At 44.3% G+C, this 72,089-nt stretch overlaps 3 protein-coding genes across 3 annotated transcripts in view; 2 read left to right on the forward strand and 1 right to left on the reverse strand.

Annotated features, from left to right (window-relative positions):
• The window catches only part of LOC108784582 (patatin-like phospholipase domain-containing protein 2), a 20,380-nt gene extending 13,961 nt beyond the window's left edge, over window positions 1–6,419 (reverse strand). The window contains exon 1 of the mRNA XM_018553432.1: window positions 6,326–6,419. Within this exon, the coding sequence (XP_018408934.1) occupies window positions 6,326–6,419 (94 nt within the window). The remainder of the gene's footprint in view (window positions 1–6,325) is intronic.
• Window positions 6,420–18,031: 11,612 nt separating this feature from the next.
• Window positions 18,032–37,776, forward strand: SULT4A1 (sulfotransferase family 4A member 1). The gene is made up of 7 exons (XM_018553450.1): window positions 18,032–18,329; window positions 25,103–25,233; window positions 26,003–26,083; window positions 26,705–26,831; window positions 29,540–29,634; window positions 30,740–30,878; window positions 37,222–37,776. Exons 1-7 carry the CDS (start codon window positions 18,161–18,163, stop codon window positions 37,332–37,334), a joined length of 855 nt encoding a protein of 284 aa, XP_018408952.1. The 5' UTR covers window positions 18,032–18,160; the 3' UTR covers window positions 37,335–37,776.
• Window positions 37,777–65,218: 27,442 nt separating this feature from the next.
• The window catches only part of EFCAB6 (EF-hand calcium binding domain 6), a 107,724-nt gene continuing 100,853 nt past the window's right edge, over window positions 65,219–72,089 (forward strand). The window contains 4 exon segments of the mRNA XM_018553459.1: window positions 65,219–65,348; window positions 66,006–66,226; window positions 68,721–68,812; window positions 71,036–71,102. Coding sequence (XP_018408961.1) covers window positions 65,219–65,348; window positions 66,006–66,226; window positions 68,721–68,812; window positions 71,036–71,102 — 510 coding nt within the window.

Raw genomic sequence — 72,089 nt, forward strand, 5'->3', positions numbered from 1 at the left:
ACTAAAAAACACATTCCTCCATCCACACTAAAGAGCATGGATGGATAAACCTTACACTGGGTTATTTTATTACAATGTCAGAATACCCAAACAGTCACTGTTCGCCCAAAGTTTTTTTTTAGATTTTGTGATCGAAGGATGCCACACGGAAGGGTGCTGACAGGGCACTTTCTTGTGTAAATTGCAGGACCAACAGCAGTGGATCCAGAAGTACAAAGAAATTGATATTTTCAAGACCTTCATCACCAGGGATGGTCATCTGCCCCACTATGCGGTGCCTTCAGATATCCAAAGGTAATCTGGTGTGCATGTATGGTCTGACCGCCCATAGGCACCAACATCACCTAGCATTACATCGTTATCGTTTACCTGAACAACATTTGTTTCTTGGAAAAGGGAGAGGATTGTGCCTATCACTCTTGCAGTGTCTCATGGGACATCTTACATCTTAAGTTTCCACAGCTGCAGTGCCAAGGTTGCCCTCCTCAGGTTTAACACCTTCATGCAATTTCAAAAGTTGTTTTTAAATCTGCAGCTTTCCTGAAAATACCTTGAGATCCTTCTATGAAGGTCCATGTTCAGGTGCGGTCTGTTGTAGAGTGACAACTGTCTCTCAACTGTGCTTCTGCGTGGTCACCCTGTAACATGCACCACTGGTAAAGACTACATGCGGCTCCACCAACACACACTGCATAGGCATGTTCGGCACAATGGTCACTATGTCGCCCTGATGAATGGACCCCGTGTGGGCGCCGTAACGTTGGCTATCTGATATATGTGACGCTACATATCAATAAATGAACACAAAGATTTTAACAATATCTTTCACGTGCTGGTGATCTACTTTCTCAAGATCGAACTTACACAGTGCCATCTGTGTTTATCACTACAAGCACCACATCTGCTACCCGTTGTAGACGCTGAAAGGAGTGCAGGGGACACATCTGTACACTGTGGTCTAGAGCAATGACATGCAGCCAACACTGGAGCCAATGCATGCAGAGAGGAAGTGGCTGAAGGAGATCAGCAGCACTGACATGCCATGACTTATTGCGGGTGGTTGGTTAAAAAGACAGCCAATTTGTATATTAACCACTTCCGGGTCGCAGCACGTCTATAGACGGCGGCCCACAGAAATGTATTGCTGTCATTTTTAACCATTCAGTGATGGCTGTTTATGTACAACTGACCCGGTGTCTATACAGCCGCCGGATCATTTGTTACCCCCACCCCGCGGCCGCTGCTGATCTCTCCTCCCATCACTGGACCCGGAAGTGTATTACATCACTTCCGGTATCACTATTTACATTATCTGGCTCTTAGAGCCAGGAGATGAAGCTGGGGAAACAAATCTCTGCTTCCTCAGCTTCTTTGGGGTCCCTAGGTAACATTAGGGGTCTGAAAGACCCCTGATGACTCCATAAAGAGGACCTGTCACACACTGCTATTACATAGGGGGCTTGTTATCCCCCTATGTGATAGCAATAAGGTTAGGGTAAAAAAAAGTGTTTAAAAATAAAAAAAAAGTAAAACATATAACAAAGATTTTTTTAAAATGCAAAAAAATTTAAAGTCCCCTGCCCCCCACATACACACGCGTCGGTGCATCTACGTGCAAAAACGCAGATTGCGCTACACATGTTACATATTGCCGTGAACATAGGAGTGAGAGCAATAATTCTAGCGCTGTCAATCACCGTTAGCACTAAACTGATGAGCAGTAGAGGCGTTTAAAGTGTTCCCTATGGGAAATTTTGGGTATTGAATTTTTTGGCGGCTTCACGGGCAAATGCAATTTTAAGGCTTGGCATGTTTGGTATCTATTTACCCGATGTGACCCAGTCTTTTATCAAAAAAAAATAATTGGGTATTATATTATGTTTCTGTGCACTAAATTCTAATTTAGTTTATTTTATCCTAAAAATACTGATTTGATAAACATTTGCGCAAATACCGTGCAACATAAAAAATTGCAACTAACATTTTTATATTCTACAGGGCCTCGGCTTTCAGAACATAGATCTGTCTATGTTCTGGGGTCTGAAAAAAGGGGTCTGAAGCTGTTTTCTAGCCAAAAATGTATATTTTATCACGTGTGCGCAAATAGTAAGAAAATGCTCTGGACAGCAAGTGGTTAACAGCCCAACAGATATGAAGCAAATTTCCAAACAGCTCAGCCAGAAAGGTTTCAGTTTATACCTCTTTGCATGTTGCTGAAGCTGCATTCTCTGATCAATAACTACACAGTGCATGGAAGCTTCTACAGACACATGCAATGGCTTTATGACATCTCAGATCAGGTCACTGTCCTCATTTCACTCATCGCTCACAGTGACCGAGGACGCCACTCTACCAGCACAACTGGAGGATGATCTGTGCAACGAAGTTCACATTTGGAAATCTCTGGAGAGAAGCCAAACAAACAACGACATGATCATTATCAGTGTTCTAACTGCCCCTAATCTGAGGGCAAAGTATAGCATGATCATAACAGCCTCTCCAGAGCTCCAATCACTTCTCATGTCATTTATATCACTGCTCATAGAAACCTAAAGCTTAAAGAGGAACTCCAGGCACAATAAAACGTAACCCCTGCAGTGGCCGAGTGGCTAGCACACAGGCCTACGGAAAAAAATAAAAAACGGTTACGATCTTCCTGTTAGGCCGAAGGAAACACAATAAACTGAGGTGCCCCTTTTATTTCACTTGTGGATGGTGCGTTTCCTGTTTTAGGTGGGTGGATACTGTCTCCTGTGCTACCCTGGAAGATGAATAGGGAAATATATATACACTCGCTGAACACATCCAGTGCAGAGAACAGAGCTGTGAAAGCGACCCAAAAGCTCCACCCACTACAGGCTGCCTGCAAAAAACTACAGGAGGGGGGGGATACAAGACCAGTCACCCTGCACAAGTAGTGAGAGCAGCAGGGACCTGTCTTTATTACAGGAAGCTGCAGCACAGAGGCAAAGTTTCACACTGGATTACTGCACAGTGCTGGAAGACATACACAAAGCAGACCCAGATTCAGCCAAGAGCACACATGAATCTTGTATTTAGACAATTATTGCTTAGCCCAGAGCTCTGCTTTAAGAGAAATCCATAGGCTACCATTGCAGACTTCTCCTGAGAATGCCCAGTTGTTACATTAGTCCAATGGCTCCAATACTACAAGTTTCTAACCCAGGACCAGCATGCAGCCCACGTGTCCAGATTGTATACTGACCGCACTTGCTGCATGCTTGTTCGAGGCAAGTGAGCCAATCAGACCGCTGGTGTTTTTAAAAGGAGGTAAGCGAGGGCAGCACACAATTCTCTGAGACAAGGATAGCTTTAACTTACAAGGTTTTAATGTGTGCCGACAAATGGGGTAGAAAGGTATATAAATGAACGGAGTGATAGGCTCACTATCTTACTTTGCCAAATGTCTAAAGTCCTGGTGCCCAACCCGTGGCCATTTAGTTCTCGTGCGGCCCCCAGACCCTGGCAACCAGTAGAGGAAATGGCTTGTAAAGGAGCCTAAAGGTGCGCATACACTGCACGATTCTCATACGGGAATCACGGGAAATCCCGCGATCGTACGAGAATCGTGCAGTGTGCATGAAGACGTGCGACCGTTTCTACTGTCTTTTGTCTAAGGAGCATGATAGAAAACCAGCCGAAAATCTTATGATTTTCGGCTGGTTAGAATGATGCTCGGGAGACAAATGCCGAAAGGGCCGGTGTGCGCACGCGCACACTGCCCGTTCAGCATTGTGGTCATCGGAAGTACGATCTGCCTGTCCAAGATGGGCAGATTGTACGTTTTTTTAATTACTTTACAACCATCACAAGACTAAGGTCTTGCGATGGTTGTAAAGTGTATGGCCACCTTTACTAGCAGTGATCTCTAGAAGTCTCAAGTAACGTGTTCCTAGTCTGTCTCCTGCAGCACGCCTCCAGTCTTCAGCCACAGCGACATCACATCCTCATTCTCCGACCATCTGCTCAAGATATTATACGAGGGCCAGTGTGATGTCACGGGTAACAATTGAGCCCCCTATACCACAGAGGGAGGGTGAATGAATGCGCACATTTATTTTTATACTTTGTATTCTATACTTCACTCCATCCAAAAGTAATAATTTCTATTTTGGATAGATATTTGCAGTCTGACTATCCTATCGGCTGCTCTGATAATAATAAAATATAATTACTACTATTATAATACAGGATTTATATATTGCCAACAGTTTGTGCAGCGCTTTACAAAGTAAGGAAGACATTACAGTTACAATACAAATGTTTTGATTACTTCTATTCCCCCAGCATACAGGATCTATTTATATGCAATTAATATTTCACATCATCAGTGTTGCATCCCTTTTATTTGTACAACACTGACACCTTTGCAGTTTATTATATCATATTAATGGCATTGTTTAAACTTGATCTTTGCTCAGTTTGCACTCAGGGGGATTTGTGTTTGTAAATATAAAGTTAGGACGTATACAATATCTGCAATAGGCACAGTCTGCTGAACTGGAGTGACCCAGCGACCTTTGTTCTCTATAATCTGTGTCATTCCTATAGTAACAGCCCAGGACTAGCTGACCAGCTGTAACCTCCAACCGAGGGGGGAGGGTGGACTACACGTCCACAAGTCAGCTCACCATCCACAGCCAATCACAGGCCAGCTCTGCAACTTGACACATTCCTCAAAAACAGCTTTCTAGCCCCAAAAGAATTAACATGTGTTCATTGAAAGAGTCCACACTTCATTGATCTCCAAGAGGGAATGAGAATGCTAAAACCATAGGGAATGTGCACCTTCCTGGGGAAAAAAAAGAAACCACAAAAGCATGTGTAATATATAGTATTTTATTATGTACTAAACTGTAGATTCACTGTAGGTGGAAAAGGAAATGTGTAAAGATTTTCCCTTTGCAGTTCCCACGATATAGATTAGCTGATTGCAGTCAGACTGCAAATATCCATCCCAAAAATCCAAAATAGAAATTCCTCCCTTTTGGGTGGAGTGAAGTTTACCAAGCAAAGTATAAAAATAAATGTATGCCTTTCTAAGTGTCATTTCTTCGGTATTGTCACATGAAATGATATAATAAAATATTTGCACACGTGAGGGGTGAACTCACTTCTGTGAGATACTGTACATAACAAACGCACACAGTCACACTGCTCTTACAAGTAGGACTACATGTCCAGCATAATTTTGTCGTGTGACTCACTGGAGAATGTACAATTAAGAATTACAAATAGTATTAGTAATTGTTCTGGAAGTCGGGCAGTGACTGAACATAGACCAGGAATCTCGTTTGATGGAGTCAATGCTCAGCCTGTAGATCAGATCACCAAGATCTATGGACAGGTCTCGGATACTTCCCAGTGAACTACACATTAGATTTTCTTGGACTGAACGTGAAATCTTTCCATTGTACACACAGTGGCTATAGAAGTGAAATGTAAACAGTTACCATGGACGGGGTAATGAATGTCATGACAGTTCAATCCTTTACAGCTCTTAGTTCCTGAACTTCCAGACAAGACATTCAGCGACCAATCCAATTATGACTTGGTTTCCCAGTGCCGAATTACATACAAATGGACGCGGTTGGAAAGGGCATTGGGGGGGATTACATTTTCCCAATCCTTTTCAGGGACAATTTTCAGTTTCTAGGAGCTTATGGGTGGCATGGGTTATACATCAGGTATTACTAGTACATTGGTTTCCACCACTCCCAGAGTATTATGGGAGGCTCCAATTGTTACTTGGATTTCAGTGCTAATGTGGTCACTAAAATTGTCTGCAAGGGAAGAGGATTGTGGCAAACTGTGCTGACTGACTGCTAACCAATCAATCCGGTACTGGCAATTTCGGCAAGTAGCACCGCTAGTACACAGGAGGGGGCACTGTCTGCGTGGCACCTCTAGCATACAGGAGGGGGGCACCGTCAATATGGACAAGAGTGCTTTTTGTATGCCACCTCTAATATACAGAACAGGGCACTGTCTGTATGCCACCTCTAGTATGAAGGTGGGGGGCACTGTCTGTATGCCACCTCTAATATATAGGAAGAGGCACTGTCTGTACAGCACTTCTAGGACAATGAAGGGGTTTGTCCATTATACAGGAGAGATCATCATCTGTATGGCACATCTAGTATATAGGGGTACTCTCAATTACACCGAGGGGAGCACGGTCTGTTTGGCACCTCTAGTACCGTATACAGTAAGGACACTCTCCATTACACAGATGGGGGAGCTAGCTGTATACCAGTAAAGATTTCCTCTCTGTAGGAACTTTACAGGAGGGGGCACACTGCACTGTCCATTATAGGACTGGACACCCCCACATGGTAAACCCCGAGGAAGCCGCAGCCGGCGAAGGACAGGTTCCAGCCCCGCTCCCGGTCGAACATGGTGGCTGTAGACGGGAGATGGAGCAGACAGGAGCCACCGGTCACCGAATTGACATGACAAGGAAGAGCCGAGCAGACCGATCATTCACAATTTAAAGGCCGGTCAGAGTGACAACCGAACTCCGCCCTCTGGAGGCGGTGCATAGAGAAAGCAGCAGCCAATCAGAACGCCACAGAAGACACTGGCCTGCTGCCCTGCGTTTAGGATTCCCCTGAGTGACGTCACCAGCATTGGTCTGGAAGCAGACAATCCGGGATTATTATTATTACTATTATTATTTTTGTTATTATTGTTGTTGTTATTGTTGTTGTTGTTGTTGTTAATAATGTTGTTATTATTATTATTGTTGTTATTATTATTTTTGTTATTATTATTATTAAACAGGCTTTATCTAGCTCTAACAGTTTGTGCAGTCCTTTAAAAAACGATGATGTAATGCAGGCCAGAGTTATCAGTAGGGAGTTTATTCCATACAATAATTATTCTAATCACTTTACAGTCCTGTATCACACATGAATACAATATTACACTGCATCATATATACGGCAATCCATGGCAAAGGGAGTTTTGCTCTATATTACCAGGAACATAATCAATATAGAGCAATATGGAGGAATAGAAAAGATTTATTTAGCATACATAAACCCATTTACATGATAAATTTACATGACATTGGGGGGAGGGGAAAAAACTTTTGACTTTAATGTCACTTTAAGATATTTTTTTTTTTTTATTCCCAAACATGCACACACACATTTTATTGGGAATATCATAATACTGATACGTTTTACTGCAATAAAACACCCATAATTGTATTCTACAATGCCAGCGCTGAAGGGGTTAATTTTTTTAACAAAATAAAATAATAATTATTATTACTTTGGGGTAAAGTCATACAGAAACTAAGCTTCTGCTGCTATCCCCTGCCAGTGGTGACTAGGCATCCCAGACCCACGTGTTCTCCTCTTTCAGCAGTGACACAGCAGCTCAACTCCCTCTGCCCTCCCTTCCCACTTGTCACTGCGATCATGTGAGCCGAATTGAAGACTGCCTGAGTAGCCAGCCAAGTCCACACATCGGATCCTGCCGGTAGGTATAATGCAGGGTAGGAGGGGGGGGGTGGCTTATAAATTAGTATGTGTCATGCTGTCCTGACGTCTTTAAAGCCCATGCTTTCCAGGACGGCATGGAACGTCCTAACGTCGGCAAGTGGTTAATGAAGATGCCCATAGAATGACACAATTTCACTCAGCCCTCTGAGTATGCACTTCCTTGTGTCACAACTTTCGCAGAGCCTGCCCTCTAAACTACAACTTAACATCTAAACAATGTAACATTATCATTGCTTTCTGGAAGCAATGCTTGATGGGATATGTAGTGTTGAGAAATTGAGATTGCATCACATCATGCAGCAGGGAAACAGACGCAAAGCACATTGGAACAAGTAATGGCACTACAAGATGGGAGTACTTTACACCCGTGTGCATGCCCCTTCCTTTGTAAAGCTGGCGTCGCTGTTTTGTGCTGGAAGTGTGCACCCTAGCATTGCACCCTAGCTCCCAGCCACACACTGATTATCAGGGGATGATAGGAGAGGCCCCCGATCACATAACATCCAATCACAGTGATCACATGATCAGGAAACACCTCTAGCATTTCAATCTCTTAAAGGACAGATGGGAAAGGGTTAAATAGAGCAATGCATTTATTACAGCCATTATATACTTCAGGTAATTTTACACAGCTCTTTACATTTCACATCAGTCCCTGCTCGATGAGCTTACAATTAGTGATGAGCCGAACACCCCCGTGTTCGGTTCGCATTCGAAATTTAGAACATGGGAAAAGTTTGAATTCGAACTCAAGCTCAATGCAAGTCTATGTGGGTAGAACGTTAAGAATCAATTGACCCCATTTTGAAGCCTTACATGCAAGTTATTGGCCATAATAAGTGTACGGTGATTCGGGTACTGCCCTGGGGGACATGTATCAATGAAAAAAACACTTTAAAAAAAATACAGATTTTAAAGGAGCAGTGATTTTAACATTGCTTGAAGTGAAACAATAAAAATGAAAAATTCCTTAAAATATCGTGCCTGGGGGGTCCCCTTAAACTGCCTGTAAAGTGGCAAATCTGTACAATGTATAGAACCTGCTGCAGCAAAACTGACATTTGTAAAGAAAAAAATTACATTAAAAAAAGCGTGTGGTCCCCCCTCCCAAACAATACCAGACCAGGAATGTTAGGAGGGACCCCATTTTATTCTTAAAAAATCGTGGGGTTCCCCCCAAAAGTCATAACAGACCCTTATGGTCTGGTAGGAATTTTAGGAGGGACCCCATGTAAAAAAATAAAAATAAAGAAGTGTGTGTGGTTCCCCTTTGCCTGTTCACACGACGTCCATTTTGTGTGCTGACCTGATCCGTATGCTCCTGCACTAAAAATGCATCCCAATGTATCCCTATGTGTTTTATGGGCTACAGTTCTAACGTGCGCAGTCCGTTCAGGTTACAACAGAAAAAATACTGCATGTCACATTTTGTACAGTCAGAAAACGGTCCGGAAACACAAAAACGTGTCAAAAATGCACTGCCATGCAGCTAACTTACTGACAGCCCCACTCCAGCAAAAAAAAATGTGTTTTTTTAAAACTGGAACACATCAAAAACGCATCAAAAACGCGGCAAAACACATAGCACCGCGTCTGCAGATCCGCACCTGATCCGGACCTGATCAAGACCTGAAACTCATGTGAACAGGCCCTCAGGCCTTGTTCACACCAAATGCAGAGCAGATCCGCTCAGGTTTCTGCACACGCAGTGCAGTGGGTTGTGTCGCGTTATTGCCGTGTTTTGATGCGTTTTTGATGCGTTCTGGGCCGTTTTTGGTTAACATTTTAGTTTAACATGGGCTTTCAGTGCGTTCCAGGCATTTGCCTGCGTTTTAATGCATGTGCATGCGTTCCAGAGCAGGTAAAATAGGGCTTGCTGCAGTTTTTTCACCTGCTCTGAACCTGCGATGTGAACTGGAGCAAAAAATACAATTGGAATACATTGGACGCAGTTTTGATCTGGTCTGCAACTGGTCTGCTCTGCACCTGCTCTGTGCTTGGTGTGAACAAGGCCTGAGGATAATTAAAGCCTCCGGGTTTTTTTGCATATATTTACTGCTAGCAAGCAGTAGATTTATGCAAAAAGTGTAAAAAAATAAAACCCGCATCGGCTTCTGTCCGAAAATGTGAAAAATCTCAGGCGGCCGCAAAGCATCTTGGGGCGGGCGCATGCGCAGATCACATTTTCGTCCGGGACGCGAGGAGAGAAACAAGGTAAGTCTATGGAAGCGTGCACCCACATGCAGACACCATGGGACAGGAAGTGCCAGCAAGCCCAGAGGAGTCAGCGCTGGATCGGACACCCGCCGCAGATCGGATTAAGAAACATCATTTAACCACTTAAAGGCCATGGTGTTTCACCCCCTTCCTGGCCAGACCATTTTTCAGTATTCAGCGCTCCGGTACTTTGACTGATGTTTATTCCGTCATGCAACGCTGTACTGAAATGAATTTCATACCATTTTTTGGGGACAGATAGAGCTTTCTTTTGGTGGTATTTAATCACCACTGGGGTTTTTATTTTTTACTATAATAATAAAAAACCTGACGACCGCAGTCCTATCTGTTGTGACGATCACCCGCAACAGAATGGCATTTTGACAGATGTCGGCAACTTAAAAAACAATTGGGCTGAGCTAGCAGTGACTGTTTACAGTTGTAACAGGTGAGCCATGATTTGGCAAAGTTTTGCACCTGACCTATGGTCAGGTGCAAGGCTTTAGCCAATCAGAGCTCACAAGGCACAGTGCCCCAGATAGCAAGGATAACTTGCCACAAACTTGTGGCAGGGTTAAATTGTAATTTTGTTAACTTGCTGCACATATTCCTGGCAAGTTTTAGATTTGCAGAATACTTGCAGCACAAGTTCTAGTTGACACTTTTTGGATTTGTAGCAAATTTGCTTGGCAAGTCTACAGCAAGAGTCCTGCAGGTCTTAGCAAGAGCTCTGCAAGCTCGCTGGTCTGGAGACTTGCAATGCAGACTTGCTGTAATTGTGCAACAAAATTGTGAAGCTTGGGAAGTCTGCAATAGTTTAGCAAGTCATTTTCAAACTTGCAGCACAATTTCTTGCTATCTGGGGCCTTGCGCAGTGCTCGGCAGGCGAACGCCCTGACAGTTAGTGTGTTCGCTGAACAATGCAATGCAGTTAATGGGACCATGCTGCAACCACTTGGCATGCAGCTGCGGTGCAGTATTACAATGCAGTTAATGGGACCATGCTGCAACCACTTGGCATGCAGCTGCGGTGCAGTATTACAATGCAGTTAATGGGACCATGCTGCAACCACTTGGCATGCAGCTGCGGTGCAGTATTACAATGCAGTTAATGGGACCATGCTGCAACCACTTGGCATGCAGCTGCGGTGCAGTATTACAATGCAGTTAATGGGACCATGCTGCAACCACTTGGCATGCAGCTGCGGTGCAGTATTACAATGCAGTTAATGGGACCATGCTGCAACCACTTGGCATGCAGCTGCGGTGCAGTATTACAATGCAGTTAATGGGACCATGCTGCAACCACTTGGCATGCAGCTGCGGCACGGTATTGCAATGCAGTTAATGGGACCATGCTGCAACCACTGGGCATGCAGCTGCGGGCGGTATTACAATGCAGTTAATGGGACTGTGCCGCAACCACTTGGCATGCAGCTGCGGGGCGGTATTACAATGCAGTTAATGGGACTGTGCCGCAACCACTTGGCATGCAGCTACGACACTGTATTATAATGCAAAGTCCTTATTGGGATGGAAAAGACAAATTGGTGGCAGTATCGTCTCCTGAAGACCCGTCAACCACCCAATGAAAACCGACCGACCGACTGCGGATTGCTTTTCAGAGAGCGGCTAAGTCTGCTGTCTGTGTGAAGCAATACAGTGATGAGCTCATCTCTTTCACTCTGCTATCTCCTCCTATCAACATACTATTTGCACTGTAACACACCTGATTGGCTTCTTGTATTCCCTTTCCCCATCTCTGAGCTCTGCAGTATAGGGACTGCAAGAGGCTGAAACAAGTCAAATTCAGGTACTTACAGTGCTTGCATATACAAATATCCATTTATTGATGTATTGATGAGCACAGAGCTGCATTCATGTATGTCTTTTATAGAGTTGACCTTTCACCTGACTGGAGGAGACGACTTATCATTGTCATGGATTATCATTGTCTCCAGATGTACAAAGTACAATGGTAACTGCCAAAAATAAACACAAGAGACCAGTGGCGTAACCAGAGTTATGGGCGCCCGGGGCAGAACATTTTTTTCGCCCCCCCCATATTATATGAACATAAGAGACTTCAATTGCTCAATCCTGAGAGAGATGTCCCGGGTCATGGCACCACCCTCACCTAGTCTTCAGTGTCACCCCAGCCAGACGTGATTTGGTAATTAGAACTCGTCTTGCAGCGCTGGGCTGTTAGATTCAATGTCCGCCATCTGTGTGGGCTTTTTTTTTCTTCCACATTCTAAAATGTCATTTGTAGGTTCATTGGCTTTGATCTAAATTTGCTCCGTTTTGGGGGTGCCTATGTATGGCCATGGAAGGCACATAGGATTCTGAGGCGCTCTGGGGGGCACACATTTATGTGAGTAGTTTTATGTACTTTATGGGCTTGTTCACACCAATTGCGGTTAGGGTTGCCACCTTTTCTTCAGCGAAACCCAAATACTCTAGCGACACACGGAAATTATTTGGGGAGAATGAGTCACAGCTTATTCATATGTAAATAGCGCCACCCATTCAAATGTAAATATCACAGTTGAGGCTATTTTCAGTGGGGGGCCAGTAGCCCCTATCTTAATTTTGGTTGCCCCTGTCTGCCTGACATCGTATGTCCGGGTCTCATCTGCCATGAAACCCGGACACATCATTCAAAACTCGGACTGTCCGGCTGAATCCCAGACAGGTGGCAACCCTAATTGCGGTGCGTTCCAGAGCGGTAGTTTTGTGAGCGATTGCGGTGTGTTCCAACAGCTACCGCTCTGGAACACACCAATTGGTGTGAACAAGCCCTGTGTGTTTCTAAAGTGCCGCCCAAAAGAGCCAATTGTTCTCCACAGAGCTGCTCAGGTTGGATTTCTGCAGCCAATAAATATTGTTACTTCGAAGTGAAGCTGGTCTGTCTGTCTGTTTGCACCAATATCTGCTTAGATGATAGAAACATGTATGTTAAAGCTGCAGTTTAATTTGCTTATATTTCACTTTCCCTGACCCCTCCTCCCCATCAACATGCTAATGACATTTTTAAATAAAACCTTGACATTTTTATTATTGTTAATTACTGGCAGCACTGCATCCGGCTTTTGACAGGTAGTTAGGTTACACAGCAGCGGGCTTCCCCACTGCTTGTGTAACCTAACTTGGTGAGGCAAGAGCTGTCACAGCCTCTACTCTGTGTTGGAGGCGTGAGCTCTGTGGATAGCTTGGACCAATGGCAAAGCGCCATTGGTCCAAGCTGTCCAATCAAAAAAAGAAGAAAGAAAAAACACTGAGCCCATCGATCTCGATGCCTCAGCGGTGGCAAGTAAGTGAGGGACAGGGAGGCTCCTGCCCGTCTCCTCCCTTACTCCTTCACGCTAGCTTGGGGACCGGGTTGGGTGTGTGGCTTCGGTGATTGAGGAACCAAAGGTACTGCACGTCACTGGTCCCAATGCTTCTGTATGTAAAACAGGTAGATTATGGCTGGTGGGAGGAGCCAGCAGGTAATGTACCCTGGTAATAGCTTCCTGAAAACAGCACAGCACCGTTCCTCAGTACTCCTCTCAAGAGCCCTCAGCCATGATGCAAGCAGTGTGCAGACTCTTGGGAGGAGTTATACAAATCTCAAAATGCATAATGGGTTAGTATCAGTCTGGAGGAGTGGGTGTTCCTAGACAGGCTGTATTGGCACACTGACCACCCTAGGTAATTCCCACATGTGATGCTGAGTCTCCATGATTGAAAGAACTGAAATCCATTGAAAGGGGTGGGCCAGGGACAGGCAGGCTGTGGAGGAAAGTACTAGATGATGCTTGATGTCCTCCAGCCAGGAAATGAGACAGGTTCTGTCTTATTTATTGCAGCTTCTAATGCACATTGTGAGACAGGATGGATCCTGTCTGCGTCCGAGTGCGGACACCCGTATCCACAGGGATCAGTTCAGGTGTGCGTGTCACAGCGTACAGCCGCATCCTCCCATAGGGAAGAACAGGTTGCTGCGCGCAATCACACGCAGCACCTGTCCTTCCCGGGATTGACCCATTTACGGGCATGCACGCCGCCCGGATGTGTACGCCCCATGTGAATAATCCTGAAATGTAACCTTTAACCTTAACATGCAAGGGAGCCTAATTAGGTAGCCTAAGTAGGTAGACTAGGTAGGTAGTATAGGTAGGGAGCCTAGGTAGTTAGCTTAGTTAGGGAGCCTATGTAGGGAGCCTAGGTAGGTAGTTGAGGTAGGGAGCCTAGGTATGTAGCCTAGGTAGGGGGCCTATGTAGGGAGCCTAGGTATGTAGCCTAGGTATGTAGTTGAGGTAGATAGTCTAGGTATGTAGCCTAGGTAGGGGGCCTATGTAAGGAGCCTAGGTATGTAGCCTAAGTAGGTAGTGTAGGTAGGGAGCCTAGGTAGATGGTCTAGGTAGGCAATCTAGGTAGGGAGTCTAGGTATGTAGCCTGGGTAGGTAGTTGAGGTAGGGAGCCTAGGTATGTAGACTAGGTAGGTAGACTATGTAGGTAGTTGAGGTAGTGAACCTAGGTAGGTAGACTAGGTAGGTAGTTGAGGTAGGTAGCCTAGGTAGGTGGCCTAGGTATGTAGTCTAGGTATGTAGCCTATGTAGGTAGACTAGGTAATTAGACTAGGTAGGTAGTTAAGGTAGGTCGCCTAGGTATGTAGCCTAGGTATGTAGCCTAGGTATGTAGACTAGGTAGTAAGACTAGGTAGGTAGTTAATGTAGGGAGCCTAGGTAGGTAGTCTGGGTTGTGCTGCCTATAATCATGAGAAATGAGCTCATAGATGATATTGGCGGGTTTGGCAGGAAGTGCCGGTGTGGAAGGTGCAGACTGTTCGGATAAAGTCCACCAAACCTGAACATCCTGGTTAATGATACAGTTGTATGAACTGTGTGCCGCCCATACCGGGAGTCATTGTGGTAGCGGATTTATTGTCTCGTCTGCAGTCATTTTACTAGAATTTAATGATTCATATAAGAAATACCATTTATTTTGTGTCGGGGCTCAATCCCACCTGATGCGTTGGGGTTGTCCATTTTTTCCCCAATGCAAGACAAGGTCATTCGGATGAACACAGCTCACACCACCGCATTGCACACAGTACTTTTATTCAGTGCAGCAGAATGCAACACAGTACAATCGTCTCACACCTCACTGTGCCCATACAAGTTAATGAACTGTCACTTGTGACATTTCAATAAAGTTCTTTTAAAAAAAAAGGTAAACAGTGCGATGTGCCGGGATTGGCGTATCAGCACTGCGCTGGGCAACACACACCAGCTGCTGTGCGATGGGGCCCTCATAGGTGTTGGTAGACTCAAGCACTGGAAAGGGGGGTGCACATGTCTGCGTCTATTGAATCCAACAGGGCATGGGTGGGCAACTCCAGCCCTCCAGCTGTTGTGAAACTACAAGTCCCATGCGGCCTTGCAACACTGACAGCCACAGGCATGACTCCCAGTGGCAGAGGCATGCTGGGATTTGTAGTTAAAGCACAGCTGGAGGGCTGGAGTTGCCCACCGCTGCATCAAAGCATGGCATTCTGATTGTTATAATCGCTTTCTCTGTTATATATAAGCTGTTCATAAAAACCCTCTTCTGTGGCCCTCTCTGATTTAGTTTCACTATATTCCTGGGGCCCGACTTTCCCAAATGCCATTCCACCATCCAATAACACCATCTCAGTGTCCAGTAGATATACACTCAATGGACGGTGCCACGGCAGTGAGCAGAGCCTAGCTATGAAATTAGAATGATAGACCTCAGCAACAAAGTGAAACTATATCAGAAAAGCGCACTTGGGGGTTCTCACATAAAGTTAATAGCAGGCGGGGCTTTTCCCTCCAAAGGTTTAAGGCTGAACTCCGAGCAGATATAAAACACACAGATGAAGGCAGTCCTGTCATCTTTATTACATCATGAAATGTCTTTTTTAATGCAAGCAGTGTGAGTACCTGAATGTGACCTGGTATCAGCTTCATGCAGTCCCTTTACAGCAGGGCTGGAGTGTGAGAGGAAGAAACAGCACAAATAGCCAATCAGTTCATGTGCAGACAGGAAGCATGCTGATAGGAGGCGAACGCTCATCACTGTACTGCTTCTCCTTTCACTGTCCATTCACAGGCTGGGGGCGGGTCCAGGATGACCTGGGCTCAGAGGACATAAGCTGAATGATGCTGGACATCAGACTGAGGACATCTAGTTGTAAAAAAAGGTATTAAATGGGACATCTCTGCATTGAAGCTAAATATGACCATTATTTGTATCTTTCTTTGAGGGTATTTCTGCTTTAAGCTTGAGTACAATGTCAGATTTCAGCTGCATTTATATTATTGAGGCTTCAGCAAAAAAGTGAAACTAAATCAGAGAGAGTCACAGACGGGACGAAGGTTACTTTCCTATTGCTGAGGCTGTCATTCTCTGAGCCCTGATATGATAGTGAACTTCGATCCAGAATCTTTTATTGTGGTTATGTCATTTCACTGAGCCAGAGATTGCCCTGGTCATGACTAAACACACAGAACACCGCGATAAATAACTGAGTCAGTTCTACAGCAATAAAACCCTTTACAGGTAAACTTCAGCTTTCAGCTTCCATAATCATCTTTCACTGAGTCCAGTTCCCTTCCTACCTTTATAGTGTGCCGCAGGCCCTGCTACATCTACCTAGACCAGAGGTAGGCAAACTTCAGCCCTCCGGCTGCGGTGAGACTACAAATACCATCATGCATCTGCCTTTGGGAGTCATGTCTGTGGCTATGAGAATCTTGCGCCCAATCACACGCAGCACCTGTCCCTCCGGGATCGGCCCGTTTATGGGCATCTACGCCGCCCGGACGTGTATGCCCCATGTGAATAACCCCTAACCCTGAACTGTAACTAGGGATGCACCGATACCGGTATTTCATGAACGAGTACCGATATTTTTTTCCCGGTACTCGCCGGTACAGAATACCGATACCGTAATTGACGAGAGAGCATGGAGCCAGCTTCCCGGCCAATCAGTAAACCGGACAATGTGTAATGACGCGGCGCCCGGCTTTCTGATTGGCTGGGAATCCAGCTTCATGCTCCCTTATCACCTCATGACGAGTACGAGTACTCGCCCAAATACTTGGCAACGATACTAGTATCGGTATCAGCGCATCCCTAATATACGTATATACCGTATTTTTCGCTCCATAAGACGCACTTTTTTCCCCCCAAAAGGAGGGGGAAAATGTGCCTGCGTCTTATGGAGCGAATCCCGACGCCCGAGACATGCAGTTTCGGGCGCCGGGCGAGTAGTAGGAGCCACTGCTCGTTTAATACGAGTGATCTAATTAGATCAATTGTATTAAAGCCGAGCAGCGGCGATCGAGTTCAGCAGTAGGAGCCACTGCTCGTTTAATACAAGTGATGTAATGAGATCACTCGTATTAAAACCGAGCAGCGGCGACGATCGAGATTACCATAGAGTAGACGAAGAACGGACGTTCTTCGTCTGCTCTGTGTGATCACTGAGACCGTGGCGCTGTAATCCAAGCGCCCCCTGTCTCAGCGGTCACTAACTGCAGCTTCTGTCACAGCTTCTGTCATAGAAGCTGTGACAGAAGCTACAGTCTGTCGAGTGCTCCATAAGGCGCGCCAGACCTCCCTGCGTCCTATGGTCCGGAGCGTCTTATGTAACGCAAAATACGGTAATCATTGCTAATTCATTTTTATATGTTTCGGGGTCAGGAAACTTCATTCCTCCCACTGTGGTGCAACTAGAACTCCCATGAGGCATTGCAAGACTCTGACAGTCACAGACATGACTCCCTGAGGCATGAGGTCAGGAGGTCAAGGGGCTTGTAATTCTCAATGGAGTACAAGTGTGGTGATGTCACCCTGTTTGTAGTACATTCATACTTCCTCCCATCTCTGGGAAGAACAATCTGCAGAGCCAGAGTATTGCATCCCGCAATGCTTTACTGCCACCAATGCCAAAAAAATTATAAAAGCACATTTTTTCTTTTAAGAAGGTGTGCACATTTTTTATTATTATTATTGTAAAAGGTGGACTATGCATTTAACATTATTTGAGCAGTTGTTTTTTTTATTAAGGAATATATTTTCAACTGCCGTGAAAAACTAGAAAACATAGAGTACAGCTGGTGGCTGTGATCAGGCACATCCCATTCAGAGAAGTGAAGTCAGCTCCTAGGAGAATTCTCCATCCTTTAATGGATCAGAGAGGGGTGCGCATGCGCTCTGCCAGCCTGCTGGTCCCCTATAATTCCTCCACTGAACACCAGAGGGAGCTCCGGAACACCGTTTGCTGCATCCTCAGCATCGCATTACATCACCGTATCCAGCTCAGCCATCCTGCCCAGCATCTCTCCCACACCGGACCCCAACCTGCTGCTGCTTCTCGCCCACCAGCATCACTGAGCATGGCAGAGAGCGAGGCAGAGACCCCCAGCACCCCGGTGGAGTTTGAGAGCAAATACTTTGAGTACAATGGGATCAGGTTGCCCCCATTCTGCAGGGGGAAGATGGAGGAAATTGCTGACTTTTCAGTAAGAAAAAATGACATCTGGATTGTCACCTACCCCAAATCAGGTAAGTGCAAAAAGACCATCATATGCATGTGTTATGATTACTGTGCACAGAGAGATCTGCACTGTAAGCCTGTCTGCCATTAATGCACCAGTCCCCTCTTGGTGTCTGTCTGCAGGATCTGCTTCTTGGAAACTTTAATTGCCTGTGATGTGATGTTTGACTATAATGAGGATGCAGAGGGGGCACCATAGCCAGCGGGCACAGACAGAAGGGCACTGCATACATAAACAGTAGCACTCTTCTTTCCCCCAGACATCTTGGGCTTGCCATCCTGTAGACAGTTTATGATGGTTAACCCTTGCAAGTCTACAGAAGGTGGATGAGTCAGAGCTTGATATGATGTCATTGTTTTCTCTCCCTTTCTTGTATCTCCAAAAGCCAATCCTGCATGTTCAGGATCCTAGACCTTTAAACCAGCAGGGTTCTGTTTTCTAGGCATTGCAGAGGTTCTGGTGACATAAATATAACATACATGATGATATAAATATATCATCTTGAAATCAGCATGCATTTATTTTGTGTATTGCTGCAGTTACTAAATATTTGAGAGCAGAAATCAGCAAAATTCCTAGAATCAGCTTCATTGATGATACACTGGATTTGCCCCTCTAGTCTGGCTCCTTGTGTGATATTAGATTTAAAGCGCGTCGGCTGTTTTGCGGGAATACACGGCAAAAGGAATCCCATTATTTTCTGTGAGGTCCGTTCACCCCTACGCAACACGCTTCTGTGCAACTTGGACAATGCCACGGGATAATTCTTTTGATGCTACATACTGTAGTGTATTTTTTGCACCATAGACTGCAGTAGGAGTGTATGAAAAATGCATGTAGCGTGCACATTTGTGCGTTTTAGCTCTTGACAACAATCCCCCACCCAGAAGCAAACTATACTTAATTTCACCTTCACTGGCCAAAACAAAAACAGATAATGCGTACAAAAATCATGAAATGCATTAAGCCCTCATTCACTTACACTGTGTGACATCCATCCATTGAGAAATTAAGCAAAAAAGCTCATGCACCTTTCTAAACTTTGAGTTTAGCACATTTTTTGTGCATTTGTAGCACATATTTACACGGTTGAAGCACATCTTGCTTGCTACGTTTGGGGTGGCATTAACAATGAATGGCACCACAAGCGCTATGCGCCTTTTTGTGTGTTCCATGATTGCACACATAAATTGCACACATGCATGAAAATTGTTCACACTCTACACTAGTGTGAGCTAAAACACATTAAAAAAAAATTCATTAAAATGAATACATACATTTATGGCATGCTGAAGTTGGCCTTCTTCAATTCTGCAGATGACAACTGTGACTGCCCTTAAGCAATACATTGGGCAAAGGCGGCTACTGAAATAAGAACATTGGCAGGCAGAAGAAGCCTCAGAATGCAGGGCACCATGCAATAAATGCAGGGCACGTGCCCCAAGTGCCTGGCGCTACTGATGCCCTTGCCTACCCTTTCTTCATAACTATCATCTGAACCAGAGTCACATGCATCAAGTAGTAGCTTAAAAGAAAACACTAGATGTTGTGTCTTCAAAGCTGGTTTCCCAAAAAAAAAATCTCCATTCCACTCCATTCCCCTGTACCTAATCTATATTTTGTGATATGAATATCAATGTACCTAGAAGCCCCAAATGACCTACCTAAAACTCTATCACGTGACAGGACAGGTCCTAAGTCTTCTTTCTTCATCTCCTGGTGACATGGATACTGATCATCAGCTGTCAAAAATGATCATCACCGGGTCCTTACTGGAGTCCTCCCAGGGTTCTCCCAATGTCCTGCAGCTTTTAAGTGGGACATCATTATGCAAGGGGCAGAGCAGAAGGGATAACAAATAGCAGATTCCAATCACCGGTCACCGCTACCAGAAGAGATGTGGAGGATCACATGACAGTAGATTTAGGTAAGTTTTTATGGGTTTCCGATTGGGTAGTTGTGGGCAGAGAAGGAATAGGTTTTTGTTTGTTTTTGTTTTTTTCTACACAGAGTTGTGCTTTAAAATTGTTCTAAACCCGGTACGTAAATTATCAAATAAACTAGTAGTTTCCTATCTTTTTAAATATGTATCTTTATTTAAAATACCTGCAATTAAGGCCCTTGTTGCGGAACTTCCTGCTGTGGGGTGACAAGTGCCTCCCAATTGCTCTTCTGCGTTGTCACCCTGTCTTATGTCTCACTGGTCCCATACTTCCCTCTCATCCACAGGGTCTCTTAGCTTACACAGGACTTCTTTTCTTCACTTCAGCTAGTGCATGGGGTGGCAGAGAACCCCACATGGGCAAAGCAATAGGTTCATTTTAAAGTCCATTACTGGGAAAAATCAAATCTGCCTCAGTCTCTTCTATCTCAGCCAACCTCCCACACATTCATGATTTTTCTTTTTGAAAACGCCTCTAATCTACTTTTCTACTAATCTGAGTTTGTGTCACATGACCCTCCGCGGCATCTCTTTCGGTAGTGGAGACCATTCATCCCCCAGTGTAGTCCAGGCTCATTGATCGGTCCCGTTCTTGCCCCATGTGTCATGACAGCAATATGCCGTCACTTAAAGTCTTCAGAACCTGTGAGCAACCCCTCAGAGGACCCCTTTAGTAGCCAGTGGCAAGCTCCCAATTACCAACGGGCAACGTGGGCACTAGAAAAAAGACCCTCCAACACTGCAGTCCAGAATAAATAACCATGGATTCAGGTAAATAAAATGGGGCATTTAGTTTAGGTACCTTAAATGTAATTGGGCTTTAAGCTAGCAGGGGTAAAGTGGGTACATTTTAGATGGAGGGAGGACTTACCCAGAGATCAGCAAACATATTGAAATGCACTTTAATTTTAACATAGAGAAGATTAATTTATTCCCTGTTGGAACTAATTATTGACATCAAATTAAACAGGTCATGTTTGTCAGCTTTGTCCCATTTCCTGCTGCTGTCAGTAGTATTTGCAGTAAATAATTTAGTATTCTGCTGGAGTTGTTCATTATAAATTCTTTCTGTTCTCGGCCAGTAAATATAAATATGGGAAGTTTGAATAGTGTGTGTGTGACATAGAATAGAATAGGGTGTTTACCTATCAGGACGATAATATTGTTGTTCCGGAGGATCTAATGGCCTCTAATTATTTTGCCTTTAAGTGCTGTAATTGTATTTATAGCTGTATTTGGAAACACAGCACATGCAGTTTTAGTAGTATAGTGGCTGGAATTAAAGCAGGTGTTAGGTGTCAAAATATAAAGCCTTGTACAGCGGGCCTCTTGGTAGCTAGAAAATCTGCCTAAATTACCCACTGCAACCAGTTGGCTTCCTTTTTCCAGGTTATTGCTTAGGCAAGCATTAAAACTAGAGATAGGGAAGCAACTGGCATTTCCAGATAGAATTTAGCAATGGCACGCTCCTTGTGTCTATCATGACAGGTTTATTTGAAATATTATGGATAAAACCTCAATCCTTTACTGAGGTGATAAGTACCAAGTTCAAGTACAAAAAAGAGATTCACGTACAAAAAAGGATGATTCTACTGACGCTCTGGGGACATGGAGGACCACTTTCTCAAGGTGGCAGACAAATATATGCATCGACGCTCAAAGATAGATACACTATATTGCCAAAAGTATTGGGATGCCTACCTTTACAAGCGCATGAACTTTAAAGGCATCCCAGTCTTAGTCCTTAGGGTTCAATATTGAGTTGGCCCACCCATTGCAGCTATAACAGCTTCAACTCTTCTGGGAAGGCGTCCACAAGGTTTAGGAGTGTGTTTATAGGAATGTTTGACCATTCTTCCAGAAACACATTTGTGAGGTCAGGTACTGATGTTGGAGGGGAAGGCCGGGTTCGCAGTCTCCGCTCTAATTCATCCCAAAGGTGTTCTATCGGGTTGAGGTCAGGACTGTGCAGGCCAGTCAAGTTCCTCCACCCCAAACTCGCTCATCCATGTCTTTATGGACCTTGCTTTGTGCACTGGTGCACAGTCATGTTGGAACAAGAATGGGCCATCCGCAAACTGTTCCCACAAAGTTGGGAGCATTGTCCAAAATGTCTTGGTATGCTGATGCCTTAAGAGTTTCCTTCACTGGAACTAAGGGGCCAAGCCCAACCCCTGAAAAACAACCCCACACCATAATCCCCACTCCAAGCTTCACACTTGGCACAATGCAGTCATGCAAGTACCGTTTTCCTGGCAACCGCCAAACCCGGACACGTCAATAGGATTGCCAGACAGAGAAGTGTGATTCGTCACTCCAGAGAACACGTCTCGACTTCTCTAGAGTCCAGTGGTGGCGTGCTTTACACCACGGCATCCGACGCTTTGCAATGCACTTGGTGATGTAAGGCTTGGATGCAGCTGCTCGGCCATGGAAACCCATTCCATGAAGCTCTGTACGCACTGTTGTTGTGCCAGTCGGAAGGCCACACGAAGTTTGGAGGTCTGTAGCTACTGACTCTGCAGACAGTTGGTGACTTTTGCACACTGTGTGCTTCAGCATGCGTTGACCCCACTCTGTCATTTTACGTGGCCTACCACTTCATGGCTGAGTTGCTGTTGTTCCCAGTTGATTCCACTTTGTTATAATACCACTAGCAGTTGACCATGGAATATTTAGTAGCAAGGAAATTTCACGGAACACCTGAATCCAATGATTTGGAGGGTTGTCCCAATACTTTTGGTAATATAGTGTATATAAATATATTCACAGTATATTCACCTATCAGTCATCAGAATTCAATACTCCTGTAGGGTTGACTATGCCCCATGCTTAATTCCATGTCTGCCAAAGAATAAAACATATGAAGTACTACTTTGGCGAGAATGGCGAGCGGTGAAGGAACCGAACGTAGAGTTGCCTTGGGAAAACCCAATTCAACCCCAATTGTTCTGATGACATGACATTTTAAATAAACGAGCACTTTGGCTTACAATACTTTGGTGCACTGTTGACATCTATCTACCAATGCTGAAGAAACCTAACACAAAAATTTCCCAGCACATTTACCAGCTATACTGCAAAAAAGCTTACACTGTCTCGACTTGCGTTAAAATCAGAGGTTTTAGTTAAACACCTTTTGCCTAATATTGGAAGGCACACTGGCACCTCAAGGCTCCTCTGCGTAGTGTGGTTCGTTCCTAACTCTAATCTATGAGAGCCTCTATCTTGGAGCATACTGTATATAGCAAAGGACAAATTGGGTGCAGGTATGCCTGGAGGCGCAGGCACACACCAGAAGCCCAGCACCTCACAATGGCAGCTGAAGCCCCCAGTGTGTCTCCAAAAATGATTGGGTAAACCCAATTATTTTTTACCATTATTTTTTTTTCTATATACTGGCTTTTCATTATAGCAACCATGATAATAAAGTAAAATGAAGATTTTACTGTAGAATAACACTTTTGCAAGTTAAATGGAACGTTTTCATAGATATCTGTATATCAGACCAAAAAGAGGGACCACTGAGGAGGAAAAAGGGACAGAGGGATTTGGTTTCAGGCTAGGTTCACACTAGGGCGATCCGTGACCGCACGACAATCGTACACGCAACCGTGCAGGTATCCACGGGGTCACGGACAGGGCCGGATTTACTCTTCCTGATGCCCCAATGCCAGGTTCCTTAATGCACCCCCCTGTATGCAGGCTGCATACGAGTAATCTTGGTGACATCGCCGAGATCACTTGTACAAAACAAGCGATGGCTTACCCTCTCGACATTCAGTCCTGCTTGCCCAAAGCAGGGCTAAAGGTAGAAAACTACCTGCTCGTCGGCCGGAACTGCATGTCCCGGGGGGTCGGGAGATAGGAATTCCATACCCCTGCTGCCCCTCTACTCCCTGCTGCCCCAAGGCCGGGCCTTGGTTGGCCTTGTGGGAAATCCAGCCCTGGTCACGGATTTGCACAACACCGCCGATCGCTCTGGTGGTGCCATTATTTTCTAATGACACCCCGGTCGCCCCAGGCATATTGCATTGTTTCCCTCCACGATACCACCTGTACTTTTTTTCAGCTATTGCCACATGGATATATATCGGGATATAACGCCATTGAAATCAAAGGGGGCGTACGGCAATCGCTGTGTGCAATCATGCACGATTACGCAGTCCTGGGATTAAAATGAGGGACAGTTGGGATGTATGAAATGGGGAAATATAAGGTAACACTTTTTCGTTTCCCTGAAACAACTCCTTACACATGGCCTGCAGAACTCTGACCCTAGTCAGCAGGTTTAGATAGTGAGCTCCTGTGGCTGACAAGGACGGATGTGAAAGGCTCTAATAACACTGTAATGTGTTAGAGCAATATAATTATGGTAAATTAATAATACATAAAGAATCACTGAGCTCAGTTCCCTTCAGCCTAATGATGGTGCAAAGAGGCACAGACGAGGGGAGGAGGCAGACGTCTGCAAATCAGTATCTGCAATCTATAACAGATTAATGAGTGACACAAGAACAAGCCAATGGTACGTGACAATCAGGGCAAGACTCATGTCTCAGGTATTAAGAACACCTTTCAAGCTTCTCTCTTCTACAGTTTAGATCAGTACAAAATAGTATAACTATCAAGGTGAAACCCATTTCTGTTTGTAGCAAGAAACCCGTGCCAACAATACTGAGCTCTGTCATCAATATTCTCAGACAGAACCACAAGTCCAATTGATTATCCTTCCTGGTAGAGCTTTTTAAAACCTCAAAATCTGGCCCTCTCACGTTCATCTGTTTGCCAATGTACAATACATGTCATTAGTGTTTCACAGAAATCTTATTTTGCAGGGACAAGCTTGCTACAGGAGATTGTGTATCTAGTGAGCCAAGGGGCCGATCCTGATGAGATTGGACTGATGAACATTGACGAGCAGCTGCCTGTCTTGGAGTATCCTCAGCCTGGGTTGGATATCATCAAGGTATTGTTCAGAATATCTATAGGAAAAATGAAGCCGTGTCTCTAGCACCCAAGTGTTTTCAGCTGTCATTAGAAAATGAAACCCAGCATTGGATTGGTTGTTAGACATGACCACAAATGAGTAACTAAGAGAAGATTGTGGTCACGATTATGGTCAAATTTTGAGATAAATGGGAGAGGGGGGCTACAAGTTTAAGCATGCTCTTGCCCAATAGGGATCAAGCTACACTTGCAGGGCTACAAGTTAACCCACCATACACCCAGAAGATTGCAACTTTTCCTTTTTTTTCAAGTACTGCATGGCAACCTGCATTTAGGTAGTGAAGTGCCTTTGTTCTGATTATCCTGTTTTTTTAGGGGAAAATATTACGTTGTATACGTTTACACATTTTCAAGCAACATCCATGACACTCAGTTTGTCGAAAATGCTTCATTGTCTAATACAAAATGTCAACACTTGGTTGCTTGTTTAAAATAAGTAAATAGTTTCTTCTCAGCTAGGACAGAAGGAAGTGGGCCTATGTCCCTTTAGCAGTGTTTGTAATCTGATCTTTCTTGCTTTTCCTTGGCACAGAAGGTGTAGCTGTTATCTATTTATTTATTTATTTTTTTATATCAACTTTTTATTATTAATATTAATTAAATACATAAAATTACACAAAAATATGTGTATGTCATTTAATTAATTTGGTATAGTAGAGCACAGAAACATTTAGGATTATATTGATAACTTCATGAGATGTATGACATTGTGTATGTTTTTGGTGCAGGAACTGACCTCTCCACGACTAATCAAGAGTCACCTACCCCACCAATTCCTGCCAAGAGACCTGCACAATGGAGAATCCAAGGTAACTATAATAGAATGGTAAAGCTGGACATACATGTGGCAACCTTTTGGCAGTTTCAACTGCTTGCGATTGAGCTGGAATTGAAATTTCAAGCAGTCGAACTCGGAAATTAGTGATTTTAATCCTCTACAAATCGCCTGGATCAAACCTAGTGGAAGAATCCAGCTGCTTTAAACAGAATTGTCATCGTTGTTTCAGGCTTTGAACAATTTTTCAATAACCTGGACTGCGGTTGTGAACTTATATGCCGATTTAATCAATCAAATTCAGGTGTTTGACTGAACTCTTGGATGTATGGATATATGCTTTATTCCTGGTCAATTGAAAGAGGTGAAGTTCCCTGAGAGTTGCTGCGTGTTCCATATAAAATGTATTTATGAACAGTTTGCAGAGCCATTGGAAGGAGGTAAAATGGAATGTTATTAGCATATCTTCTAATCCATTTGTACCCAATCAGGCAGTTCCTTGCATTACGGAGTGGTTGATAGATCTAAAGGAGATTGATCTAGTTGTTTTTGATGTAGTTGCTCAGACCTGAAGCATCGCCTGTGTATGTGGGCTGGAAAGCCACTGTAATGCTCTATAATGATTTGCTCATTGTAAACTCATCTTCTGCTATAGGTCATCTACATGGCACGGAACCCGAAAGACCTGGTGGTGTCTTACTATCAGTTCCATCGGTCCCTGCGGACTATGAGTTACCGAGGAACCTTCCAGGAGTTCTGCAGGAGGTTCATGAATGACAAATGTAAGAAGAAAAACATTTACAGCTTTCAGCTGAAGATCATAAGCTGAAACCCACAAAACCATGTTCAGTGGGTCACTACATGCCTTCCACTTTTCTTGGTGAGAGGTTCCTCAGCCTCCCCCTAGCACAGCACTGTCAGTTCTCGCGCCAAGCAGCCATTCAAAAATGCTGCCTGGCGCCGAGTGTCAGCTTGAGGTGGGGTGGACTGGGAGTATAGCCGCGAGGGAGCTCCATCCAAACGTGCATTGCTTTACAGCTCCCTCAAGTGCCCTTTAGAGGTGCCTGGAATGGAGTGGCTTCCTACACCTCTACAGGGCACAAAAGGGAGCTGTACAAGCAATGCACATATGGATGGATCTTTGTCACAGCACAACAGCCCACACTGGATCCCAGGCTGAGGATCCACTCCATTTCTCATAAGGTAGGGAGGCTGGGTGGCTCTAAAAAAAAAGGAAAAAAATGTTTTTGGAGTGTGTGTGTGTGAGAATGTCTGTGAGTGTGTGAGATTGTGTCTGTTGTTGTGTATGTATGTTAGTGTTTTTGAGGGCCCGTTCACACTAGTACAGTGCGTTAATAGTACAGTCCCGTGCAATTAACACACTGTACCACGCAATTGCATCTACTGTGCAATCTGGTGTGGGAGGTGTGTTGCGTTCCCATTCATTTGAATGGTACCCCATACGCACCTCCCACCCACAGTTCGTACATCCGCACCGGAACGCGAGATACCCTAATGCTGTGCGTTCCATTGCAGTGCCACTTGCGTCGCGACTTAAAGGAGAACTATGAGATGAGTGATTTCCACTCACCTCATAGTTCTAGCCGACCTGTGACAATGAGACTGTCACAAGTCGGCTCAGTAGATCGGGAGGTGAGCGAACACATACCGGGTTCGCTCACCTCTCGATCCTGTCACGGCAGAGAGGCCGTGACAGGGGGAGGGGTTGGATTCCCCTCTCCCCGCTCCGATCTGCCAGCGCTGACTGGCGGAACGGACGGGGGAGGTGGCGGGTACAGCTGGCTCTGCCTCTAGATAGGGAGAGCCAGCTGTCACTCACGCAGCTGGGCGGATCTCGACGTCCATGTAGCTCGCGGTATACTGAGCTTAGGGTGACGGGAGGATGCTAGTTTGTGTCCTCCCGTTACCCTAAGGAGAACTATGGGGAAAAACACTGACCCCATAGTTCTCCTTTAATGTCCAAGGACAAATGTGGGTCCTGAGGTTACACAAGTTGAGAACCACTGCTTTAGAGCACTGGTTTCAAATTGTGTATAGATAGGCACACATATAGATATAATTGATGTATGTATATTTCGGGCACAAAAACACTTTTGTATGTTGATTTTAAGATCTGTGGAGGAGTATAGACACTTTTGCGGTTTGTGATTTGTGGTTAAAGCCGACCTCTGGGCAAAATTATTAGCACAACTGTTTATCCAACCCAAATTTCAGTAAAAAATACATTAAAGCTCACTTTCATTATATATAATACTCACTTGTTGGTAAAAATGAATGAGGTTTGTGCCAAGTAAATAGAAAACAAACCTTAAAATTGTGTGCACCCATAAAACCGTGATAAGTTTTGACATCCAAAAATTGTCCATAGGCAACGATTTAAAACCCTTTAAAGGTTATGATTTTAGAGTTAACTGTAAATAGAACAAACTAGAATTATTGCACTCACTCTGGTGTACGCGGCAATACCCAACATGTGTGGCACATTTCCTGCGTAGGCACACCCATCACATCTTTATGTATGTGTGAGAGTGTTTACGTTGGGGAGGGTTTTAAAAAAAAAAAACTATTTTGTTATTGAATTCATGTTACTTTATTTTTTAAACTTTTTTTTTTTTACATTTAACTAATAGCCCCCTATGTGATAGCCTAGTAGAAATTACAAGTCCTCTTTACTCTTTAAAGAGACATTATGATTCTATTAGACCCCTAATGTCATGTCTGTGCCCCACTGAATCTAATTAAGCACAGATCGGGCTTGATCATCTTCTTCTCCTCTGTCCATATCAGCTGGTAAATGACAGCTCTGTACCAGGAAGTGCTGAAATCCTTGTCGCTTCCGGGTTCATTCACAGGGTGAGGAGAGCAGCAAACAGATGTTTGCTGACCTCCCTCTGCTCCACCAGTCATGCCCATCCTAGGTCCTCAGGAAGGGTTTGAGAGCCCTGGTGTGGGGAACATGGTTTGCTTTTTTGGAGGCCATTCACACTTTGCATTCAAAAGAAAGAAGAGAGAACATCTTGATACATTGAAAGACTTTTATTACTTTGTATTTGCATTCTGCAACATTGTATATCATTTCTGGGTATGTAAGCATACGTGTTTTGTATCATTCATGTTTCAGCACAGTTTTGGAGTTAGTTTGCACAGATTGCTATAGCTTCATTGATTTTTTGTTGTGTTGCTTTATTGTTATATGACTTTCAGAAATGTTCTCTTGCTCTCTCAAAACCACTCTAGGCACTTTCTCCAACCAGCAATGTAATAAGCCAGGGCCAAGAGCAAAAATGGTGTAAATGGTGCAATAATCCATAGCAACTAATCAGAGTTGACCTTGTGTTTGGTTGTTCTGGTTACTGCATTTGGCATGTTGCTCTGTGGCCTGCTTGACTTATTAATTTGAGTATTTATTAAAACACCGATAACTGTTTCTGATAGAAATGTTAACTCCCTTCCTTTTTTATGACCACAGTGGGCTACGGTTCATGGTTTGACCACGTCCTTGAATTCTGGGATCATCATTTGGATTCTAATGTACTTTTTCTGAAATATGAAGATATGCACAAGGTAAGGCCATGTTCTGGTAGCATACGGAACCATTCATATCAATTCCTGTGTCAGAAGACCTCAGGGTCAACCCATTGTCCATGGAGTTAATAAACTAAGCTTATATGAAAAAGGTAACTTAAAGAGACCCTGTCACCCCTGCCCATGCAGGACAAAGTGACAGTTTCTCTGCAAAGCTCCCGATCCTCCTTACCTGCTCTATCTAGCCGACACTGAAATGACTGGTGTCCACAACCTGTGGAAGCAGTGATGTCACTCTCCTGGTCATGTGACAGTGTTAGGGCCTAGGGTTTAGCTGCTAATAAGCTAGAGAAGAAAATATATTTCTGATTTCTATTATGCGTTACTTAGCCACCCACAAAGCCAGTTGGCATGGCTTTTAAGTGAGCTCCATTTTTTTAATAACTTTTATTTTAAGAGAAAGAACCTCTGTCCATAAAAATCTTCAACCTATCATTATATAAACTTAGTCAAAATGAAGAATCTCTCTTGAGCAAAGGTCTAAACTCCTACCCCACCTCTAAACCTAACTTGTTTAACCGGTCACATGATCGGTCAGCTTTGGGTGTTAGAGCTGCTGCGTGACAGCTGCAGTATCCAACCCTGGATCTAAGTATTGGAGCAGTATTTTTACGCTCCCCGAAATTCTCCTTTAACTGCTAATTTTAGTCTAGGGTATCGGGAAAATAAGTATTGCCTATCTGATCCCCGGTACCCCAGCAGTTATCACCTCTTTTCCATCTTTGTAAACAAGAACCTTTCATAAATACATGCTCTGGTGACATATGCTTTCTTGTTGTGTAGCTGCAACACATTCCACTGGATTGTACACAGTTCACAGTAAACCATTCACATCATTGTCTGCCCCCCTACAATTTGAATGCAATACACATGCACATACAGTACTAGGGCCAGTTTGGGTGGAAACCATTAATAAAACATTAATGTTTTAGTAAAAGAAAACTCATGCAAATAGAAGAATAATATGCAAACCATACTTACTGGAGGGAATTTTACCCATTATCCCAGCACTGCAAAGTAAACATTCTAACCACTAAATCGACATGTCAAGAGCTAGAGATGTACTGTTTTTGTCTCCCTCCAGGACCTCGGCACAATGGTTGAACAGCTGGTGAGGTTTCTGGGAGTTTCTTATGACAAAGCCCAGCTGGAGTGCACGATAGAACATTGCCATCAACTTATTGACCAGTGTTGTAACGCAGAGGCCCTCTCAGTGGGCAGAGGTACGTGTAGGATAGATGTCATCATGTTTGTTTTTGTAGTTTGAGAAAGCATCCATTCTTTCTCTAGGCACAAGCATCCGACAAGAATGGAGGACTATTTTTTGTTGCACGTGAGAAAGAGCAACTTCGGGCAACAAATAACGTTTGGAATCTGGAGATGCTGTCAAAACATTACAGCTATGCTAAAGTTTCAATGGCTATGTATTAGATTTATATTTGTCTTAATGCACTCCCAGTTTAAAGCATAGTTTCTTCATCAGGATGCATTTTGATTCCTTAGCTTCTATAGATTTCACAGCACAGTTATGCATATATGCATAGTCTATTAGTTAAAGGGTCCTCCCAATGTGCAGTGCTCTGCTAAGCACACATGCTTGGCTTGGCCCGTCATTTATGTTTAGTCTTAGGAGAGTGATATGAGGAAGTTGGCAGACACTACCACAACACTAGAAAGAACCATATTTATTGGGGTGGTATTCCAACATGCCCAATTTTTTGTACCTGCCAAGAACAATTATTATCAAGACTGTGCATTTTGTGATTGACTAAATATTGATCAAAATTATAATCCTTCAGTCATAAAAATATCTAGGAAAATTGTATTAAAAACATTTACATGAACAGTCTTACGATCGGTTTTCTGATACATTCAGTTATTTTATTGATTGCAAGTGATTAATGAAATTCTATCACAGCTGGTCCTCCTTTGTGAATTTTTTTTAAATTCAATCAGTTTAATTACATTGACTGAGCTATTGAATGATCAAATCGAGATTGTATTGGCCATCAAAACGTAGATTTGTAGCCCAATTCAGCAGGATCAGATGACTTTCATCTCATATCTGCAAGAAGCTTAACTGATGATGATGGGTGTTTTGTTAAGCATTGTGAGAGGTATCCGAAATAGCTCAGGGAAGCTAAAAGAAGTGTTGAGGAGGGTGGCAATCATGGAGAGTGGGTAAAATGAACATTCGCTGGAAGCAGGGAGATGACATCCTCAGCATGGTGACACTACCACCGGTTCTTCTAGGACAAAACTGGGCAGAGCAAGAAATACCCCATGCCACCTTCAAATTGAAGAGGAGATGTTGTCCTCAGAACACCAGATTATGATTTCAAGGGGGTTTTGGGGCAAAAGTTGGCTTGGTGTACTACAGCAACTAATAATCGAAAACAGAAGCTCTGGGCAGGCAAGCTGCTCTCCATGTAAGCCTTTCTGGGTCTAAATTTAGATCTTGACTGGAGTACACCTTTAAAAACAAACAAATGCACAATAATGAAGACCGCTAATACAAAATATGTATCTTTTTGAAGAACTGTAATACATGAGAATGTATTACCAGGAACCAGGAACCTCCAAGGAACATAACACATCAGAGGCAATGTCAGCCTACTGTCTGACCAGATCTAGGAATTATATAAAAATAACCATTTTGGGTGGATTGCTGCTTGATTATCACAATTTAGCGGGTGTCTTTTTTTGTAATTCATTTTATCTTTATGTTAACCTTCATTTTATTTTCATCCTATACATGTGCGTTTGATACATGTTTTATGTTTTGTTGACTCTCCTTTTCTTTTTCTTTGAATGTCATGTATGTTTTCAGTTCTATTTTTGTTTTCTTTTAGCATGTTGGTTATTTTCATTCTGAAGATGTGAGCAGGCAGTTTATTAGCTTGTAATTCATGTGCCCCAGTTACAGGATCGCAGAGGGGAGCATCAGGTGGGTGTCTCATTCATAATGCAAGTTTGTCTCATAAAAAGTACAACAAGCTGCAGTGCTGCCTGCAGGATGACAGTTATCGGAGGGTTTCCATATGCAAATATCTTTTTGTTCAATACCTTGTTCAGCTTTCACTAGGTGCTTGTTATATATTGGTCGACTGTAGAGTGTGGATAAAATCCTGATAGATCTGGGGCACCCCAACGGCACTAGAGTTGCCCCCTTTTTTTCTTTTCTTCCATGCTTTGGTCCAGCAGTACCCATTGGATGTGCTGATCAGGTTCTAATGGCTGAAAGGAACTTCTAATGAACTTCCTAACTAACACTACAAGCCAATAAACACAATAGGAGACTACTACATTGTGCTCTGTTGTTGCACCTGATGATTGGTTGTCAGCAGGCATGGATTTTTACTCTTTGCTCCCCCAGTCCTGTGCTGCCCCCTGTAAAGCCAAAAGTGGCTCACAATGTCTGGAGGCAGGGGCAAAAAAGAGACAAATCACCCACTTTGCATCAGTACACCTGAAACTGCCAACTAGATTTGTCACCCTATTAGTTTTGTTTAGGTGTATGAAGAAAAGGTGAGCTGTTAGAACACTGTACAATATTGACTGCTATCCTAGCCTTCCCCTACTCTATCAAAATCATTAGAGCCACAAAGTGTCTGACATTACTGCCAAAGGGATACGATTCGACAGGGTGGGAAGAAGGGAAGCTGGTAGCTTGCTGTTGAAGATAAAACTACTACAAGTGGCCATTTATTTTGTGCCCTGACAATATATAGTGTTAAGGTGTCAGCTACTCAATGGAAATGTGCTGCTCTGCCATCACAAGAGAGGAGACTAAAATGTTATTTGACTATATGTAGTCATTACAATAAACATTACAGTGTATGTATAGCCAAATTGCTTTTTTTTAGGTTTGGATGGAATGGAGAAGGATTAGAACCTCTCTCAAGATTTTACTGCTATCCAAGGTTCTGTTTGAGAGATTTCATCACTTCCTGTCCTGCTAACAATGGTTTTACCAGACAGAAAGTGAGGGAAAATGTGGCACAGGGACACAGACAAAATTGGAAAACTGTTATCGATACTTATAGTAAGCTTCCTTTCCTGGCCTATTCTCATGTCAGAATACTCATGGTCCAGCTCCGCCCTTCGGACCCCCATTAGGACCATCTTACCATATCATATATTTGAGCCCAGTCCCCTCCACCAATGTTCCGTAACTGGACTCGGGACAGAACTAATATGTGGGAAAGTATGCTGACATGAAGGAAAATTAGGGTAAGTATCAAGAACAATTTTCAGTTTTTTAGGCCTCCTCATGTCAGCATACTCATGGGATATAGCTAGCAATAACCAAAAAAAGGGACAGAAAAGACTACTCAAGAATAAAGACATGCAGAGCTAAAAGCTGCAATGCTGTTAGAATTTATTAGATGGATGAGAAGCCATTAAAACTGCCAAACCTTAGGAAGGACAAGACACCTCCACGTTGTAGTGTTTAGTGAATTTTGTGGGAGAACTCCAACTGGTGGCCTTTCAAGGATACTTTAGAGCAGGGGTGGCAAACTCTGGCCCTCCAGCTGTGGTGAAACTACAAATCCCATGATGCATCTGCCTCTGCGAGTCGTGCCCGTGGCTGTGAGAATCTTGCAAAGCCTCAAGGGACTTGTAGTTCCACAACAGCTGGAGGGCCGCAGTTTGCCACCCCTGCTTTAGAGAATGAAGCCCATGAAGACACCACACTCCTTGTGGAATAAGCCTTGAGTTATTCATGGGGGAGACTTTTTAAAGAAGTCACCAGCACACCAAAGATGTCACCTGAAGGTAACATCTTTAACAAGTTTCAATATTGGCGGTGCCATCCACGGTCACTTTGAGCACCCACGAGCCGCCAAACAAAGACATTGAGGATTTAGGTTCAAGAGGTCGCACTGCTAAAGATCTCTCTCTGGTGGAAGATACTAAGGCAAAGCTTGTGCCAGCTGTAGAAACAGTAGAAAGCTGAATCTTCTTGGACAAGAGGGTAAAACTATCTCCTGCTGGATCTTCCTGAGAACAAAGAGAATTAATGCTTTTGGGGGGAAAACATAAACATGCTGAAAACTTCACTGGACGTAAACACATAATCCCAGAGAAAAGAAATCGCAATCCCAACTCCAAACCTAAAAGAGAACTGAGAACTGAGAGTTATGACCTTATCACCAGTATATGGAGATAAGCATCTGCAAGGTCTACCGATAACATTCAGTTTCCCTCTGTTACTACTGCAATTCTACTGATTCCATTTTAAACCTCACCTTTATTAAACAATTCAGTGATTTGACGTCTTTGTATCAGTCTAAATTTTCTGATTTCCTGACTAAAAATATTGGAAGGCAAAATTTCCTGCCTTCTTCAATAAAGTTAAGTGGAAAAAATATATAAAATAAATAAGAATTAAGAAAAAAAATAAGTAAAAAAAATAATAATTAAAATAAACAAATAAAAAGGTGATGAAAATAATAAGATAAATAAAATGTATGTAAAAAAACATTAAAAAAATTAAATCTAGCCCTGCCGCCCCCACCATCTGGTTGCCATTCTCCATGGGGAGGATTTGCAGGGAGGGAAGCGCATAGAGGAACCGGGCCTTGGGGCAGCAGAGAGAGTAAATCCAGCCCTGGTGATAAATGCTAAATATTGTATTTGTCATCACTTTCTGTTCTGATGACAATGGTCACTAGGACCAATAGGGAGTATAAAGCTACCCAGCAGGGACAACATTAATCATGTGAGAGAGGTTCTAATGCTTCCCTACTGTGTCCAAAACTAAAAAAGGAGGCATTTGATATTCACACACTATGACCTTTATAGGTCTCATTCCTTCATACCCCTTATGAACTAAAACAATATTACATTTCCACTATGGGCCTGTTTTTTTGTCTTAACTTTATCATTGTATAAGATATTAAAATACTACATTTTTGTGGGTGTGTGTGTGTGGGGGGGAATTGGAAAGGACTAATACTGTTTTGCAAAAATGTTTTATTTTCTATGTAATCTGTAGACAAAAAAAGATGTAAAGAAAAATGCGTTGTTTCTGTTTTAATCTGTGGTTTAGAAAAAGTAGTTTTATTCTATAATTTATCCTGTTTAAAATTATACAAAAATGCATGACAGAAAGGGTTTTTTTCCCAGTTTTGTGCATTTTCTTGTTATGCAGCCCTCAAACTAAATAAGAAAGGAAACAAATAAAAACAACAGAAAATGAAAAAACAAAAACAAATAGAAATAAAAAAAAAAATCAGCAGAAAAATAATAGCTACAGGGAAGTTTATTGGGGCTGCTAAGGGTAAATAAAGGGTCAGAAAGGGGTTCAATAGGAATACATTTTATTTAGAAAACAATTTAACTTTTTAATTTTCTTTTAGTGATGTCATATGCAGATTAAAGGTCACATCTTGGATCTATATATAAATAAAATAGTAAATACCATGAAACATTACATTGATTTAATGTATTTATTCAATGACACTTGCAGACTTTTTTCAAGTGTCCCTTTACACAGAAGTGGCTGCGTTTTGGCAAATAAATAAAGCAATTTCTGATAATAGTTGCGGAGGGAGCAGCGGCGGCAGAGCCGTAGCTAGCTCATTTTGCGCCTGAGGCAAGAACAGAAAATTGTGCCCCCTCCAGAAAATTGTGCCCCCTCCAGAAAATTGTGCCCCCCCCTGTTGGGGGGGCTTTAGGGGAGATATTAGGGGTCTAAACATGACATTTCCCGTTTGAAATAGAAAAAGAGATTGAGGACACAAAGTCCTCTGCCCATACAGGTGAGGGAGAGAAACAGGGATCCGAGGAGAAGCTGGAGCCTGTGCCGCTCCTCTTCTCCCTGCTGAGCCGCAGCTGTGTTGGCTGCCTGGCGCCCCTGTTGCCAATGGCGTCCTGTGCTCACCTTGGCAAAAGGGGCAAGGGGGCGCAGCCAGGCTGCCCTGGCTACACCCCCTCTCTGCTGTGCCTGAGGCGAGTGCCTCACTCGCCCCATGGTAGCTACAGCCCTGAGCGGCGGAAGGAAGGAAAGCAGGACATAAGAGATGTGTTCTCAAAATCTTTACGTGGTTAAAGTGTATGTTAAGACAAAAAGTTTTTTCTAGTTTTCGATGGAGTAGAGGAGTAAATCCGTTTGCATTTTTACTGCTATCCAAGGTTTTTGGGTTTTTTAAAATAATATTATTTCACCCTCACTTCCCGTCTTGCTGACAATAGTTTCACCAAGCAGAAAGCAAGGAGCAGTAGCAGCAGGCACACAAACAGAAATACAAATCTGACAGGGGCTCTAGCTTTCCACTACTGGAAAGATTCCTTCACTTCCAGTCTGGTAAAACACGGTCAGCAGGGCAGGAAATGACGGTAAATGTCTCCAGCAGAGCCCCAGAATGCAGCAAAAATCTGAAAGAGGTTCAAACCCTTCACCATTTTATTCAAAACTAAGAGAACACATTTTTGGTGGACTTATACTTTAAGCAATCCAGCAATATCCTGATTTCTAATTAGGCAAGAGTTTTTTGTTTGTTTTTTATAAATGATGTACTGTAAGACCATTTTAAAGCCTGTTTCTGTCTTTTCCTCCAGGAAGGGTCGGCCTTTGGAAGGATATTTTCACCGTATCCATGAATGACAAATTTGACCTGGTGTACAAGCAGCGGATGGGGAAATATGACCTGACCTTTGACTTCAGCTTATAGGAAATGCATGCAACGATTTCCCATGTATTAGCTAGACAAGCTTATGGCCTCTGTTTCTATTGGCTGCACAATCTACTGTAATTATCCTGTGTAATATTATCCGCAGGGGACCGCTCCCAGGCAGCTGCCCGTCTCTCAGTATTTCATTGCTTCTTTTCAGTTAACTCTTGGGGTGCTGGAACGGGACCACCGCATCGCCAGGTCCTGGGTCTCAATTGGAACCTCGGAGCCGGGGATCTTGCAGGGCCACATGGATTCCTGGGACAGCGCTGAGCTGCCGCGGGACCTCAGAAATCTCACAGCTTGTACACACAGGCTCCAGAATGACAGGGTCGGGGCCATCCATGACACTTGTACAATACCTGATGGTAAAAATGCATTAAGATGCCGTAAGATTGTTCACTTTACGCAGCACATAAAACTCAGAGCAGTTTACAAACTACTCTACCCACCATGGTCCTATAAAGGCATACTAAGGCCAATTTGGTTAAAGGTTGTTTCGTCTACCATTTTTTATTTTGGCAGTTTGTTGACTTTAAGGGTCTACAAAAGTAAAGCCTGATAATCCTTGGTGTGAAGGTTTTCAACAAGTGAAAATGTAAAGGGACCTCTCACCCCCCTATCCTTAACCTGACCCTCACCTAAGACCAACATTTCAAACTATACATAAAATTAGCACTTAAAGCGACATTGTCCTTATCTAAAACTCTACAGAAACACAATACCTGTAAAAGAAGAGTGTAAATACTTACCTCTCATGCTGTCCATGCTGCTGGACACCTCTCCTTTGATGAGGAATGGTGCTTATCTACTTTGCATTTAAAGTAGATAAATCTATACACCAGGATTGGCATTAAAGACACACAAAACAAAACAGTCCCCAAAAAATCCCTGCTTTGTGTTTTGGGAGAAAACCCATACAATCATTGGAAGAACATACAAATCCATGCACACAGAATGTGCATGTGTTATCGCTGCATGTTATCATGCACTAAAGCAACAGATTCATTCATGAATGGGATGTTAACACACCTTAGCAGAAGAAGAAAAAAAACTGGTATGACCCTTACTGGCGAGTGCCCAGTCCATTCCCACTATGGGGCTAATTTATAAATCTTCCACCCATCGTATAGCTGGGTGAATGCTGTTTGCACGGCACTATTACTACTAGATGGTGCAGAGGAGCAGCATATATTGTATATTGCAGCACATTATCATGTACTAAGGCAGCAGATTCATTTTTAATGGGCTGTTAACACATCTAAATGCATGAAACAAATACAGATATAACTCTTACTGGCGAGTACTCAGCCCATTCTTACTATGGGGCTGATTTATAAATCTTCCAGCCAGTGTATAGCTGGGCGAACGCCATTCGCACAACGCTATCACCACTAGATGGTGCTGTGAAGCATCAGAATATCCTATGTTGCTCAGCTCCATCTAGTGGTAGAAGTGCCCTGCGAAAGGCATTTGTCCAGCCATACGCTGGCTGAAAGTTTTATAAATCAGCCCCTATGATTTGCCCTAATGCACATGTGTTATTGCAACACATTATAGTGTGCTAAGGCAGCAGATTCATTTTTAATGGGCTGTTAACACACCTTTTTGAAAAAAATGTATTTTTTTTAACCCAACGTGTGTGTTGTACTGCGGTGCAGTCTGGGTGTCTTGCCTGTTATTGTAATAATGCATTGGGATGCTATTCAAAATGAATGAAATAAGCTTTAATGTGTTTAAATGAGCCAGGGTATCTGTAGGTTTAAGGGTCCATCTACACGTGCACTGCAGTTGAATTCTCTCCCCTGGAAGGTTTCCACACACAGACAGACTCTACACCTGTATCCTTACACTTGTCTTTTTACCGAAAATATGCTTTCCAGTCTGGAACGTGTGTGTACAGGCCCCAATGTATACAGTAATGCAGTTAGAGTGTCTACTCTGTCCGAGTCTCCTGATCAAAGACATCTGAAAGCAGAACGCTTCTTGTTACCCCTACCAACCAATAACCCTTCTCCGTACACTCTACAACATCGGCTGAAAACATGAAGCGTTCTGATTGGCTGATGTGGGGCTTCTTCAGATATTTTGATCGTGACTCTTTTTCTCTCTCTCTCTCTCTCTTTTGTGGAGTAATAGTTCAATGTATTTTCTAGCGCTTTTAAATGGATATTATTGTCAGAATCTTTAATTAACCTGAACCTAGTCATGGAACGGACGGTCGGCGGCACGCCGAAGCTGAATGCTGTGTGTGAATCGCATCTCAGGGCTATGTTGTCGCACTGGTTGTATGGTTTGTGTCATCCTTCAATCAAATAAATTCCTGATCTTATATATCAATCCTGAGTTCTGGTTTTTTTTTTTTTTTAAAAGGAAGAGCTTTCACTTTTTGAATTACAGAATAACAATGAATCAAGTATGGCAGGTAGGTGTTCATTGAAGAAGAGACCCTGCATATCTTTTCTGCAATAACATTTCCTCGCCTGGCTGCAGTGGGTTTTGCTGCACAAAAAACAGGAAGTTGTGGTGACACCCACATGTGATGCTGAGCCTCCATCATTGAAATAATTGAAATCCAATGAATGGAAGAACGTCCTCCAGCTAGGAAACGAGGCAGGCTCTATCTGACTTGCTGCAGCTTCTAAAGCAGCGGTCGCCAACCTTTCGGACATCATGGACCACTAAATTCATAATTTAAATCAGGTTTAGGCTTTTTTTCTTTTTTTTCTCCGTATCTCTATAGGTTGAACTCGATGGACTTTTTCAACCTGACTAACTATGTAACTATGTAACATACATACATAGGTGCTGGTGTGCCTGAGTGGCAGTGGTGGTGGAGGGCCAGGGGACCACCAAAATGTTCTCAGGGACCACCAGTTGGTGACCGCTGTTCTAAAGCACATTGTGAGAAGCTCTCAGTGTGCAGTGAAATCAGAGTAAGCAATTTCAGTACATGAGAGGCAGTGACGGACCTAAGGAACAAAGGGCCCTGGTGTAAGATTCCCCCCCCCCCCCAAAAAAAACCACAAACACAGCGCTCTCCTCCCGCAGCGCTCGGCCGGCTGTCACTTTCTCTCCTCCCCGCTGGGACACAGAGCAGCGCCCAGCGGGGAGGAAAGAAATCACGGATGCACTGCTGTATCAGCAGAAAAATTGCACTTTCGGTATTTAGCCAAAAGTGCCATTTCCCCCCGATATCTTTTGGCGGCCGATATATCGGTGCAACCCTAATATTTACAGCAATGCAGAATGCCACAGGCTATAGAGGACTACACATCCCAGCAATACTTTATATAACAATAGCATTTCTGTATAAAGTACTGCTGAGATTTGTAGTCCTCTATAGAGGGTGCCATTCAGAGGAGTCGTTACAACTGTGCAAGGCTGAAGGCAAGGCCGGAGTTTGGCGTTAATCAATTCATAAACATTTTGATGGACTAAAAAATTCTATTGCGGACATAATTGCTCATTGCTTGTGAATTCAGAAGGAGTTCAGTCCCCAATCCAGTCTGCACTGAGCTGCTGTAGCTCAGAAGACGAAGACTCCCAGCACCTATAAAATATGTGACCCTATCCTAACCTGGGCACAATGATGTTTTCCAGGCCACCTTCTTTGTATCCCTCATCCAGTTTAAATGGTCAGTCCACCCAAAAGTGATATTTTAGATATAGGTGATCTCCCTGCCACAATTGTAGAGTGTCTCCACCCACTTTTGTATGTTCCAGCCCCTTCAGTGACATCTTCCATTATGTAAAATATAGAATCCAACAGAAATTGTGGAAACCACTCATAAGGGCACAGCGGTAATGCAGACCCAGGAACCCAGCACTGGAATGGTGGGAAACCCTCATAGCACTTATGCATGCCAGCTCACCAGCGTCTACCATATACTGAACTATCTATGTTGGATGGACTGACCCTTTAAGAGGCTTACGGTGCCTGAAAATACACATTTGCAATTTTTTTTATATTTATTATTTTTTATTATACATGTATTATAAATAAATATTTACAAAGAAATATATGTAATAATTTCCTATTTTATTACATGAAGCACCATAAAATCTTCTTTCCTGAAAATTTAATGAAAGTAAATTCATTAATAGACTGTGGAATAACTGGCACAATGAAGAGATAAGAAATCTGTTGCCTATTCATCTGTTGCCACTAGATGGCAGCACCTGCACATGTTAAATTCTGTACTGGGCTGCTATGTGCAACAATGTCCAACAAGAGTTATACAATAAAATGTGCTTCTCATTGTTTTCTTTAAGTGTAGAAGGATTATTAAATGTGTCATTATAAATAAATTTAAAAAAAGGTCCCCTCTGAGGCCATGACCTGCTCCAACAAAAAAAATGTTTGTTTTTTTTACTATTGTGTAGTGGCACCTAATACTATGACACCTTTGGTATTGCCTTGCGGAAGTGGGTAGAGATACATATAGGAAGTATCTTAAATGAGCCACAGGTGACTCAATCCCTCAAGGACCACCCAAGATTAAAATATTAGTGCCGGATCGAGCTGCTCTTTAAAAGGCCTTCAGCCTTGTTGCCTTTTTATTCACTATAAGCATTTATTCTGCAGGAAGCTACAATGCATTGAAATAGCTTAAAACCTTTTGACTTTAAAGAGATATTAAAGTCAAAATGTTTTTCTAAGCTATTTCAAATGCTGGTTATATCACTTACAATGAATGCTGCTTGATGTTTAAAAGTTTTATTTTCCTGGAGAATCAACTCGTCCCCTGAGCACTGGCCCCGATATCTTGTTTTAGGGTGTCTCTATTCCCTTGCATGCACCTATGGAGCCACCCTGTGTGTGCTAGTAAGCTGTGTGTGTCTCCAGAACCATCACAGACACAGCAAAGCACCACCCCCCCACCCCCACCCCCCTTGCTCCTCCCTTCTCCAAGTTAGTAGATGGATAGTTGCTGAAGACTGCGCTGTCCCTTGTGATCTTGTACTGGACAGGAAGTTCACAGAAGCCGAGCTGAGAGAGTTGGAGCTGTATGGAAACATGATGTCTGTGTTTGAGCAAAAATGTAAACGAATACTTTGCTGGACAATGTATATTTGTTTGATCTGAATTCATTATTGCAAAAATGTTTGAGAATTTAATATCACTTTATATCACGCTATTCATAAACTGTCAGGGCATAGAAGTACCTCACATATCTTTAGATGGCACCTGGAAACCTAAAAAATAGGATTCTCTGTTATACAAATTACGACTTTGGCATGTGAGTCAAGCTGGAGCCCCTCCCTCTCACCACCTGCACCTTACTGTTGATTGGTTATGCTGGTCCATAACTGTTCAGGGCAGCTCCATTGACCAATCATGATGCAAGGTAGAGAGCGGGCCCAAGCTTGACTTCAGGATTTGACACCAGTGTGAGAACAATAGAGCATCCTAACTTTATGGCCCCCATATACTGCAAAAGCCTCCTATAGGCATAGGAGGGGACCTCTAGATATGTATCTCCTGCTGTAGGTTGAGCACGGGTTTGCATGAACAGAACATATGAGATTTTTTAAACATTGTTAAAGAGTTATTTTACTAAAACACATTTAGCCAGATAAACTCTACAAGGTGCAGTCCCCTAATAAGAAGAGATTGTTCTGGTATATTTTGTCTGCCCGTATACTCATCACAGGGAACTTTCCGGCTGCCTCCTCCCCTCTGCTCAGCCAGGCAAAGGGAGGAGGGAGGGAGAAGGCAGCTTCTTCCATCTCATTCTCCCAAAGGAGTCACCCGATCTGCAGATCTGTGCCTGGGCAGACCACACACAGATATGTGGCTAATGCACACACACACAGAGTAAAATAAAATCCATATACCAATAATACGATAATATTATATATTTATTTATATATACATCAGAAATATCTTACCGGAAAGGTTTACTCAGAGTATTGAGTAAACCTTTCAGGGAGAAAATGCCTCTCTCACGGACGTCAGGGAGCCGCTATCTAATAGCGGGAGACTCCCTGAACATCAGGGAGACTTGAGATGCCTGTATCTGCACTACATTGTAGCACAAGTATCAGTTTATAGGGCACAAAAACTGTGACATTCCTGCAACAAGCTTGCAATTTCTCCAGGTTTTGGCACAGGCCACAAATCATCTTCAGCACAGGCGCACTGTGATGATGATTTGGCGCATTTCGAGTGTGCATCACATGTGCACCATAAAAAGTTGTAAAAACAATAGTTTATGGGGTGCCATCTGTCCATCTTCAATCTATTGTCCTCTGATCACAGATAGGTTTGTTTGATGAGTTGCTTGCCCCATCTTATAATACACCCGCGACTTGTCACAGATGGCTGGTCTCATATATTCAACGTCTGATCTGGCAGAGGGAACTCATTGGAGCCAAAATGTCATCAACTGACCAGAAGAAGTATTTTTCCATCAAATATGATTTCCTTTAAAGATATATTCAATCTCCCGGAATAAATACATGAATGGTTTCCTGCTTCCAGCAAGCCTTTCACAGAATGAAGTCTAATAGAAAAGTTCTGGAATTAGGTTTAACCCACTGGAACACAACGGATGTATGCTGAAGGGAATGTGTAGACTTTGCAGTGTTTTTAGGTAAATATGTAAAATTCATTGCAATTAAATAGTGATTACTGTATGTACAGGTTATAATTCTACTGCATAAGTACAAGGCGGGCAGCCATTTATACTCATTACATTATACTTGTCTATAGAATGTTTATTAACCACTTCCGGGCCGCAATACGTCTATAGCCTGTGGCCTGCAGAAGTGGTTAAAACTAGAACACGGCTGCTGCAGCAGCTGCGTTCTTGGTATCGTTTTTAACAGCCTGCGATGGCTGCCTCCTTACAGTCTCCAGCTCTTAGAGCTAGGAGAAGCAACTGGGGAAGCAGATCTCTGCTTCCTCAGCTTCTTTGGGGTGCCAAGGTGACATTAGGGGTCTGAAAAGATGTCTCCATAAAGAGGACCTGTCACACCCTATCAGCTATTACATAGGGGGCTTGTTAGCCCCCGATGTGATAGCAATAAGGTTAGTGTCAAAAATTAAAAGTGTTTAAAAAAAAAAAAAAAAAAAACTGAAGTCACATATAAGAAAAATAAAAATGTTTTTAAAAAGTTAAAGTCCCCCCCCCCCCCCACGCACACTCACACACGAAAACAAGGGTCGGTGCACCTACGTGCAAAAAGGACAATTGCACTACACATGCGTTACATATCGCCACGAACGTCGGCATGAGTGCAATAATTCTAGTGCTGTCAATCACTGTTAGCACTAAACTGGTAAAAACGTTTAAAGTGTTCCCTATTGGAAATTTGGGGTATTTAAGTTTTTTTGCAGCTTCACGGGCGAACGCAATTTTAAGGCTTGACATGTTTGGTATCTATTTAACCGATGTGACCCCGTCTTTTATATTTTACCCAAAAGTTGGGTATTATATTATGTTTATGTGCACTAAATTTTAATTTCGTTTATTTTATCTTAAAAATACTGGTTCGATAAACATTTGCGCAAATGCTGTGTAACGTAAAAAATTGCAACTAGCATGTTTTTATTCTACAGGGCCTCTGCTTTCAGAACATATATAATTGTTTGGGGGTCTGGAGCTGTTTTCTAGCCAAAAATTTATATTTTACCACGTGTGCGCAAATAGTAAGAAATTGCTCTGGACAGCAAGTGGTTCAAAAAAATTTATATATATGTGTCCAGCAAAACTGCAATGTTTATTCAATCTGTGCAAATGAAAAGGTATCTATGGTCAAAAGATAAAAATAAAAATGTACTTCTCTATTCAATTTCCATTCCTCTATTCCACTCCTAATAAACGTCAATCTAGAAATTCAAAGAAAGCTGCACATTGTAGTCTGACAATCGACTTTTAAACCCTTCATGACTGAGGCCTTTTTTTCATTTTTTGCACCCATGTTATATTCCACATTTTAGGCCTGAAAATGACGTAAAACCCCCCAACAACCTTAGGAAACTAGCCAAAGCTCAGTATACCGCGAGCTACAGGTTGCGGTATACTGAGACGCCCGACAATTATGTCTTGATCTGCCCAGCTGCGTGAGTGACAGCTGGCTCTGCCTATCTAGAGGCAGAGCCAGCTGTACCCGCCCCCTCCCCCGTCCGCTCCTCCCGTCAGCGCTGGAAGATCCAGGAATCCAGTCCCTCCCCTGTCACGGCTCTCAGCCGGCACAGGATCGAGAAGTGAGCGAGCGCCGGTATGTGTTCGCGCACTTCCCGATCTACTGAGCCGACCTGTGACAGTCTCATTGTCACAGGTCGGCTCAGATGAGGCCGAGTGAAAATCACTCACCTCATAATTGTCCTTTAATCCATAAGTCTGAGTACTTCCAGCCTACATAGACTCCCCGCCCACTCTAACTTGTTTTACCCATATCTTGTGCTACGACTCTATCGAAAGCTCCAACTCATCGAGCTCTCCAACTACCTCACTGCCGGGTACTTGCAAGTTGGAGATTGCGACCAGACGGCGTTAGACTGCAAAACATAAAGACTGACGGAGCTCTGCATTTTAACAATATTCAGCAGGTGGCAAACTCGACGAGTATTCTGAAAACGCTATGTGTGCATGCGCAGCGCAACTGTACAGAGCTCCAGTCTTTCCGAGCACCGGAAGTGAGGTAGTTGGAGAGCTCGATGACTTGGAGCTTTCGATAGAACACCGGCATCTGAACAACAGCTCAACGTCTGAACAACGTCACATCAGCATTGCTTGCCAAAAGCAGTGCATTATGGGCTATGTAGTCTTGAGAAATGGAGATTGCATCACATCAAGCAGCAGGGAAAGAGACGCAAAGCACGCTGGGAATCCAGGAAGTTGGTGAAAGTGATGGGCAGACGGAAGGCAGCACTCACTACATACTGTAAAAGGGATTTTTTCAAATTTGAATGCTTTGATTGCATTATCAAAAACAACTCTTAATATGTATTCCTATTACAATGCTGATGTTATAACAGGAGAAGATATGCTGGGGATTTACAACTCCCATCACCCTAACCCCTTGTGAGAATGAAGCAAAATCAAATGTTCTTAAAGTATTTTCTCTTCTGGTTGAATTGCTCTTCAAATGTTATGGTAGTAATAAAAAGTTCATAGACAGTCAGGAAAATACCACAGTATGGCCACCAGATGGAGCTGAGGATCATAGCAAAGAAATGCATACTAGTAATAAGAAATGCAATGTGAACATTCACTATTAACAATTCTCTATATTTAGTAAAATAACAAAAATATGGAAGAGAAAAATCGGAAAAACTGAAAGTCTATCAAAATATATTCCAAGCTGAACTCCAGCCAAACCGCTAAATACACAGATGAACTACATATCGGAAAGGTAATTTACCTGCTAAAGTATTTGTATTTTTGTCCATCCAGATCAGAGATTTGCACAGCCGCAGCAAAGCTCTGCCTGGTAGGGCAGGAAACCTGATTTTTCTGCACCTGTTCTCTGCAAGGGCACCTAGGAATCAATGATGCCATTGCACCTGCACTGATCAGGTTAAAAATACGCAGGTCTCTGCACATGGTATGAATAAGCCCTGTGGGTCTTGTAGCTTCCACAGCCTGTGAATGGACAGTGAAAGGAGAAGCAGCAAATGGATGAGCTCATCTCTTTGTCACTCTGCTCTCTCCTACTATTAGCATGTATCTTGTTTGTGCATGAGCACTGCAGGACAACTTGGCTTCTTGTGCTCACCCTCCTTTTTACAATCTGAACTCTGCTGCATAGGGAATCACAGGAGGCTATACAAAGTCAAATTCAGGTGCTTACACTGCTTACACTGCAAAGTACATTTAAAGCTGAAGTGTGGTGTATGCATATAAAGCCTTCCCTTCAGGGGCGTAACTAGAAATCACAGGGCCCCATAGCAAAATTTTGCATGGGGCCCTGTGATTTCTAGTTATACCCCTTGCAGAGCTTACTTGAGATCCCACACAGCCCACCTGAGGGTGACCCTGCAGAGCCCACCATAGACTCTCTATGGTGGGTGAGCGAGCGCCGGTATGTGCTCGCTCATGGTGAGCTCTGCAGGGTCACCCTTAGGTGGGCTGGTCACACTCCTTACCTATCCTCCTCCTCTTCCTCCACGCTCGCTGATGGGCCCCGCCTCCTCCGTCGCCAGGGCCCGCCTCCTTCTCCGTCACCGAGCCCCGCCTCCTCCCCTGCTGTCGACCACAGGCCCCGCCTCCTCCTCCACTGCCGGGTCCGGTCTCTTCCACCGCCGCTGCTGGCTCTCAGATTACGGTCAGTGATCTGAACAGCAGCGCATTCTTTTTCAGAGCCGCCAGTGAAAGCCACCAGCAGAGGATGCCATAGCGACCCAGGCGGTCCGCTTGGCATCTGGCCGGGCCCCCCTGTGCCCCATAGTGGCCGCCTGGGTCGCTATGGCGATTGTTACGCCACTGGATATCATCAAAGCAGCCCCCTTGTTTTCCTTATAACAGGTTTACTTTGAACATAGTATCCCACCCCAAAAATTACCTCAAAATGTCAGTTTGAAGCAAATTTTATTGCTTGAAATGTCAGTGATCTGACAGATTGCATATATGAATTAATAACGTCAAACCAAACGTCAAGTATTAGCATATTAATGACAAATAGAAGACTTTCAAATCTCTGCCAAGAACTCCTGTTTCAGGAGTTTTTCTGAATCTATATCCATACCAGGGATTTGGTCTTATTAAAAACAAGTGCAATAAAGCGCTTGGTTTATTAGAACTTCATAAAATGAGTCACTTTTTTGTTCTTGCACAAATGAGTTCTTGCTGGTTACTTCATAAGTAGAGCCGTCATTATTTGGCAGAGAACTATGGGGTTAGGGCTTTTTTCCCCATAGTTCTCCTAAGGGTAACGGGAGGACCCTTAGGAAACTAGCCAAAGCTCAGTATACCGCGAGCTACAGGTTGCGGTATACTGAGACGCCCGACAATTATGTCTTGATCTGCCCAGCTGCGTGAGTGACAGCTGGCTCTGCCTATCTAGAGGCAGAGCCAGCTGTACCCGCCCCCTCCCCCGTCCGTTCCTCCAGTCAGCGCTGGAAGATCGGACAGGGGAGGGGGGAATCCAGTCCCTCCCCTGTCACGGCTCTCAGCCGGCACAGGATCGAGAAGTGAGCGAGCGCCGGTATGTGTTCGCGCACTTCCCGATCTACTGAGCCGACCTGTGACAGTCTCATTGTCACAGGTCGGCTCAGATGAGGCCGAGTGAAAATCACTCACCTCATAATTGTCCTTTAATCCATAAGTCTGAGTACTTCCAGCCTACATAGACTCCCCGCCCACTCTAACTTGTTTTACCCATATCTTGTGCTACGACTCTATCGAAAGCTCCAACTCATCGAGCTCTCCAACTACCTCACTGCCGGGTACTTGCAAGTTGGAGATTGCGACCAGACGGCGTTAGACTGCAAAACATAAAGACTGACGGAGCTCTGCATTTTAACAATATTCAGCAGGTGGCAAACTCGACGAGTATTCTGAAAACGCTATGTGTGCATGCGCAGCGCAACTGTACAGAGCTCCAGTCTTTCCGAGCACCGGAAGTGAGGTAGTTGGAGAGCTCGATGACTTGGAGCTTTCGATAGAACACCGGCATCTGAACAACAGCTCAACGTCTGAACAACGTCACATCAGCATTGCTTGCCAAAAGCAGTGCATTATGGGCTATGTAGTCTTGAGAAATGGAGATTGCATCACATCAAGCAGCAGGGAAAGAGACGCAAAGCACGCTGGGAATCCAGGAAGTTGGTGAAAGTGATGGGCAGACGGAAGGCAGCACTCACTACATACTGTAAAAGGGATTTTTTCAAATTTGAATGCTTTGATTGCATTATCAAAAACAACTCTTAATATGTATTCCTATTACAATGCTGATGTTATAACAGGAGAAGATATGCTGGGGATTTACAACTCCCATCACCCTAACCCCTTGTGAGAATGAAGCAAAATCAAATGTTCTTAAAGTATTTTCTCTTCTGGTTGAATTGCTCTTCAAATGTTATGGTAGTAATAAAAAGTTCATAGACAGTCAGGAAAATACCACAGTATGGCCACCAGATGGAGCTGAGGATCATAGCAAAGAAATGCATACTAGTAATAAGAAATGCAATGTGAACATTCACTATTAACAATTCTCTATATTTAGTAAAATAACAAAAATATGGAAGAGAAAAATCGGAAAAACTGAAAGTCTATCAAAATATATTCCAAGCTGAACTCCAGCCAAACCGCTAAATACACAGATGAACTACATATCGGAAAGGTAATTTACCTGCTAAAGTATTTGTATTTTTGTCCATCCAGATCAGAGATTTGCACAGCCGCAGCAAAGCTCTGCCTGGTAGGGCAGGAAACCTGATTTTTCTGCACCTGTTCTCTGCAAGGGCACCTAGGAATCAATGATGCCATTGCACCTGCACTGATCAGGTTAAAAATACGCAGGTCTCTGCACATGGTATGAATAAGCCCTGTGGGTCTTGTAGCTTCCACAGCCTGTGAATGGACAGTGAAAGGAGAAGCAGCAAATGGATGAGCTCATCTCTTTGTCACTCTGCTCTCTCCTACTATTAGCATGTATCTTGTTTGTGCATGAGCACTGCAGGACAACTTGGCTTCTTGTGCTCACCCTCCTTTTTACAATCTGAACTCTGCTGCATAGGGAATCACAGGAGGCTATACAAAGTCAAATTCAGGTGCTTACACTGCTTACACTGCAAAGTACATTTAAAGCTGAAGTGTGGTGTATGCATATAAAGCCTTCCCTTCAGGGGCGTAACTAGAAATCACAGGGCCCCATAGCAAAATTTTGCATGGGGCCCTGTGATTTCTAGTTATACCCCTTGCAGAGCTTACTTGAGATCCCACACAGCCCACCTGAGGGTGACCCTGCAGAGCCCACCATAGACTCTCTATGGTGGGTGAGCGAGCGCCGGTATGTGCTCGCTCATGGTGAGCTCTGCAGGGTCACCCTTAGGTGGGCTGGTCACACTCCTTACCTATCCTCCTCCTCTTCCTCCACGCTCGCTGATGGGCCCCGCCTCCTCCGTCGCCAGGGCCCGCCTCCTTCTCCGTCACCGAGCCCCGCCTCCTCCCCTGCTGTCGACCACAGGCCCCGCCTCCTCCTCCACTGCCGGGTCCGGTCTCTTCCACCGCCGCTGCTGGCTCTCAGATTACGGTCAGTGATCTGAACAGCAGCGCATTCTTTTTCAGAGCCGCCAGTGAAAGCCACCAGCAGAGGATGCCATAGCGACCCAGGCGGTCCGCTTGGCATCTGCCCGGGCTCCCTGTCCCCTGGGCCCCATAGCGGCCGCCTGGGTCGCTATGGCGATTGTTACGCCACTGCTTCCCTTGTTCCCTCCTCCTCCCAGTTAACATGCAATGAAAACATTTCAATCAAATCATTTTGTTTTTCAATAAATATCTGTTCTGGGACCCAGTGATGTTAACGCTGGGTCTATCTACTGCTCTTAGGTGAGAGGGCCGGCAGTCTCCTGTAAATGTCACAGCTTCCTGCCTCAGATCTGCTTTCAAAAGCAATATATGAAAGAACACATCCCTGGAATCCCTCTAGATGTTCCTGCTTCTCCATAGTGGTCACGGGGTGCTGCAGACTTTAGCTGTGTAGTCTGCTGATCAGTCGACTCTGATTGTAGGTATATTTAAAGGGAGCCGGGGATGTGTTCTTTCACATAACGATCAGGAACAAAATGATGGGGGGGGGGGGGAATAAATGATGGAGGTCATTCAGACAGGAACAGAAGGTGGGTTTAAGATAGCTGCTGCTGCAGCATCAAAGGGTTATATTGTTGTGGAGATGCAAGTTTAAGGCCTGGTTCACACCTAGGCGTATTGCATATGCGCGTCTGTCGCATGACCGTCGCACGGTTTTTTACCGCGATTCACGGGCGGGAATACGCCAAGGTGGGAACGAGACCATTGAATACAATGGGATTAATATTTTTGAGCGTTTTGTAGAGCGTCCATCGAGCGTAGAACGCACTACAAAACGTTCAGGTGTGAACGAGGGCTAAAGGGAATTGAGAGTATTCAGTTTCAACACAGGAAAGGACTTGCTCCAAGCGGAAAAAAGGTAACGCTGGAGTTCAGCTTTAACATTGTATAATAATGAATACAGAGCTATTGTACATTTATTGGTGTGTTATATACTGTATATGTCTAGAATTCAGATTGTCAAAGTAATACTGCAATAATAACTTTATGCTCTCTGAAAATACATTCAAATTTTCCTTCACAGGTATATCATGGGATCTTCACCATAACCAGACATGGGGTGCAATGTCTTGCAGTGTTTAATAGACTGAAGCCAAATAACTGAGATTGTTGTACCGGAAGCTGGGAAAACTCTGTGGAGGGCGAGGCTGAGAGGGGTATCGCCACTTCCTTGTGACACCACGCTCGGTTCAGAACTGTATAGTCACGTGTGATTGACGTACAGCGGGTTTGTTAGCTATTTCTTTGGGGTCCAGGCAATAAATAGAGAGGAGGTTGAGTGAAGGAGAGGTAAGTATATGCTGGAGACGGGGGATCAAAGCAAACCTTATGCTTTGCTCTGATTCCGATTGGGAAAGGTTCTGGTTGGTTTTAGTCATAATAGGAGCAGAGGTCTCAGCTGCCTACAACACAGAATCTATATATACATCTAACAAGGTGCCAGAGGTATGAATATGTGAGTACAAGGACAGCAGCAATGGCTTATGTTTCTGGAAATCATTTGCTTTTGGAGGAGGAAGGGAGGAGGCTCTCTCTATGAAATGATCCAAGCTCTGGTTTTTGCACGCTTCTATGTTTATTAGGTTGTATGTATCATACAGTAAATATAAATGTTTCTATAGTGTAACATAACGATCCGTTGGAGGCAAAGCCATCTAATTAGATTATCTGAAGAGAAAGAGAAATGAATGCCTTGCCGAGCTTGGTGAGAATGCGGCGGCAGATTAATTACAAGGAGACACTGCGGCACGTCTCCCCATTGTATCGTTGTGATATCTCGCCCCTCGTGGAGTTCCAATGTATAACGGGTATTTCTTTTAAATTACAGTCATGGCAGACTCTGCTGGGGTATGGTCTTGTCTGTATGGAAAGATTGAAAAGTTTAATTTATCCAGACCCCGGGATCTCAGATTAAGCCACCGGCTCCATCTGTGGACACAAGATTTGTGAGTTACGGAAATGTGGGGAGATTGGTTGGCTGGATGTGAGAGTGCAGCAAAAGGTGTGTGCGGGAAATGATAACCTAAAAAGAATCTCCAGTATAAAAAACAAAACTCAAAATTGAAGCATGTTTCTGATCTCACATGGCAAGTTACTTGCAGGGCAAGGCACAGGTTCTCTTTAATGGCGGCCCCACCAGCAGCAGATACCTTTCCTTTAAGGGCTCGTTCACACCGGGTGCATTGATAGACGCAGGCTCAACACAAGGGCACATAGAAAGCAATTGTTCTCTGTGTGCTCTGTTAATGCAATAAAAAAGCAGTGTGTCTGCATTTGTATGCAGTGCAATGCACGTCACCCCCCGTGCCAACGAATCACAACGCACTGCAATGCATTATGCATAATGTACAAAGAGACATTTTGATAGACATCTACAAATGCTAAAAATTTGTTTTGGATTAAATGAATGAAAATGAAAAACGATTTCATTTGTTTCCTCAAACATAATGGATTTTTATGCAATTTCAGATTATTGCATATTGGCTACTGCTGCGTTCTGCGTATGTGCACTGTCATCCTGGATGTAGGACGTATGACATCACACGCCTGTTGGGTGCCATCATCTTGGTGTATATAGCAACAAGATAGCGGCGCCAATACCGGTGTGTGACGTCACTTGACTCCGCGTGGCATCACGTGACGTCAGGCGCCCCATCTCCAAGATGGCAGCACGCATGCGAAGAACGAATTATCATGTGCCCGAATACGTTTTTTGTATATTCAGGCATATAATAATTAGTTCATTCGGATTCAGATGTTCCCGCGGAATTATCTGAATTTCGTTGATTTGCAGGTTTGTCCAAATCCAAATGCACAAGTCTACATTTTGATGATGAAGATTTTGGTGTGCCGATGACTTACTCTCTATGTTATATTCAGTGGCGTCATCCACTTGTCACTGCAGCCCCCACTGAGAGACAACAGGGGACATACCAGTTAGGAGTGTGATGGGATATCTACATTGATTCTATTTATAAACAATTCGCAGGGCCCTTTGCCCTGCCAATATCTGTGAATGTTTGTTTTGGGTGAATAATGCCAAAAAAATAAATGTTCTTAAAGGAGAACTATGGGGTTAGGGCTTTTCCCCATAGTTCCCCTAAGGGTAAGGGGAGGACACAAACTAGCAACCTCCCATCACCCAAAGCTCAGTATAGCGCGAGCTACAGCTTGCGCTATACTGAGACGCCGCAGACGCAACGGATCCCGACAATTCTGTCTGGATCCACCCAGCTGCGTGAGGGACAGCTATCTAGAGGCAGAGCCAGCTGTACCCGCACCCTCACCCGTCAGTTCCGACAGTCAGCGCTGGATGATCGGACAGGGGAGGGGGGTAATCCCTGCAGGGAGCCGTGAGTGGCAGTCGCGGCTCTCTGCACGGATAGATCGATAAGTGAGCGAGCGCCGGTATGTGCTCGCTCACTTCCAGATCTACTGAGCCGACCTGTGACAGTTTCATTGTCATTGTCACAGGTCCGCTCAGATCATGAGGCTGAGTGAAAAGCACTCACCTCATAATTCTCCTTTTAATTTTTTCTTTCCCAGTTCAAACGCTGTGTGTTGTAATACTACATTATGGCCATTAGGTGGCGATAAGGAGCACAGGCAATGGGAAGCATTGGAAATAAATATTTATATTGGCACACTGTCCTACAGAGTGAGAAGCATTTTGGCACGCTGCGGCAACAGGTGCGAAAACACACAGATGTGAACAGAACAATATTAGAACATCATTAAAGCCAAACTGCTAGATAAGCGAATATTGTCTAAATACAAGAGGCATGTGTATTCTTCCTTGAATCTTGGTGTGCTCTGTGTATTTCCTCCAGTGTGCAGTAATCCAGTGTGTAAGGTTTCCTCTGTGCAGGTCTCAGGACTGGATAGACAGAAATACAAATCCTATGTATGTGTATATAGCCGTTTGTCCGGAGTTCAGCTTTAAACAACATTTTGATCATCATAAACGCTCTTGCAGCTTCCATCAGGCTAAGTGCTCAGCTATCAGGCTAAAGCAAACAGCGCCCTTCCCCTGTATTCCGTGCCTCTTCCCATTTTGTCTAAATGTTCAATACGGGAAACACTCTTCAATCCTTTCACCCCACCCCAGGGGTGCTCATCTCCTCAGTATTCACCACACAAGATCTCCTCTCCTTTCATACACTGTACATGAAAACTCTCGTCCGGGGAGCTCTTCTATAATTCAGCCGGCCTCCAGTGGCTGGGGAAGCGATTGACCTGGAATGCCGCCGCTGCGAATTAAGTCACATTTACACATCTGTCAGCGCGCTATTTAGTGCAATATCTGGGGCCGTCTCATCCTCCTGAATTGTTAATGGGAAGATAAAATAGAAGGCAGACCTTCCCAGCAGAGATAAAGGAAGTTCTCCCAATCCACACAAGGTCTGCATTCAAAGATCTGCTCTGAAAAGACAAAGACAAGGAACCCTGAAGACTTTAAAAAGCTTTTTCAGACTGAATCTGTACAGGTGCCGCTCTGAGCAGCTACAAGTAGTCGGGGATTTGTCTTCAAGCGTCACTAAAGGCATAACACAAATCTCAGATCTGCTTCACTGTGCCATTTTAACCACCTGCGAACAGGCTCACACAAACACACACTTTTATCTATATAGCTGGTCCATAGCACCATTGTTGATTGTGATTGCTTATCACAGCGATCACAATGCTTACATTGCTAAGCCCTCCCCTTCCTCTTACATCAGAGACAGGGGAAAGTACCTGTTGACAAAACTCCAAGTGTAGTATCTGTTCTTATCAGTGCTTAGGAGGGGAAATACAGTGTTATGCTGTAAAGTACCCTGCCTCAGATGATGGGGGTCCCAAAGGGTTCTGGCAGGGGTTAAGGAAACTGAATTGAGCACCCACAAACGTAAGAGTGGGTGTCAGCAGTACTTCCCTTGGTTTGGGATCTGGAGGGTCCCAGTTCCTCCTGATAGTATTGGATGTACCAGGTCCTGGTGCTGTGCCCCCTGGGGTGGCATTCCAGGGGTGCCAGATAATCACTATGGGTTTGAGACCCCACTGTGTTTCATTGGCACTAGGTCACAGCACCTAAAGCACTTTCTTCACTATGCTTCTTGGGCAGGCCTCATAGCTAGGGTTGCCACCTTTTCTTCAAGTGAAACCCGAACACTCGAGCAATTTTTTTTTGAGAATATAGAGTGAGGAGAGGCAGCCAGGAGAGGGAGTAGGGAGACCGACCGGAGGCCTATAGGGGACTATAAATCCCAGCAATACATTATACTGCAATACAAAAAAATATGAAGCTACGTACTCTGTGTTCTTCTGGGGTGGTGCCCTGATGTCCCAGGGTCTCAGGTGGCCTGTGCAGGCTCTCACCAGTGCTGTGCAGGCTCTCGGGTGGGCTATGCGTGCTCTCGGGTGGGCTATGCAAGCTCTCGGGTGGGTTATGCGTGCTCTCGGGCGGGTTATGCGGACTCTCGGGTGGGCTATGCACACTCTTAGGTGAGCTATGCACGCTCTTAGGTGGGCTATGCGCGCTCTTAGGTGGGCTATGCACGCTCTTAGGTGGGCTATGCGTGCTCTCAGGTGGGCTATGCAGGCTCACATGCGCCTGCGGCTTACAGGAAGGCTGCCGAGGTCCCCAGCAAGTGCAGGACCTCAGGCAGCAACATCAGTCAAAACATTTAAAGTACCGGTATTGGCACTTAGTGTCTTGTGCCCGGGTGTCAGCTGGCCTGAAAACCGGACACAGGACTCAAAAACCGGACTGTCCGAGTGAATCCCGGACAGGTGGCAACCCTACTCATAGCTATATATGGAATGAATCTGCGCTAATTGAGAAAAGATATAATATATAAAGAAAATCTTAAAACTGGGTTTAGGGTTAAAAAGCTGCCAAACAAAGGATACTGTTGGAACCTCATAGGATGTAGGGTAAGTGTACAGCGCTGATTAACCTCCTCAGTGTAACCCACAATTTTAAATAAAGAATCTTCTTACTTGTGAAATAAACTCCAGTGATCCGTGTGTGTGTATCAAATTACTTGTCACAAAATTTCAACATGATAATTTGCTTAAAGGTGCATTTGAGTAGACCATTAATGAGAAAAAACGGTGAACGATCACTTCAAAATATAGCAACAAATGTGCCTTTAAATAAACAGTTAAGAAGAACGAGTGAATAAATCACATCTACATAAGGCACCCAAAAAATAATTGAAATAAATGCCGCAAAAGCAGTGATATACAATCTCTTGCACTGGTATTTATTTATTTACACTTTTTAAGCATCATGAATGCGCACTTTTGACCACACAAAAAACTGAGTGTGTGGGTGCCTTTGCTGATGTTTGGGGAGAGGTTTTGTGCCCTCTATAGTTTTTGTTTACCTCTCCCCACACGGGAATCTCTCTTCCGGTGGACCAGCAGGTCCCCAAGGATCAGAGTCTGCCTGAGGTGGGCCAGAATTACTTTTCCACTGTCAGGAGCCTTGCGCCCCAGGGGGGTCAGGGAATCGTGGCCCTTCCTCTTCAGGGGAGGACCAAAAGCAGTGAGTGAATAGCCGAGCGGCATTCGGCTCGGCTATTCTGCTTGGTACCTCCATGGTATTGAGCAAAATAGAAAAGAAGTGCAAAGAATGTTAAAAAAATATATATAATCGCAATATGAGTTAAAAAATATAAAAAAAATAGGAAGATTAAAAAAAAAATATAAAAACAAAAAAACAATTAGGCAGAGGTAACAGTGACAGCTAGCTCCAGCTATTGTGAATGGCCCGTACAGCAGCCCTTCGGTTCATCTGAACCGAAGTACTCCGCCGGCTGAAGAGAGCCGAAGGATCAGCCGAAGCTATGGCTGGATCCTTCGGCTCCTTTGTGAATTACCCCTAGGCATTTAGTCATGTGATCTCTCCCGAAGCTACGGCTGTATCTTTGGTTCAGGGGCGTAACTAGAAATCACAGGGCCCCATAGCAACATTTTGTATGGGGCCCTGTGATTTCTAGTTATGCCCTTGCACAGCCCACCTGAGAGTGACCCTGCAGAGCCCGCCATAGACTCTCTATGGTGGGCTTTGCAGGGCCTCAGGTGGGCCGCACACTTCTTATCTGTCAGCCCCGATCCGCCTCCATGGTCGTTGGCAGGCCCCACCTTCTCCGTTGCCATGCCCTGCCTCCTCTTCCATCACCAGGCCCCGCCTGGTCTTCCATCGTCGGGCCCGCCTTCTCTTACGCTGGGCCCAGCCTTCCTCCTCTACAGCTGCTGACTGTGAGGAGGAGTGCCCCGGTGCACAGATCAATGACAGGTTGACGGTTATTTAACAGTGACACATTCCTCCTCACATCAGCCAGTGACAGCTAGCAGCCTTAGATGCCATAGTGACCCAGGCGGCATCAGGGGGATATCAAAGCCGGGCCCTCCTGTGCCCCATAGCAGCCGCCTGGGTCGCTATGCCGATTGTTACGCCACTGCTTCTGCTCATTAGTGAGTAACCCCCATAGTGTTAATGGACATTTAGGCGGCATGCACACCTATATCTTTAGGTGCGATTAGGAATTCCTATATTGTTTATTTATTTCTCTTTATAAACATTATACATGAAAGCATAGGGAGCTTTGTTGGACCCACACATGTGCAGGAGCCATCAGATGTCTAGACTGGCGCATGCGTGATAGTCCGTAAGATTTCTTGGTTTGGAGCCGCTGATAAGCTGCATTGAGATTTATGGACCTGGTGCCACAGTGCGCTTGCTGAGCCCTTCACACCCCCAGAAGTCCAATAAAGTCACGGGTCCGATGGAATGATAAAACACTGGCACACCGCATGTGACCATAAGTGATATGATTACATAGTTATTAATCAATCTCTCTCCCGGATGCATCAATCACATACGATTACAGTGTACCGGCGTTCAAACGTAGTGGCTGTCACCCAATCATTAACTTGAATGCTTGACAGCTGCTTGTGAACGGCAATAAAGCTGTACAAGCTGACCTAGTGCCCAGCACTTCCTTGGGTGACAACGCTAAGGATCAGTTCCCGCAGCGTTGTCACTCAGACAGGAAGCAAAAAAGTTGGCAGGATCATCCGAGAGAACCATGAAAACAAGCAGAAAAAAAAAACAATGTAGGGTCTGTGTCCATTTTATTATTATTGTGGTGTACGTTCATACACTTTAGAAGAATGCACTGATGCTGCTACCAATATTCCCCTGGAAAAAAATGCTATTTCCCTGGCAGTCATGCTGATCCAGCAGCTTCAATGACTAGGTAGAAATATGCAGACAAGGAACTGAGACTGCCCTCTGATTTCCCTGACCTGCATAGGTGTTCTAGATTGGTTACTGTATTGAAGCCAGAGGCTCAGCATAACAGCCAGGTGATAAGAATGTCACATTATCACATACATGTGTGTGTGATCAGCAATGCCCAGCACAGTGTGGCGTATAGGAGAGGTGTGAAGGGGGATTTGTCTCCATGTTCATCTGGTCGTGCCATGCCTACTCTGCCCCTGACACTCGTCCAACCTGGGTGCCTGAGAAGTCCCAACTTTAATAAAGCCCCCCCCCACAACCCCTTGGCAACCTCGCTCTCCAATAGCGTACTCGTGTGCCCTATCACGTGCCTTTCTCCGCTAATCACAGTCCAGGAGTGGTTACCGTGGTAACAGCGTCCTGGAAACATCCCGCGAGCTCAGAAACCGGTGTGCGAAACCCAGAGAGAGAAAGAGAGAGGGTGGCCAGCTGTGATCCCCGCTCCTCCCCGGGCTCAGGTCAGTGTGACACCCCGAGTTTGATTCAGGTCTGCCCTGTGTACGAAGAAAGGATCAGTAACACAAGACAGGAGTATCGCTACCCAATTCCCATAGGTGCCGTGCCATCTGTGCCGGAGACTCCCATAGGGGCCATCTGTGCCGGAGACTCCCATAGGTGCCATCTGTGCCGGAGACTCCCATAGGTGTCATCTGTGTCTGAAACTCCCATAGGGGCCATCTGTGCCAGAGACTCCCATAGGTGCCATCTGTGCCGGAGACTCCCATAGGTGCCATCTGTGCCGGAGACTCCCATAGGTGCCATCTGTGCCGGAGACTCCCAGAGGTGTCATCTGTGTCTGAAACTCTCATAGGGGCCATCTGTGCCAGAGACTCCCATAGGTGCCATCTGTGCCGGAGACTCCCATAGGTGCCATCTGTGCCAGAGACTCCCATAGGTGCCATCTGTGCTGGAGACTCCCATAGGTGTCACCTGTGTCTGAAACTCCCATAGGTGTCATCTGTGCCGGAGACTCCCATGGGTGCCATCTGTGCCGGAGACTCCCATAGGTGTCATCTGTGTCTGAAACTCCCATAGGGGCCATCTATGCCAGAGACTCCCATAGGGGCCATCTGTGCCGGAGTCTCCCATAGGGGCCATCTGTGCCGAACTCCCATAGGGGCCATCTGTGCCAGAGACTCCCATAGGGGCCATCTGTGCCGGAGACTCCGATAGGTGCCATCTGTGCCTGAGACTCCCATAGGGGCCATCTGTGTCTGAAACCCCCATAGGGGCCATTTGTGCCAGAGACTCCCATAGGGGCCATTTGTGCCGGAGACTCCCATAGGTGTCACCTGTGTCTGAAACTCCCATAGGTGCCATCTGTGCCTGAGACTCCCATAGGTGCCATCTGTGCCTGAAACTCCCATATGTGCCATCTGTGCCGGAGACTCCCATAGGTGCCATCTGTGCCGGAGACTCCCATAGGTGCCATCTGTGCCGGAGACTCCCATAGGTGCCATCTGTGCCGGAGACTCCCATAGGTGCCATCTGTGCCGGAGACTCCCATAGGTGCCATCTGTGCCGGAGACTCCCATAGGTGCCATCTGTGCCGGAGACTCCCATAGGTGCCATCTGTGCCAGGGACTCTCATAGGTGCCATCTGTGCTGGAGATTCCCATAGGTGTCATCTGTGCTGGAGACTCCCATAGGTGCCATCTGTGCCGGAGACTCCCATAGGTGCTCTCTGTACATGAGACTTCCATAAATGCTATATGTCCCTGACTCATATAGGTGCCATCACACTGCAATTATCATCAGCTCTCTTCTGGGGCACACAAGATTGAAGTTTTGTAAGAGAATAATTGACACAGCATGCAGAGCGGGTATAACTGCGTACAGATCACTGTGGGGTGAGGATGTGATCGGATCAGTGTGGGGTGAGGATGTAATCGGATCAGTGTGGGGTGAGGATGTGGTCAGATCAGTGTGGGGTGAGGATGTGATCGGATCAGTGCGGGGTGAGGATGTGATCGGATCAGTGTGGGGTGAGGATGTGGTCAGATCGGTGGGGGGTGAGGATGTGATCAGATAAGTGCGGGGTGAGGATGTGATCGGATCAGTGTGGGGTGAGGATGTGATCGGATCAGTGCGGGGTGAGGATGTGATCGGATCAGTGCGGGGTGAGGATGTGATCGGATCAGTGCGGGGTGAGGATGTGATCGGATCAGTGTGGGGGGAGGATGTGATCGGATCAGTGTGGGGTGAGGATGTGATCGGATCAGTGTGGGGTGAGGATGTGATCGGATCAGTGTGGGGTGAGGATGTGATCGGATCAGTGTGGGGTGAGGATGTGATCGGATCAGTGTGGGGTGAGGATGTGATCAGATCAGTGTGGGGGTGAGGATGTGATCGGATCAGTGCGGGGTGAGGATGTGATCGGATCAGTGTGGGGTGAGGATGTGATCGGATCAGTGTGGGGTGATGAGTTTACATTTGGCAATGTACTGCCTTGCTAGTTAGGATACCTTGCAGTGCAGGGGTCCTGGTTCAGTTTCCACTAGTGGTGCAATGTTCATGGACGTTTAATGTTCTTGTGTTTGTTTGGTATGTGCAATGTCCTCTGTTAATTCAACCAGCTTTTTTTTTTCCCAACAGACAATGGAGAATTGTGCATATAAACCTTCAGCCCAGCCGGTCCTGCCACAGGTATGTGTTGGTTATTTTCTAAAATTTGGAACATAGACACCCCTTCAAACCCCACAGAATATATTGCTCCCACAGTAACCCATTGAGAACCATCAGCATGACATCATAGGAGGAGGGGCTTGGCTGTACTCTGACTTTCAGGAAGTCTGTGCTTTTATAGTTACCTGGAGGCTTTTCGTGGCACTCTTGGTTGTTGTAATGAAGTAAGGGAGCTGGATACAGGCATTTTGAAAGTGAGGGCCCCTTTGTGGATGGGTTGTTAAGCCCGTTTACGCTGGGGAAGGCCAAGTCAACAGCTTTTCAGGGGTGGCAAGCTGAAACTCCAACCTTATCCCACAGGCTTCACAACACTCCCAGGTTCCATATCTTTGGCAGTTGGCACTAGGCCAGGGGTGGGGAACCTCTGGTCCTCCAACTGTGGTGAAACTTCAAATCCCATGATGCATCTGTCTCTTGGAGTCATGCCTGTGGCTGTGAGAGAAGGATGGGAGAAAAAATGGTTCACCTACTTTACTCAGTTACCCCCAATACACTTGGGTTGATTGGTAATACAGGCACTGGTCTGAGGGAAGGATGGAGGAAAACATGATTCACCTACTGTACTCAGTTACCCCCAATACATTTGGGTTGATTGTTAATACAGGCACTGGTCTGAGGGAAGGATGGAGGAAAACATGATTCACCTACTGTACTCAGTTACCCCCAATACATTTGGGTTGATTGTTAATACAGGCACTGGTCTGAGGGAAGGATGGAGGAAAACATGATTCACCTACTGTACTCAGTTACCCCCAATACATTTGGGTTGATTGTTAATACAGGCACTGGTCTGAGGGAAGGATGGAGGAAAACATGATTCACCTACTGTACTCAGTTACCCCCAATACACTTGGGTTGATTGTTAATACAGGCACTGGTCTGAGGGAGGGATGGAGGAAAACATGATTCATCTACTGTACTCAGTTACCCCCAATACACTTGGGTTGATTGGTAATACAGGCACTGGCCTGAGGGAGGGATGGAGGAAAACATGATTCATCTACTGTACTCAGTTACCCCCAATACACTTGGGTTGATTGATAATACAGGCACTGGTCTGAGGGAAGGATGGAGGAAAACATGGTTCACCTACTGTTACCCCCAATACACTTGGGTTGATTGGTAATACAGGCACTGTTCTGAGGGAGGGATGGAGGAAAACATGATTCATCTACTGTACTCAGTTACCCCCAATACACTTGGGTTGATTGGTAATACAGGCACTGGCCTGAGGGAGGGATGGAGGAAAACATGATTCACCTACTGTACTCAGTTACCCCCAATACACTTGGGTTGATTGGTAATACAGGCACTGTTCTGAGGGAGGGATGGAGGAAAACATGATTCATCTACTGTACTCAGTTACCCCCAATACACTTGGGTTGATTGGTAATACAGGCACTGGCCTGAGGGAGGGATGGAGGAAAACATGATTCACCTACTGTACTCAGTTACCCCCAATACACTTGGGTTGATTGATAATACAGGCACTGGTCTGAGGGAAGGATGGAGGAAAACATGGTTCACCTACTGTTACCCCCAATACACTTGGGTTGATTTTTGCAAAGCAAAGTTTTACTTAGCATAGTGCATGAGATAAAGCTAAGTGGACATTTACTTGCAAAGAATACCCAATCATGTGCAAAGAAAATAAAAAAAAGAGAGATTTTTTGCTTGCACATGAATGAGTTGATGGTCAGCACAGCTTCACCTCATTGACTAAGCTAATAGAAAATTCACTTTGCAAAGTGAACATGCTCTACTCCTTTAGTAAATCAAGCCCATTATATATAAGTGTAATGTGGCAGTAGATGGGAGATAGGGGTGTGGCAGTAGATGGGAGATAGGGGTGTGGCAGTAGATGGGAGATAGGGGTGTGGCAGTAGATGGGAGATAGGGGTGTGGCAGTAGATGGGAGATAGGGGTGTGGCAGTAGATGGGAGATAGGGGTGTGGCAGTAGATGGGAGATAGGGGTGTGGCAGTAGATGGGAGATAAATGGTCAGCACAGCTTCACCTCATTGACTAAGCTAATAGAAAATTCACTTTGCAAAGTGAACATGCTCTACTCCTTTAGTAAATCAAGCCCATTATATATAAGTGTAATGTGGCAGTAGATGGGAGATAGGGGTGTGGCAGTAGATGGGAGATAGGGGTGTGGCAGTAGATGGGAGATAATTGTATGCCAGTGTCTGTAATGTTCTGACTTTCATGGACTTCTGCACACAGTGGTCACAGACACTAACCTGCTACCCTATATGAACTATCAGTTTAAAAAAAATGGCAAATGACAAAATAGTTGAGTATAAGAAATATTAGTATAGTTTAACAGGGTGGCTACAGATCAGTTTTAAGGGCTCATTTACATGGGTGTGCATATCTGTACGGTGTGCACACCCATGCAGAGGGACAAGTGTGACGTGCAATTGCGTGCAGCTGCCTGTACATCTGGATGTGCAGGTTTGAGTCGGCATGTAGCCATGTGCAGCCGCGACCTCCCATAGGGATGTATAGGTGGCTACATGCAATCACAGGCTGCACCTGTCCCTCCCTGGAGCAGGTCTCTGCATGCACCGTACAGATGTGCTTGCCTTTGTAATTTAGCCCTAAATCACACATTGAAACGGGTGGGCAACTCCGGCCCTCCAGCTATTGTGGAACTACAAGTCCCATGAGCCATTGCAAGACTGACCGTTACAGGCATGACTCCCAAAGGCAGAAACATTTTGGAATGATGTAAAAATTTTGGAAAAATGCAGTTAAAAGTACAGAAATATTAAGTAATTTAAATGGTTACTTGCAGTGTTTTTGCTTTTCATAAATCATTTTGTAATCACGTGCAATGGGCCTTTCAACTTGTTAGAAGATATAACTACTCCAGAAAGAGTCAATTCTCCAGCACATCATAGCCTTCTCCTCTTCTGAGACTGTCTAATTACTGTCTATGCTGGCCAAGCTCCTCTACCTCTCCCCTGACCTTCCTACATAACCTTTTATGCAGCTGCTGGGGGAGAGTGGGAGCGAAGGAGAATACTATAGCGTGTCACTTGAGTGACCGCTCTGAGCCTGCTGGAGTGCCGAGCAGCAGTCATGGGGCTTTTGGATGTCCACACAAGAGAGGTTTTTACAGGTAAGTAGCAGCATCTGTAAAATGTGTTAAATGCGCATAGAATCTTCTTGGAAGTCTTTTAAAATGAATGGTTGGGTGACAGGGTCTGTTTAAACAAAACTGGCAGTTTTGGGGAGATTAAGTGTGTGATTCAACTTACCACAAAAAAAACAAACTATAACATAGAATTTGGGTGGAGTTGACCTTTAATACGCTACGTTCCTTTGATTGACGGCACTGTGATTTACATGTCGTATGTGTCAGTCAGTAAATCTCATCTGTGAAGGCGCTCAATTTAGTAGGCATTAACTGGAGCTTCAAAAATATAGTTGAAATCTTCAGGCAGTGAAATGAATAAAGATTTAATGCACCATTAATGTTGTTCCTGACATCTCCCACATGACTAATTTTACTTCCTGGCAATTAATTATGCAAGGAATTATTCCAGTTAATGTAGCATCGCATATTTTATTTGTCATTCTTTATTTTTTATTCATTTCTATATTTTGTGACAGAGCACCATGCAGTCCGCGGTGATGAATTCTGGAAGTTTCAGGGACCTGCGGCCTCTTACTCGTGGAATCACGTTTGCCGGTCGGCCTTTATCTTCTGCAAGCAGAAGTTTGTCTCGCCATAGTTCTTCATCATCTGCGAGATCTTCCCTGTGTAAGTTTTATTTATGAGCTCACACACACTCATAACCTTCCGCACTCTTCTCCTGCACATACTGCCCCCTGTCATACTCTCCAGCACTCCTTTCCTGCACATACTGCCCTCTGCCATACTCTCCAGCACTCTTTCCGTGCACATACTGGCCAGTCAGCCCTTGTTCACACCAGACACTGGCCAGAACGCACTGCATCACATTGCGGCCAGCTCACCATGTTGTATTGCGTTCCCGTGCGGCGATCACATTGCGGCTGAAGGGTGTGGCTACAGTGCCATTCATTTCAATGGACCACCACGCCCCCTCCTGCCCCACAACATAGTGAGGCAGCTGCAATGCGATGCAGTGGCTTCTGGCCAGAATCCGGTCTGAACGCACTGTGTCTGGTGTGAATGTGTCCTCGTACTCTATGACACTCCTCTCCTGCATGTATTGGCCCCTGTGATACTCTATGACACTCCTCTTCTGTACATTCTGGCCAGTGGCACTCTCCGGCACTCTTCTCCTGCACACATCTGATGACTTTAGGAGATAAATACCTGCTGAATTGCTAATTCTTTAGACACTTCTCCACCCTCCCTGGCCAGCTGATTGGACAGTGAAGGAGTAGCAGCACGCTTTTAAAGTCATAATGAAATTTTCGTTTATGTTTTTAGTGTCTTCGGTCCTCTCTGTTCCTGATCCCACTCTCACCATTCAAGACATAGAGCAAGTGTTATTCCAAAGAGTTACTGAAATTGAAGAAGATTTAAAAAATGCCTTCATGACTTTGGACGTGGATCAGATGTTATCTGTCACCAAGGGTCAACTGTACAGGGTCCTGAAGAACTTTGTCATAGCCCTGACCCAGTCACAGTTTGATGAACTGCTAACAAAGGTAAGATCACGGGGCTCGGCACTTGTAAAAACACTCTCATTTTCACTTAGGAGTTCTTTTTTACTTGAAATAATAACAGATCTACTGGCAGGATCAACAGGTAATACAACTATGTTACAGGAAAAAAACAAAAACTGCTGGTTTTAGGGCATATGGGCACAAATACAGACTTATACAACACAAAATACATCTGTATTTGTGGCTGGCGCCCGGGAGCCCCAGCTGCTGAGTTTTGTGTCCATAGGATCGAAAAGACACAGTACACTGTACACGGGTATATGCCTGTAAATGCAAGTAGTGGCTTTTGCATTTCAAACATGAAATGTCTGCTTTCAGAAACTTACACCAATATGCGTGCAAACGCTAGTGTTGCATTTGCTGGTATACAGTGTACTGTGTCTATTCAGTCCTATGGATGCAAAAACGCAGCAGCTGGGGCTCCCAGGAATCGCAAATATAGGCATATTATATGCTGTATGCCCATACACCTGTATTTGTGTCTGTGGGAATGGGCCCTAATACTAGTAATAAACTGGATCATATAATTTTTTATTTTGGCCGTAGTTACACTTTGAAGTGCACCTTTTAGTAGCTTTCCAATCTGCATAAATAGATTCCTGAAGTGTCAAAATATACAGCAACAATATAATTGTAATAAACAGCAAGAAGGGATACACCTAATATACCCATTATTGGAAAATTTGGGATTGAATTTGCACTTTGGACGTTGTTTAAAAATCCTCATGTGCAGTGCTGAGGCAGAGGCAGGGGGGCACTGCTGGAGTGGGAGTTTCTCCTGCATTTGCATTACCCACGCTTGCTGCTCAGTCCTGCAAATGACACTTGGAGAGTTGCTCTCCCAATGTAAACATCCATTGACAATAGGACCGCCACATAGTTCTCTATCAGAAATGCTGACACCCCTCCTGATACGCACAGACCACAGCACAGCACCTATCAGCTCCATGGATTGCAGTGACAGGGCCGCTCTTCCAGTGTATTCTCCAGGAATTAGCTATTAGTGTGACAGCGCAGCTCCATGGATTGCAGCGGCAAAGCCTCTCTAGCAGTGTAATCTGCTGGACTGAGCTGTGAGTGTGACAGTACGGTTCCGTGGATTGCAGTGGCAGAGCTGCTCTCCCAGTGTAATCTGTGTGACTGAGCTGTGAGTGTGACAGTGCAGTTCCGTGGATTGCAGTGGCAGAGCTGCTCTCCCAGTGTAATCTGTAGGACTGAGCTGTTAGTCTGACAGTGCAGCTCCATGGATTGCAGCGGCAAAGCCACTCTACCAGTGTAATCTACAGGACTGAGCTGTGAGTGTGACAGTACAGTTCCATGGATTGCAGTGGCAGAGTCGCTCTCTCAGTGTAATCGCTGGCACTGAGCTTTAAGTGTGGCAGCCAGGTCCTGCATTAACCATAAGCTTTTATTACCCCATCATCACCCTCTTAATCTTGCAGATTTTTTAATGGTTTATATGTAAACTTTTTTTCTTGGCATCTTCTCAGTGGACACTAGAAGACCTTATCCTGACACTTTATTTGTCCTTTCACATACAATTTTGTTACGCATTCACCTTTAGGCTGTGAGGCTTCACTCATAGAGACCAATCAAATAACCCATTTGTTCTCTAACGTGCAGTAAAAAACTGTGATAGAATTTGATTAGTTTATCATGGGCAACATATACTTCCATTTGGTCCAGTTTTTGTGCAGTGCATCAGCCTTGTTGATCTCAGAGCCCTACTTCAGTCAAGTTTTTTAAAGTTTTGGATGGAATGAGTTAAGCCAGCCTATCTCTACGAGGGTGCCGTGGTACCTTGGGGTGCCTTCTGGTTTTTTCAGAGGTGCCTTTAGATTTTCTCTAAATCGGGGGGAACTGTGATGTGAAGGAGGCTCTTGATATTAAGAGTGGGGCTTCTGATGTGAAAGTGGTGCCTCTAATGTGAATGCCTGGGGTGCCCCTTAGAATCTATACCAGACCACTGTCTAGGATAAGGGTCTGGTATTGAGTCTTTTTTTTGTGGGGGGAACCACATGGTTTTTTTTACATTTACGCTTAGGACTGGGGTGCCTCAAGGTTTTGCATACCTTTTAAAAGGTCCCATAAATGAAATATGGTTAAGAAACGCTGAGTTGAGCCCACCACACACATTACGATCTGTTGGTACAATCTCATTTAGATCTGCCAAGTAATGCAAGATCCTGCCTGATTGGATACAAATTGATTGGGTAGTTTAGGTATGTCCTCTTATTACATAATTTTGGTAAATCTGATGTTGATTATATGGTCAGATTGTGATGTGTATGAGCAGCCTAGAGTTAGATCCTCTGTGAGGTTTTTACTGCGTTCTGTGGTCATGTTGAGTTTTCCACTCCTGTGTCAATGGCCCCCAGAGTGAATCAAAAACATACAGTCCTGCTTAAAACCTTGTGGCTCTTTATTACTTACCTTCTTTTTTAAAGCAGAATGGCTTCTTTTTTTCTGTTCATAGGTTCCTGTCAGTCCTAACGGCACCATTCCATACCTTGACTTTTTGGCCAGATACCACCGGACCGGCAGCAGCATGTCCCAGGTAAAGAGAAGGTAAGTGACCAGGGCATGGCTTTTGTAAAAAACAAGAAAAAACACATGACAAGTGGGATTAAGACAATAGCTTAAATCAGCGTTGATTGTAACGAGTGATTTGTTTGGTGAGTGAAAGCTTCTGTAACTATAACAAGTGCAATAAATCAGAATCTGCTGGCAAAAAGTCAAATATTGTCTGTTTACTTGTTCTATATCATATTGAAGTTACCACCTGTAGCCAAGCCCGACAATGGCATGCTTGTCACATTGGAAGGAGCCGGAGCCTTAGCAACTTTCTTCTGTTTGTGTTTAGTGGAAGGTGTGGTAGAGACTCGGAGCTGTCCATGGTACAAAGAGAGCTGAGTACAATGACAGCCTCTTGTGGGTAAATAATCCACACAGCCCATAGATAATGTATGGAATGGACACTTCACTACATTTACAAGTGTTGTTTTTCCAATTATTATTATTGTTATACAGGATTTATATAGTGCCAACAGTTTGCACAGTGCTTTACAAAATGAAGGGAGCCAGTACAGCTACAATACAATTCAATAAAAGAAGGTTAGGAGGGCCTTGCACGTGAGAGCTTACAATCCAGTAGGATGGGCAAGTAATGGCATAGGTAATAATTGTGTGGGATGAGCTAATGGAAGAAGTCTCCACATGGAAAATGAGCACCAGCTGAAATACACTGCCTGTATTTAGCTAAACAAATAACTAAGAGCCTTCCATTGGATACTTTCTGCAGTGATTAATATGCTTCATCTGGCAACAAATGAGGTCAGCTGCCTGCCTGAATATACTGAACGGCCAGGTTTTTCCATCAGTGAATGTTTTCTTCCCTGATGGCACGGACATATTCCAAGATGACAATGCCAGGATTCATCGGGCTCAAATTGTGAAAGAGTGGTTCAGGGAGCATGAGACACATGGATTGGCCACCACAGAGTCCAGACCTTAACCCCATTAAGAATCTTTGGGATGTGCTGGAGAAAACTTTACACAGTGGTCCGACTTTCCAATCATCACTACATGATCTTGGTGAAATATTAATGCAACTCTGGATGGAAATAAATGTTGTGACATTGCATACGCTTATCAAAACAATGCCACTGCAAATGCGTGCCGTAATCAAAGCTAAAGGTGCTCCAACGAAATATTAGCGTGCGTGACTTTTTTTTTTGGCCAGGCAGTGTATATCAGTACACCAATATCCCCTTATTCCATCTTCCATATATATATAATTTTTTAAAATAAAATTGTGTAAATTTCAGGTGCTGCAGTGATACAATCTAGTTGTGTATAAGATTTTTTACAGCTTTTATTGCACTTGATTCACATCATTACAAAAAGTGAAAAACCATAAAAAAGTTTTTGCTCATTGGAAGCAAAGAAATACATCAGTATGTTGATTAATTTTACACCGTCCAACGGTACCCTTCCAATATATCTTAAAAGATCTCCTAAGATTTACAACAACTATATCAAGGTATATGATATAAACTATGAGCATTCTAAAATAAAACGCCTGACACCAGCGTTTTACTGATTTAAATTGCGATAACTTATTTAAATCTTATCACCAACCATAATAAGAAATTAACCAATCGCTCAGCCATTCGGACTCAAGTAATAATTACTATCAAATTGTGGAAAAATATGTTTGTCCCCGCCTTAAAACAAGGGATGGCGGACTACATATAGACTTGAGTTAAACATGAAAAAAGCAGCTCTGCGTGCTATACCTAACACGTCTCTGGCCCTGTTGCCTGCAGACTCACTGATTCAGCAGTGCTGCGCTACCCTTCTTCTGGGTTCAATGACACCCAGTGTCATTCAGTGCACCTCCTGTGAGCCCAGGGTGTCAGGGCTCCCCCCCCCCTTTCTTGACTCATAAGAGAATGCTGCATAGAGTGGCACCACTGCTTGAGGAACAAGGGGGTGAGGAGGACTGATGATGTCACTGGACCGAAAAAGAATAAAGGTATGTATATTGATTTTTTAGTGGGTGCTCCAATGGAGAGAAAGGAGGGGGTGGGGGATCCTAAGCCTGGAGTTGGGCTTTAAGACTCCTTTAATTTAATTGTCCTTCAACTCAGTGCAGTATGGTAGAGAATGATTAGGATTTTCTGCCTCTAAATCAGGCCTGTTATCATTCATAATGTAGTCCTGTTATCTGAAAATATTTAGCTAACAATACTTATGTATTAATATACTATATATTTTCTTCTTTTTAAGATGGAGCTGTTCACAGGCCCATAAAGTAATGACACTCAATGAGCTTGAAGCCCAGCTGAAGCTAATGGTAAGGTATTGCTCCATTATGGAATTTAGGAAAGACCTAGACTGATGTTAGGTTGAAGAAATACATAGATTGTCATTGGTGACCTTCACACTAGTTGCTTTGCTGTTAGGGTGATCCTTTGGCTTCAATCATTCCTGAAACACTGACCTGATACAAGTATGCAGATCAGGAGATCTCAGCCTGAACACTTATGGGTATGTCAATTGGAAGTCAGAAGATCAGTTTGATATTCAGGCAGCTAGCATTTCCAGTAGGAGGTTAGCAGTACGTCACACTTCCCTTATGATGGGTGTTTTACAAAGCATACAGTGCCAATATGCAGCAATGTTTTGCCTGTAGGATTATCCAACCCTATCATGAATCTCCGGATAATTAACTCTTCCCAAGTATAATCTGCAGTCTTACCACGCTACACACTGGTTGTGCTTCACAGCTCCTTCTCACAATGCTTGTCTATAAGTCAGACGAAAACAACAACCTCCTTGTCTGGCTGATATTTTATCCCAAGCATTGTTAAGCAGTAAGGCAGAATAATTGTACTTTACCTCTAGTGGCTAATCTACAAATCTTAACATGTAATATAATAACAAAATTATAGAAGACCAAGCATATAAAAATGTGTAAATCACATAAAAATTTAAACAATACAATAATAATTCAACCTATCTTCTTGCTAAAAATACACTGTACTAGGCCTTTAAAGCAGCTCTGTATTTATTAACACAGCATTAAAGCTGAAGTGTAATTTACCTTTGCATTCCCGGGTTCCACCCCTCCCCCTTATCAATATGCTAATGACAATGTTAAAATAAATCTTTTCCATTTTCATTACATATCATATTATAGACCCAGTGATATCTTCTCTGGGTCTCTGTGCTTTCCTATGCAATGTAGGTGTATTATGGCCAGTGGGAAGGCCTGGCAAGGTGCTGTACAACTTGTATGACCACGCACAGTGCCACGCCCCCTCATCTGCTGCTGTGCCCC

The sequence above is a fragment of the Nanorana parkeri genome, unplaced genomic scaffold, assembly GCF_000935625.1.
Source record: "Nanorana parkeri isolate BGI_ZX_2015 unplaced genomic scaffold, ASM93562v1 scaffold120, whole genome shotgun sequence".
Taxonomy (NCBI): Eukaryota; Metazoa; Chordata; class Amphibia; order Anura; family Dicroglossidae; genus Nanorana; species Nanorana parkeri.

Coding starts and splice junctions, on each gene's coding strand:
- SULT4A1 (XM_018553450.1), top strand. CDS start 18,161: ATGGCAGAGAGCGAGGCAGAGACCCCCAGCACCCCGGTGGAGTTTGAG. Junction 25,234..26,002: donor CTGGGTTGGATATCATCAAG/GTATTGTTCAGA, acceptor TTTTTGGTGCAG/GAACTGACCTCTCCACGACT. Junction 26,832..29,539: donor GAGGTTCATGAATGACAAAT/GTAAGAAGAAAA, acceptor TTATGACCACAG/TGGGCTACGGTTCATGGTTT.